This window comes from Pollicipes pollicipes, unplaced genomic scaffold (assembly GCF_011947565.3).
Source record: "Pollicipes pollicipes isolate AB1234 unplaced genomic scaffold, Ppol_2.1 Scaffold_3087;HRSCAF=3621_pilon_pilon_pilon, whole genome shotgun sequence".
Classification (NCBI taxonomy): Eukaryota; Metazoa; Arthropoda; class Thecostraca; order Pollicipedomorpha; family Pollicipedidae; genus Pollicipes; species Pollicipes pollicipes.
The window spans coordinates 34985089-35053793 of record NW_023596225.1 but is presented as its reverse complement, the minus strand read 5'-3'; the positions used below and the strand labels follow the sequence as shown (position 1 = coordinate 35053793).

The following is a 68705-nucleotide window of genomic DNA, read 5'->3' as shown; positions in this document are numbered from 1 at the left end:
CACACACACGTGGAACATGGAACACATGGAAAGCTGGGCGGTAAGGTTTCTATGAACTGTATCACAGGTCAGAAATAAGTTGCCACACGACATCGCTGTTCAAGCCAATGAATAGAGAACTAGTTCTGGACCTACCTCGCCTGAAAAACAGCGTGTTCCCAATCAATATTCTACGATGTTTGCGATACGCAGCGGTTCTTCTATCCTAGATCCTTATTGTCTTGTACCGTTGTTAAAATGTACCCTTTGAAGCTTGAGTATGTTCTATTGTGTGACATCGGTGCGTTTATGTCGATTCCTTCCCTCCTAGTCTGTGTACGCTCTCCATAAACGTGTGCTTCCAGATATTCACTAAAAAGTCTGAGTTCTACGTCTTATCTTTCTAAAGCAAATTTTATCGGAAAAAATTACTAGACATCTCGTGTACATCTTGTGTGTACAGAGCCATACACCGCATCTGTGTATTTTGGTCAATCCTATGTCTTTTCCTTTAGACTCATTGAGGCATGTATGAAAGCTTTGATGAAGCATTTATGACAAGTCCTTTTCTATCGATTTCGGCAACGAAATCTGGCATGGGCCAATTCAATGGGTCCAAACGCTATATACTGGTTGGTTTTATGTTGCATGTAGCTTGGAAGAAAAATGAATCCAGACAGTGCATAGATAAAGTAGCCTTAGCAGGATTAGAGTCCGCATACTATCGTCAATGGCGGCTCATCTGCCTGACTTAGTCTTAACTAGAGAGGGTGGAAGATTGTGTTTCTAACGAATTTTTTTCCAGGAAGACATTTACAAAGAGCGCAATAAATCTTTCCAGTAATTTTCCGATCGCAGAATGCGTAGGGTCGTTATAGCAAGTATCATCGAGGAAAGCTTGCAAAACAGATGCTGTCTCGGTATTTTATCAACTTAGTATTCGCTGACTGTTTCCAAGAATACATACATATTTGACAATATGCTGTTGCTCTTCGCAAACTCAGTGTGCAGATTGAACGCGTAGCTGTAGATAACCGCCGTGCACCACCCCTAGTACTAGCATCTGCCTTGTTCATCTTTTTTCGAAATGTGGTGTAAAATCATTGCTGTACGTCACGACATCATGCTGCATATTGACATTTCTGGCATCCAAAGCCAGGAAACTGACTTGATGTCAGATTTATTCGCTGAATTTAGTAACGCTACCCCAACATGTCGTCATACCCGCACCGGGCGCAACATAGTTGATTGCTTCCATGACACCTTATTTGTAGATACCGTCAGATGAGACCTAAGTCAAAGGAATGTGCTCCAACCCCATGGTGGTTCCGATTATACTACAGTTAATTTCGGCGCATCCATGGCTAAAAGCAAGCAGTTCTGATGTCGTAAACGTCAAGGGCCCCTTTAGGCTCAAAAAGAAGTCGTAAAAAGGTGAGGTAGACACCTTCTGCATTGTGAAACACGCGTTGAAAGATGACGCACTGTGAAAACAGGTGAATATCGCGGCACGATTGCACAGCGGAATTGATGCAAATAATGTGTACGACCCTAGGGTAGCGTAACTGGCAGCCCTGATTTAAATTTCATTCTGGTTGACCCGTCCAAGAGACCGTAGTATTCCGCGTGGGTTGAAATTTCGTCACGCGTGTGTCGATAGGGTGAAAGGAAAGGGAACAGAAATTACGTGTGATCTATGATCTCCTGTAGCATTTGTTCAGGGACAGTTCGTGTGAGATAATCGAAACGCAGCATTTGAGACCGGTTCATCGAACACCTAAGTGACGTACGTATGCGGAGGGTATGCAGTTCGTTAGCGGAACATGACAGGCAAACACGCTTAACACACGTAATATCAAGTTAAATGATAGCGTCGCGTGCGTCGCCTGACATATGCAGCATTGTGCCCAAAAACGTAGCAGATTTCTAACTGCTGGCGTGATAGTTGGTAGTAGTGGAGACCTCACTCGTGTCAGTCCTCCTCGCGAGTACCAAAGTGAGTTCTTGCCAAACAGGGCTTCTATTTGCTGTGCACTTACACTCACCAACACTCACACCACAAAAATCACACACAAAACCGGCAGCGATTCCGCGTCTTCGAGCTCGGAGAGAGTAGGACCCCCCCCCCCTTTGGGGTCACCAAAGGAACAGTATGTGTACCGTGCGCATCGGAATTGATTCATGGTCTTCGGGTGCAGAAATGACGTGATGTTAACCAATGAGAAACGAGTGCGACGTCGTCCGATGGTCACCTAAGCGAATCAGAAAATAGGGCATCGCCTTGAGATCCAATAACTGGCTAATGCAACTGGCAGGTGGTGAGACGCTGAAGGCGACCTTTTAAAGGAAGTATCGGATAGCATTTCGGAAGTCAAGCAGACTTCGGACTCCGATGGAGCAATCGGAACGCGGCCAGTGCACGTGTCTGAACTTGAACGAAGACGCCTCACGGCTGATGCAATCTCGTGCCATCTGACAGCGGACGACGGCCGGTAGAGGGCTTTAGACAAGGATGCACCAATGTGAAAAGTGGATTTCGTTACAGAGAACACTAGCTATAAAGTAGACATTGTAATGGCAGAGGACAGCACGACCTAAAAATATTTAAAGCTCTGCGCGCAGCTGCCAACGTTGTTCGAGGTTAAGCGCGCATGCATCGTTTTCCAACGTGAAATGAGCGACGTTTTTCATATAGGGTGCATCTAGAAATGTCACTCTGGTCATTGCTTTGAACATTGATGTTCTTTAAAAAACTGCCTGTGTTTCGGTCAGCTCTGCACATGCCGGATATGGGATGTTTCTTTAATGCTATATCGAACAATGTCTCCTTCATTCAATTATATTCACTAGCGACCGCAAGCCATTTCTGAAGCAATCCTGCTGTTATTGAAAACCATCAAATGGTAAACATGATGCTGCTGTATGATGCCCGAAAATATGATGTAATATTTTTCGGACTTATATCTACATGGCACTGACAATGAGCGGTGAAAACCGGCGTCTAGGATTACCCGATGCCAGTGTCTATTTCACCAATTTTATCTTCGGGCATAACGCAGCTATAATTCCATTTCGCATTCCACCCGCTCCCAAGGCCTGTCAGTAGTTCAACATGCAGGGACCCGCTACCAGGCTCAACTTCGACAATTAGTGGTCGATGCTCGGCGCGGCACTGCCGCCCGGCTCTACCGCGACGCGGAGCGACGAATGTATTCGTTGCTATGCTAACAATCCGGCCGACCAGTCTCGCGCGTCCTCGTCATGATTGCGTCGACTGTACGCGCGCGGCCGGCGCTGGGCGGGGCGACACCAGCTGCCAATAAGGGCGTGTACTCATACCCTGGTGACCGCTCTGGGAACTATCTTGGAAGTCCTGGTCTTTGGACATGCTGTACTTCAACATACTTCCACCGAATATTCTGTACCTTGGATAAGACAGTACAGTTAGCCTTGTTGCTCGTAAAATAACGCCGAGAAGGGAGAAATAGCTGTATTGATATTTCGGCTACATGCCGTTCTCGGAACAAATATCAGTAATAAATTTGAAACTGCCGGCCGACCCGAGGCGATTTTTCAGCGTTTTTTGAATTAAAATATGTGAAAGCACGTATAGGCGCAGACGAATTCGAGCAAACATGCATCACACGTTACACATAATTCATACATGCAAGCCATTTTAAGTGAACAGGCATCATGCACCACTCATCACTTATGCGTGTAAACGACTTCAATTAATCAGACATCGCGCATCACGCTTCAGGTATCACCCATACACGTAAACGATTTTAAGCTGGCACGTATCACGCATCAAGGCACTAACCACATTTGCGTAGCCAGCCACGATGAGCGCTGTACGTTAAGATCTAGTCGCCGACTTCTTATACGAATGGATTCCCTTGTTTCCCTGCCTGGATGGTCCCGTGCTCTGTAGACGACTTTGATCTCCGAAAAAGGTGTAGGGGCTGGTGGGGGCGGTGGGAAAATGACCCTGCCATCTATATCCCGTACTGTCAAATCGTCACTGACCGACAATGTCCGGAAGAAAGAGGCTGTAGACATCTGTCCACGTGAATCTGAATCTGGATGTATTGTTTAGAACAGCATTTCCTCCGCATTAGCTGCAGTGCTTTTCAGCCAAGACCACATTCGTATCTAGTTGCGATAAATATTGAACCATATGCGACTACCGTACGCGTCGACGTCGTCGACGCGCTCAAAATACTACCCAATAAGGCGGCATCCAGCTCTGGCGTCGTAGAACGTGCCGCAGTGTAATTCTGTAATTTGGTTCAAGGCAACTGGTGCTGAAATATAGCTATGTCAGCTTGAAACGAGATGAGCACAGATAAGCTGCATAAAGTTGACAACATCAGAGGCTGGAATGTTCAACGGATGAGACTACTGGTAGTTTGAACCTTTAAATATATCAGGACTAAATGGAAATTATGAACAAAATGTGTATCCCGCAATGCCGACCTTCTATTCCTTGTTATGATCTATGAACTGTCTGTATGTCTGCCATGCCTAAATACGTGCATTGCTCTCACGCGTTGTGGTGTTTTTTGCAATAAATTTTGTGTGCGGCTAAATGCTCTTAGACCTCAGTCACCTACAGAGCACAGAACCATTCAGACAGGAAAATAAGTGAAATAAATTATTCTAAGTAGTCGGCGACCAGACCTTAACGCATAAGGTTCATCATGGCCGATTATGCGAATGTGATAAGTGCCTTAATGCATGGCATGTGCCAGCATCAAATTCATTTACATGTATGGGTGATGCCTGAAGGGTGATGCTCAATGCCTGTTGAATTGAAATCGTTTGCGTGTGTAAGTGATGCGAAATGCAGGATGCTTGTTTACTTAAAATCGCTTGCATGTATGAATGCCACGTGATGTGTGATGCCTGTTTGCTTGAATTATTTTGCATAAACATGTACTTTTCACTTATTCTGATTTTTAGTTCCATGCATGTTGCATTGTAGTAATGTCTGCCAATATCTCTCTGTATAATTCTCTACATGTTGGTGACTTGTAAAGATTGTAACTTGCTGTTGAAAAAAACAGCTGCAAAAATCGAGTGGGATCGGCAGGCAGTTTCGAGTTGGCTGCTGACATTCGTTTCGATAAAGGCGTGTAGCCGAAATATCAATGCACACACCTTTCCTTTCTCCTGCTTGCTCTCCGCGGAATAACAGAATCCGCTAACAGAACCACCTTATCTATTTGCATGATGTTCCTCGCAAATGTACTGAACACGTTACGTCATTCCGTACATCGAGCATTATGATACCAATCCCTTCCACTCCGCGCAGTTTTGAAAGTTTTCTCGTCTTCGACATTGTGCACTTTGAATATCGTGAACTTTGGACATTTCGTGCATTGAACATTTTGTACCTCGGGCATTCTGTGCTTTGAACATGATGAACATCTCCACTCTGAGCCATTTTAGACGTTATTTCTCATTGTTTAGCATTGTGGTTTTGGACGTTAGTAGTATAGTACCTTCCGTACATTGGACATTCGGTCCATTGAGCATTCTGTTTGGATATTATGTACCTTGGACAATGCGATACGGACCGAACATCTCATTGTGACCTGCGCTTTTTGCACGTGCGCGTGATGAAAGCTTATTAGCAATACGGTAGCCAACCCAGCGCAAGGCAGAGCGTAAGGAATTTCAAGTCTGCCGACACTGCTAGCGTCGGTCAGATACGGACATGAGAGCACGCGAGTCTCCAGGCTATCCTGGCGGCGATGAAACCTGGCGCAGAGCTGAAGAAGCCCGGCAGCCCCGGCGTATTGCTACCACGCCGCGCGGCGGCCGTTGCCACGGCCCCTGCGGGCAGCCAAAGGTCAAAGCAAAGGTCATACACGAAGGCGGCCCAGCGCGGCGATTGTGGCGCGGAGCAGGCATGCCAGGCCTCTCGCGGGCACTCACATCCCGCCCCTGCAGTGGCGCTCGGCCATTGGCTGCATGGGCCGTGGTCCGGCTCGGGAAAGGGTCAATCCGGCGAGCCGGCGCCGAGTGATTATCATTCATGAGCCGGGGTCGGCTCCCACAACGCCGTGCGGGGACTGCACAATGTCGCCGGCTGTCGGGGGCCATACGCACGAGCTTAGTGCATCAGCGTAACGATAGATCTATGAGGGCAGGGCACACGTCAATGGTCTCGCATACACTCAGCGGAGCAGGCGTAACAAAACCACCTTGGCGAGGTCAGGCTAGCAGAATAGAGCCGTTCATGGCAGGCTTGCGCCCTATGCAAATCGCTGTAACTGACAGATCCTGTAAAATGCAATGTTTATATTGAAACAACACAACCCACCAGCAAATAACGGGATACGGATGTGGTTGTATTGTATTAAATTAAACAGCACGTTTCGAAAGGCTGAATGCAAAAAATACAGTATGTCATGGTACAAACGTGCTGTAATTTATTCCATTTTGCATGGCAAATCTGAGTCTGAGCAAGGTAGATAAATGCAACCTGTCATTACATAAGCACAACGATATTTCGCGACTGAACGCCTGATAGCACTTCGTCTGCACGCTCTGGTGTCCACAAATTCGAGCATAATACAATGCGTAAATGTTAACTATTATCACATAAGCTTAATTGGACATAGTGCTTATTTACTGTTTGCCTGTGCGTTCCGAGGCTAACAATCACACTTTGCAGCGACTCGGTCGACACTGCTATGGGCCTAGGCAAACAGTGACGGCAACTTAAGGGCCATACCACGTGCCTTCTTCCACCACAAATCGACCACGAGAGGCTTTTGTTGCAGCTTCTGCACCCCCTGGCAGCGCTGCTCCCGCGCTGGAAGAACGTCAGGTGTTGACACTCGACCCCCCCCCCCCCTCCCCTCCTGCCGGCAGGCGGTCACGCACAGCTGTGAGGGGCTGCGTGCTGTACTCCCCTCACAAGGCGATCTTGACACAGTGCCGGGCAAGTGCCAAGCGATCGCATAGCCTCGTCAAACCGTAATTGCTGAGCTTCCAGCGTACGTTGTACGATATGACGGTTAGCGAGGTCGGCCGCAGGCACCCGCATTCACGCGCCTTCTCATCTGGCGCCAGCACAGCGTCACCGCACCGAAATAAAGCGCCGCTGCCCCGGACGTCTGGCGTGATGTCCACTGCTCGCCACCTTCCGGTGTTAATGGCTAAATACGTGCCCTTCTCCAGCCCGCTCTAGCTCCGTTCTGTTCTTGTTCCACCCCTGCAAGTGATTAGGCCCTTCGATGACCTGTGGGCGCCTGGAGCCCGCGAATGAGGGTCAGTTTTCAACTAACCGATGACTCAAGCTCGCGGCACAAGCACGAAATGGTATTCAGCTGGAGCGAATAGAGATGGTCTGGTCTGGAAGTCATACGGAAATTACCACTTGAGAACATCAGAAAGGGCTGTTAAAAAACTGGTTGATGTGTTTCAAATCAAACCATGTAGTTAAATGAACATTTCCCAGGCCGAATCGCGAAATAGCTAACTTTCTCAGCCGATCATTTTGACTCATCTGAAGCCAAGAAAAGCTCATAACGTTCCAGCTGTTTTATCTGAGAGCATTATTTTCGTTTTGGTTATTCTGGCATGCTCCCCAGGGTGCATGACTAGTAGTTTGAGTAATTATTATCTGCTCGGCTTTAAATTTGAGCGCACACAATTCAAGTACTAAACATAATTTGGTGATGTCATGACAAACTTACCATACTGCATTCAACTAACACACGTAGTGGCATGGAAATGGTCAGTAAGCGCTTACCAATCCCAGCCGAAATGACTGGTTGGCGCCTACCCATTCCCTGCCGAAATGTGTTGCAAAGATAACAAGAATCACTCGCTGTACGTGCATACCTCCTGCATGCTGTGGTTTCGCGTGAGAACATAATGATTTAAACTAAGGCCTTTGGTTGTGGGACGCCTTTCAGGGTAGGAAAAGGTACTGTCCGATCTGAGCAGGAAATGAGACCCCTCCCCATCATTGAGAACGTTTACAGTACTCACTACTTCTCGCTGCAAGTGGGAAGGGGGATACTCAGTCACATTCGCAACCGATTCCTTCTCCTAAACCACGCCAATAGACGCCATGTTAAAACTTGAGCATTTTCGAGAAATAGAGGGCAGCTTTCCTCTCAAAAGTGCGTGATTGTACCGGCCACGATTGCCAATGCTGCCCTATCGGATTCCCTGCCGGCATATCTCCAGTAGGAAGGGTAGAAAGCAAGAAACATGCCTTCACCTCTACTCCTGGCGTAGTCTAATAGCACTCTTTCCTGTCCTTACCTTTTCGCTGTCACTTGTTCATTGTCACTAACTTCTGTTTGTCCCACTCGCCTGAGATTCTATAGTCGTTTTGGGATACAACCTCGGCCGCGTTGCCAGCCAGCACAGTGTTTCTCTCAGATAAGGCACGGTTCTGCTCAATTTCACTACTCAGGCAAACCGTCTGGGATCAGGAGAGTAAGGATCGACAGATATGTTCGCAATCGGCACGGAATCCGCTGCCTTCGTCGAAATCCAGACGATCAGCCACGATTTCTGAGCTGTCAGCTGAGGTATACGTTAGGATGTCAAGCAGAGCCCTGTGATATTCAATGAGAGCTGGATTTGCAACGCAAATTTCATTTTCCTGTTCCATTGCGTACACCTTACTACAGAGCTGTCAAACTGGTATCTCGCCGCATAACGTCGGCGTACGTGCATCGTTGCCGTACCTGATACGCCCTTTTACTGGCGCATAAGGTACTGGTCAGTGAACAAGACACACCCAGATATTCGAGGACATAGCTGGCGCGCGTTTATGAAGCAGCTCTTTTCGTGGAACTGCGACTTTCGGTGATCACAAACTCTTCCTGAACCAGTGGCTTTTTGGGTGGTTAAAAGCGTCAGTTTGTTCGGAATGGTTTAGAGATCGACGCAACAGTTTGGTGCGAAACGTACTAGATCTCACACCTTACATCCAACAACTCTAAGAAACACAATAATCGTCCTGGACCCTCTCTTTCTACTCGCACAAACTTTGCTTGTCAGTCCAGCTGTCTGCGCCAGTAGCCCCATATTCGTAACGCCATCCCAGACCGGTTTATTCGCGGAAACCGTTCTTGCCTTTCCACTGAGTTATGTGCGGCGCAGACGAACACAAAACTGACTGATAACAAAGTCCACTGAGTTGTTAATCACACTGGTGGCCATAAACAAAACTGGATTCTCGCTGCGGTATGGGACACAGATTCGCGGGCAGGCTGAACAGCCGAAAGTTTGCCGGTGCTCTCAGACGCAGCCGTCCAGTTTGGACGATTGGATTGACGACGACGAAGATTGGACGACCATTGGACGCGCCGAGTTACCGCTTTGTCAGTTGAAGACTTGGTAATTCAACGACAGGTGCACATGAGGCAGGATACATTTCAAAGATGTTGAGCTGAGTTCATAAGGCTTTTTTGTTTTCAAGACACCTCGGCGCAGTGTGGCGTTCAAAGCTGAGTTTGTGACATTCGGGGGCAGGTTGAAAGCTGGAGATCGAATTTTGTCGCTGCCCGGCTGGTTTCACTGACGCTTTCTGCGATCTCCATACTGGTGTTTTGCAGGTTTCACTTGGCTTCGAGCGGGCCTAAAGGAATCTTAGGCAGTTGACTGTCCTTGGAGTTATCTCATTGATCTTCTTGCTGATCACAAACGGGTTGGGACTTATTTTTGTACAAATCGTCAGAATGAGAACGCAGCAGGGTTGTTTCGACACTGTTGACTAGTTTATCCAAAAGAACGCCCGCGTGTGTTTGGGTGCACACAGAAAAAAATGTTCTGTCGCTGCTAGTGTCAGTCAGCGTGCCGATGTCATCCATACCGGTCATTTGTGGCTCAGTTGCAAGTTTTGTTTGTAACTTGAGATAACTGAAATTGTTTGCCATAAAACTCACATCTGAGTCCCAATCAATCCGTCTAGATGAGGTTGGTCACTTCTTTCTAAGCGCACGCAAAACACGTTGGCGTCTCTCTCTCTCTCTCTCTCTCTCTCTCTCTCTCTCTCTCTCTCTCTCTCTCTCTCTCTCTCCTTCTCTCTTTTGCCTCGAATTCGTCAAGCCGTCGGAATTCTCCTGTGGACTCGACGCGAAGGCGATGCGAGTGTGATTTCCAGTGTCATGCGCCGTAAACCGCAGTTCAGCGCGCTCCTAGTATTCTTGTTTCACTTGGTTACCAAAGATAGCATTCCTCTGTCAATTCCAATTTCATGCTGTTTATGCGCCCCGCAGACTTCCTTCAGGCATTCTAAATATCCCGCTGCTGTAGCCTAGTACGTAAACCTTTGACACTACACAGAGTCCTGCTGGTGCTTCTATTTTCCACAAACAATATCATCCCCTGGCTCTTCTGTCATCTTCTTTGCATTCAGGCAGTCACGAGACATTTGATCCTGCGCTGTTTCTGTCGACAGCACAGCCACCTTTGATGTTTCTGCCTATCTTTGAAGAATATCTTGCTACCAGCGCGGTAAAGATAAATCAAACCTAATATATAACTTACCGGTTGCTTATGGATGAGATGGACAACACCTTGTAAACAGGATCTGCCATCACGCAGTCCATTTCAATCCGTAAAGACCGACGGTCGTCCCAAATTTGTAGCTTACAACTACCCTTTTTGTCAAATGGAAACACATAGTCTTTTTTATTGACAATAAGATACTTCAACGTTTTGGATAACTGGGAAATGCCTGGGACTACGACTATGATTACCTTATGACCCTTATGGTCTAAAGGAGCTGGGCGACGCCACACTAAGATATTGAGTATCAGCACGTGTAGCAGTTCCCTAGCCAAGGTAAGCGCATGCAAAACGACAATCAAAAGGTGTTGTTTTCTCCTCAAAATTGTCCAGCAACCTTCTCTGCCTTTCCCCGCAGCTGCAGTTCATTGGTGATCAGGTCTGTGACCCTATAACACAGATGTCAACGCTCTGCATTGCCGCACGATTTAGATCTCCCCAAGCACCGACTGGGCGATCGAGTGCCTGGCGACATACTGGCTGTTCCTATCAAGTCCTGTCCGGCGTCCAGACTCACGGGCGTCCTGACCGGCCTCCGCCGGACCATCACCCCGTCGGAGGGCGCTTGGGAGGCACTCGCTGACCGTCTGTGGGTGGATCTGCTCCGGCCCCGGCCCCGACACGCAACTGCAGTGGCCCTGCAGCGCTCTCCGATACGGTCGAGCTCCGGAGGCCGCGCCCAAGCTCAGCGCGTTGGCCCCGCACGTAACTGCAGCGGCCCTGAGGCGCTCCCCCTACACGGTCGAGCTCCGGAGGCCTCGCCCAAGCTCAGCAAGCCGGCAGCCGACGCCGGCGACAACGCTCCGCGCACTGAGGGTACAGCCGCACGCGGGGCGCTCACGCCAATTACTCATTGACCTTTGTGAGAGACTCCTTACAGCCCGCGAGGGGCGGAGATTGCTGGAGTGATTATTGCGCTACCCAGCTGACTGAATTGCACCAGATTCGGCAGGCGTCTAGGCGGGACAAGCAGCTAAGTGGAAATCCATGCTGCATTTGAATTCATGGCAAGCTAAATGACCAACAGCACGTGTCTTAACGGATAACTGGTGAAGCGTACGGAGCCTGGTGCTGTACTGAAAATACAGGGATATTCTAACAAAGACCAGGACAAAGACGATGAGGTCAATACGCGTCATCAGCGCCATAACCAATGGGAGTGCGGGCTTAGTGCTGGATCCCGCCCGAAGCGGGCACAATACCGCTCAGAATGGGATGCTGTCTGAATCGTCTCGCCGTTGAAATTGGGTAGCAATCGGAATCGTTCCACAAAAAAACTTATGCTTTTTTAGTTCCATTTTCCCCCGCTAAATAGTTCTCATTAACATGTAAACGGTCGAGAAACACCATGCACTTCCTCCAATGTAAAGCTAACCAGCGGTCCCGGGTATTCGACTCATCCGGCTGCATGCGAAACTATTGTACGCCTGGTGAACGATTTCAGATATTCAAACAATTTAGAAATACCTTCAAGTTCTGATTTCTTGGCCTTATAAGTTGAATGTCTCATTAGGTTAACTATGTTCAATATTCCAAGAAGTCCTGGTTAAACGATGTTGTGATGCTAAATAAGAATGATGTTGACCCAATATTTCGTGCGATGTCCATATTCAACAGTGACATTTTTATGAACTTCAACCGGTCGAGAGACACTATGCACTTTCTTCCAGTGAATGTTAACCATCGGTTCAAGGTAGTCCGAAGTTATTCTAGAGAATGAGCACGGCTCAAAATATTGAGTACCGCCAATATATTCGTTATCTGGCATAACAACATCGTTTACAACGCCGTTCCTGGTATACTGAAGGTCGTTGATCCCACACATTTCACCTCATAATTGGAACAATTTATTTACTTAAGACATTGGTTCAGACCATCATCAGTATACCGTAGTCGGCATGGTAGATTATAGACGCTGGGCAAGCTCCCTGCATTTTCCAAACTTAGAGCATACCGTAATGCACGCAGGCTTTAATGTATTGCAGATGCTGACCTGTGGAATATGAAGACGACTGGCACATGTAGCACCGGCCAAGCCTAACATCGACCACGTGCCTTTCTCTCACATATGGTTTCGTAAATCGCTCTCAGATTTGTTCGGCCATGTGACGAGGTACAATTTTTAATGAAATTCCATTTTCTTGAATAGTTTCGCGGAATGCTTTTTGGATGGGGAAAACCTGTGGCTGCCAATGTCGTACGATGCACTCTATTACAGTGAAAATTAGTTCTTATTTGTGAAACTAACATCTTCAAAGATTCCGAAGTTGACTTTAGAAAAGTTGTTACAGTTTTTGGGTTCTTTTCTATGAAAAGCACGATTCCATAGTTGAATGAGAAAAAAAAAGAAAACAGGTAGCTTGAAGCATACTCGTTTTATGGACAGCTCGGTGAATGGGACTGAAATCTCACACAGTCGACTTATGACAAGCATTGTGATATGTGCCACTGATCTGTCACTGCTTCTCGTCTTCCACGTTCTTCGGAATGTCTTTATGTGTATCACCTATACAAGGTTTTGAAAACGGTCGAAGGCGTGTAAATTCCCCGGTCGCACCCGATGAAGGTGTCAACGAAGATTGTGAAGTTTCGCGAATGTGTCTGGGGTATCGACCGCCCGCGAACTTCGTGCAAACCTTGAAAGAGTAGGCGTAAAAAAGCACGAATACTGCCACAACTTAGCCTTAGTACGATGCAAATCCGCAAATGCGCGCCCAAAGATCTGGCGAGGGCGCCTGTTGACAACCGCGGTCTACGGGCCTGTCCGGAAACTGTCGCTGCAAACTCCCGCTGCCATATTTCTAAAACAAAATATTTCAAGTGATGCCCAACTGACAAACTGACTGCTGACAAAGTCCATGTAATCCACAAAAAATCCCCCATTCGATTGATTAATCCGCGAAGTACAAAACATGCTTGACAATATTATGTGTGACTAAGCCCCAAGTTATAAAACCATGCTTAGCAATGTCATGTGTGACTATCTTCTAACCATATAAATTATTTATTTATGCATGGTTCGTCCGCAACACTGTCAATGGTTCATGAATGTATTCAGTGTCATGACCGGGCTGTTGTCTGCTGCAAGCCGTTGCGCCTCGAAAGCTTAAATCCTGGTTCGAAGCATCAGCATCGGAAGGCTACAATGTAACCTGATTATTGACGTGTATGAATGGGAATCGCAGCATGACGTTTGTGGCAGTGCTCACACGAACTTCGACTTAAATAAGTCAAATTTTAACATTTGGCGTTTGAAGTGCTTGCTCCAGCGAACGCGTTATACGAACTTCCCTCCGTATTCTCCACACGCAGCTGAGTGGTTGAGCTCCAGCTCCCAGACAGTCCATTACATTGCCAGAGTCCCACATGAGACCCTTCGGCAGAGTAATCAGATACCTCCGTCAATCAGCTGGACGGGCCGATGCCGGCTCAGACTGCCCGAACGCGACGTCAAAAGGAGCTTTTACGTCCTGCGGAGCGCGCCGCCGTATTCTGATCCCCGTGGTTTGCCCCGGACAACAAGAGATCAGTGTCTGGAGGGCAAGAGCGGCTCCCGGCAGCTTGCTGTCTGAGGCCCGGCGTCGCCTGGGGACGGCCCGTCGCCGGACCTGGGCGGATTAGGGGCCGGGCTCAGTATGTGGATCACTGACTGCCCCGTGAGATCCTCTTCGGCTCAGTGGAATTCGCTATTCGAGACCCTGGGGAAGCATCAATATCTTTTAGCTTTTGATGAGTCGGCATGGTGGGGTGTCTCACCAGTGAGAAAAAAAGGTCAGAAAACCACGAGATGCGCATGGGACTAAAAACGGCTAAGGTTTGTGCTTGGTGAGCTACACGGTTCTCTTACCCACATAAATGTATTTTGAAGACAGAAGTAACTAAAGTGTTTCTGGGGTATGAATATTGCCAAGCTGCTCTCAAAGTGATCAGACGTTCATGCAGTAGTACACTTAATATCGTTCCAAAAATGGCCTCAGAGGCATTGGTGTTCATACCGGCTGGGTTTTGCGTTGGGAGCATCTAGAACATATCTTGAAACAAAGCTTTCCAGAAGCCTTGACATGGCGCTGTCACTGCTGCGTGCCTTCTGTTTTAGTCTGCTTCGTATCTACTGCGTTATGGAGGCCCTTGACACACAACGACGCCAACGCGCCGCCAATTACGATGTTTTTCTAGCATGTCTAACACAGCACTTCGAGACGCTAGCCTATTCCTTTCCAGCTCGGCCGTTGTATTCGCTGTTCCGCGAAGGCTCGAAGCCGGTAAATAATAAACTTCAGTCGCGCACCCTAAGTGTACCTTATTCGCTTAACAAGAGCTTGTTTGAAGACCAGGGACTAGTAAAGGCGCCTTTAGATACCGTTAAAGTAGTAGGTGACTCGTACATCTTCAGTTCTCGAGATGGACAGAACCCGTCCATGGCAAAAGTTGCTGCTGTAGTCGTGCCCCGCAAACTGAATTATTCTTCCCTGATGCGATGCTGCCTCCTTTAATACCTTCAAGCCAACCGATCTAGCCGTGCTAGTAATCCATGTTATGGTTGAGCATTGGCTAGCAACAACCGTAAACGACACGCTATCAAACGCCCTTTTGAACTCCTGAGAGAACGGACGTTTGATTTCACGGCGACCGGGATGATTCGATGAAAGCAATAGCTTGGTTTTAAGATCATATGGCTGATATATTGGAAAATCGTGGTAGCAAGACTAACTTCGCCAACTGGGGACTGGCTTAAACAGACTGGGGCCGCTTGAGGAGCTGTTGCCGATCTTTTGACCTGCTTTGTTCACATGGTATGATCATCTGATACAAAGCTGATGGCAAACTTTTCCCCCTGTGCTTCCAGTTACACGAGGCTTGGTGTCGTCTTCCTTTGGAGGATCTCCAGATGTCATCACATACGAAGAGATAGCGATCATCGTCATCGTGCTAGGGGTTTGGATCTTCGCCATCATTCTCTTTTTCAACAGGTACGTCGGAAAATACGGCATGACTGGAGCATGGCCGACCTATGTTGCATGAAGTGACCTTGAGTAGAGTGTCTCACTCCACCCCCCCCCCCCCCCCTCTACAATGCTGGCGAAGCAAACCGTCATGAATGAGACGGCGTAAAGGCAATATCGGTAAGGTCATTCGCCTCGCCTTTCGTGCCCCACAGTAGCTATAATCCCCGTCAAAGCGCAATTTGAACAGACACGTCCGGCCACGGCCTGTTTCTGCCCCTCCCCTCCCCTCCCCCCCCCCCCCCCCGGGTCAGCTGACACCGGCTGGATCAGCTCTGGCTGGCATTGGAGCATGTTGATCGGCATTACAGAGTGGACATCATCGCCATAGCGCATGCGCTCGCTGGATGTAAGAGCGTCCAAAACGGTGCCTCAGGAACAAGCGGCTCCGAAGTCTGTTGGCCATGCGGGTTTGATCGGTGCAGGTGGCCGTGGCGCCCTTACTACTGCGACTATTAATGCGCTTGCTTACATCGCCGACTCCCGGGGGGCGGAGCGCGAAAGGTCAAACAGAGCCAAGGGTTTAGTGACGCGTTATCAGGTGCAAGGCGCCCGTACTGTGCAGGCGCGCAGGCAGAGCCTTAACAATGGTATGGTATGATAAAATAGTTTGGTTTTTAAGGAGTGCGTCGACTGCAGCGGTTATTTTCCGCTCGCCTTGGCAATGCGGGGAGACAGGAATGAAAAAGGGCCCCTTGATAGTGAGAGCCCCCTATAAACCACCTAATATGGTCCATATTTTATGGGGGGATGATTTCATTCGATATTTCCATGTTGTCCTTCTATGACCCCTTCCATGTCGAGAATAGAAGCCAGAGGCTACCGGGAGATAAATTGTGCATGCATTTTGTGGTAAATAAAGTGAAAAATCAAGCCTTAAACCATTGCATGAAGTAAATCCCCGCTGTCCTTCATTTGATCATGGTCCAGTGGACTCTTCCTTGACCGGTAGAAATCAGAATCCTCGTCAGAATTTGCATCCGCATTCTCCACAGATAATAGTGCCGACGCAAATGTAAGTTGTAGACCGAAACGGGCCAACAATTTGCATTACGATAGTCAAGACATTTTTCTCTGTAAATGTTTAGCATTCAGTCAGAATTGATTAGTGATACGAATATGTGACGTAGTTTTGAGCATGCACGCACTCAAATCTTAAAATAAACACCCGACGCCAGGCGTTGCAGTTTCCATAGCCCACGCAGCGTCGGTCTCACGGTTAATACTAAGCTGTAGGCAACCGATGGACGGAAATGATGACTCATCTAAAAGATGTATTTTCGAAAGCTTTAGGACATCAAATCTCACGTTTAGAACACAGTCGGGGCTACGTTTTACTGGTACGATTTTTAGATTGATGATGAGGACGGGCTGGCCTTTACACCACCGCGAAGTAGTGCTTGGATCTGGTGGTGGAACCGGAAGAGTAAAGGTAGTATCTCTACTGAACGTGTATTGAACGTGAGCGTGAACACTCACAGCAACACGTCTCAATCAAACGTGTTGCTGTAACTGTTAATCTGTTCAGATGAATATCTCTAAGCTGTAAAGAGGCACGCCCAGTGGGATCTTTAAAAATTACCAAATAACTCGAAAAAATCAGTCGGAACCATGATCTAATGACGGTCGTTCTTGCGCTCACGGCGCTCGCCGCCTGTTGTTAGTTGCAGTGACCGACGCCGTTGGCTTTTACGGAAATTGCAACCCGTACGGTCACGGCCCTTGCTCCCGGCACTTCGGGCGCGCAGGCTCAAGCCATTTAAAAATAATTTGTTGCGCCCATCGATTCTGGGAAGGGATGAGCGTTCTCAGGCAAACACGCGTGACCTTGTTGTTTTTTAAACTCATTTCGACCCACTTTATTTAACTCTAATGGGGTCCCTTACTTCTTTTTGGGTAAGAAGCCCTGCTGAGTGCAACACTAGGAGGAACATAGTGTTCTCGGTCAAGGGCTAAAGGGCCATTCCGTTCCACCGCGGGATGTCTTCCGGCTGCCGCTGTGGCGACACGGGGCGGGATCCCCTGGTCTATCCGGAGGTTCTTAAAGAGACACAGCACATTCCATTGGTCCCCTCCCTGACGCGGGAGACCTCCTGACCCGAGCAGTTGGCCCTGATTTGACGGGGGAGCCCTAATTGACACAACGTCCCTGATCACTGCAGATGGTTCAACAATTGCACACAAACTCAAATTGGCTGAACGGGCCCGTGTTGGAATTAGGTTGGAGGGCCCACCGTTTGGTGCTAGGGACCCTGACCGGCACAGGACCATTTATTTTCTCATTGTAAGCAGCATAGTATCTCATTGTCTATCAGCATAGACATCCTGACGAACAAGCACCCCGACGAATTATCGGATTGGTCGCTCGGGAGAGAAGGCACCAAAGCTTTCTTTCCTTATAATTTCTGAAATATTTTTGGGCACCACAACCTTTATTATCACAAGGCACCAAATCAAAGCGGACCACTAAAGGGCCTGATGCCGGTATGTTTAAGGAAGTTTAAATCCCCCGGCACTACAATCGCTTTACCGTTTACCCTGACAAAGTTCTGGATTTGTCCGGCTGGTGAAGGGACCCCAAAACCTTTATTTCCGGGAATCAAAACCATTGTTTTCCAGAGTCGCCTAATTCCAGGTAGCACGAAAGCAGGCCCCAGCAACTTCACTTTCAAGAGACAACAAATTCCAAGGTACACCATGTCTGCGTCCTTCCATTGACTAGATCCTTGGACAGTCATTCGGCGAAGAAACACCAAAACATGTATTTCGGAGTACCATAGCGTTTGTTCTCTAAAGGCACCAAATTCAAGCGGGCCATTCAAAGGACCGCGAATTCTTGGTTTCGGGCAGCACCAAATAAAGGGACATCACAGTTTCTTTGGATTTCACCCCAACAAAATCTTGGATCAGCCCCCGGGGCGAAGGACACCAAAAGCCTTCCTTTTTGGGGCATCATAAGCTTGGTTTTGAAGGGGCACCCAATTCCAGAGGGCACCGCAAAGGGCAGAAAACCCTTAATTTTCAAATGATGACAAATTCCAGGGCACCATAAATGGCCCGAAGTCCCTATTTTTTTAGGAGAAACCGTATACCCACGCTCACGGGGCCCGTGACGAAGCGCCCGATCGGCGGGTCAGATGGGCAGCCCGGAGGTCATACTCCAGGAGGTCCATCTCTGACCCCAAAATGTCAATAAGAGGGCCTGTTGCATCGATCACGAGCCCCTGAGATGGTGAGGGTGCTATAGCAGCTGACTGAAACTACCAATACCGAACAGTTAATTCCGTGTCGGTCTAGGCCCTAGGAGGCCCTTTCCCGAGCAGGGGCAAGGGTGGGCCCACAAATGTCGACCAGAAGGCTTCTTGCATTGGTCGGTCCCCTGCAACAGTGAAGGGTCATCTGTAATGGTCACGGGACCACGGTGCCTAACAGGGGACCCTTTATCGACAGCTGGCCCGAAGTCGGCCAGGGGTACATTTCCTGAGCGGAGACAACCACGATACCCCAAATGTCAAAAGACGTCTGGTGTTGGTTGGGGACTGTTTCACAATGAAGACATGTGAGAAATGACTATGCAAAATTCCGCTTTTGCATTGAGATAGTGGAAGTGCCTTGTGTCAGTCAAAGATCCCAGTACCCAGCGAGGGTCCCTCTGCACTGTTTTAACCGGAGGCAGATAAGCCAACTTGGTGTCTCGTTGCCACTTATTGGACTTCCTACGCCAGTGATGGGTCCTTTTGCGTCAGTAAGGGCCGCTGCGTCGATCCAGTGCCAAGTGCCCCCGCTCGGGGACCTGTCGCGCCCCGGAAGGGGACCCGCGCAGTACATGGTGTGTTCCTTTGAGGGCCTCCGGATCGACCAGGGGGGCGTTGTTCCGTATGGCCAGAATGGCAGCTGCTGAGGACCCCGGGCTGAGCCGAAAGAGTCATTCCGGTCCTGATCAGGAAATTTCGGTCGTGTTCTTTCGAAGCTGATGCTCTGAACGAAATTAGCAGTTTCAGCAACATGGATAATAGAGATTACGCCATTGCGTCATGAGCTTGTGGTGTTGCATGGGCTGAAACGTTCTGAGCATTGAGATGAAGGCTGCGCTGGTGAAATTTGATGCACGGGATACATAACACGCGTACAAGTTGATTTCATAAAGCGTTCGAAAGCACTACTGTTCGGTGCGCGGCTGCTTTTACTCACTTCTTGACCGGCGCCGAGCGTTGGCTGCGAAGCCGACACTGCGCAGCCCATGAAGACTGCAACAACGGGCGTAGGTGTTCTTTCTGGACTGCGAACACACATGCTTAGAACGTTTATGCAATTATTCACCGACGGATTCTACAAAAAAGGATGAATTTCCTAGGGCAAGGAATGGCTTGACATGTCAATGCAACGCCATGCCACGATCAACATCGTTGTAAAACACTGAGAAAATCTGGTGAATTTTCTTTCAGTCAAAAAAGTTTAGAGTAAAAAAGCTAAAAATGGAACTTAATTTCGAAAATAAAGTGGGCTACGTCCGGCAGAACATTTTGGGGTTATTGGGAGAAAGGATTCCCTGCTGTCTTTCCACCAGCAGGCCTTTTAATAACCGCGGTGCCCTTGGGTTACCGTAACCCTGACTGGGCCCCTGGCCAATGTCTGTGCATGCCCTTGACGAACTCCCGGAGATCGATCCAGGTCAGCGCAGCCCATGGGGAAGGGGGTTGTCCGCCTAGACTCGCATTTTGTATAAAAGCAATTGAAAATCGCAGATGTCTTTTGGCAGAAATTTAAAAATCGGTCACAGTCACAGTCATTTAGTAGAATTCTTCCACGCGGTGGTTGTTACGAATTCATTCAAAGTGCTCACATAGCACTGCAAAACACAGGACAAAGCTCTACAAAATGAAAGAGCAAAAGAAGAACGCAAGGGTCACCCAAAAACCTCACCATGAACACACGCACCACAACAGAACCACCCCAAGTGCAGCGTGGCGACATCACGCGCTGCTGTCCCCGGCGGTCGGCTCCGTAGACCTGACGTTCCAAGATGATGCGGCTTTCTATGCAAACGCTCGCTGAATTTTTGCCCAGTCGACATCTTGGGAGCGACAGCATCTCGGCCGCCGCGGCACACGTGTCACGCGACGACACATAGGCGCGACAAACAAACGTGTCCGGTTTTTCTGGGGGACACTGGCTGCAAAAAAGAGCTCTCTGCACCTGCGCCCAGTTGCGGCAACGCATCACCTCCACCCTTGCCCAGCAAAGCGCCTATATCGCTACAGACGTGCATTCCAAGCACCACACTCCAGTCACGAGTCTGACCGCGAAGTTCAGTATTTTTTGGACACGACGAAGCTGAAGCTCATTGTGCCCATTGAAGAACACTTCAAGCGGGATCCGTTGCCAGCTTTGCCCTTGACATCTTTGGTTGGACACTGGCATGGCTAAACAAATGCCACTGCCAAAGTTCCAGATATACCAACTGGCGGTGTTTCTTGGGAGTTTCGCCACAGACACCAGCTACCGCGTATTCCTTTGCGCATACGCCCAAATGCGGGGTAAGTTACATGCCAGAGGGTGTAGAATATCTAGTATCCCCCGATTGTTAGGACTGTGGAGCCCGTATTCCTTATGCATCGCTGAAGTCACGCTTCTGTGCATATATATATATATATATATATATATATATATATATATATATATAATCATGCCGTGTAATGACATGGAATATAAAAATATATATTTATATTCTATGCCACTACACGGCATGACTTATTGTATATAAACATGCAAAGTTGATACGGTTTGATTTTTGGGAAAATTAGACCTTAAAACTGGTCTAGTGGGGTCGGTTAACAACAGCGGACCTCTCACTAACCACGAGATCTCGTTAAAGACAGCTGTGTTTTTTTTTTGCGGGTTTACCTTTCCTAGTTTGCCAATGTCAAGGAATCGCCCCCTCCCCCTTATCAGTCAGCGTTATGAAATCCGGCGCATTGGGATAAGGGCCGAAATTGTTGGCTCCCATCTTTTTTAAACTTTTGCATATGCTGGTGTAGAAATCTGCATTTCAGATCATGAACACCTCAACTGCGGCATGCAAATCTGAGGTTGCCTGTGATACTTACCATGCGTAATGCAGAAGTGTCAATTCAAATAAATGTCTGGGACGCTACCCAACATTTATTTCTTCGGGGTAGCTAAAGTCGCCTATGGTGCTGTTAGTTTGACTTCCAGGCAATTTGTTGGTTTTTCCTCCCATGACATGTCCATATCGGGGCAGATGCTGTAAGTTCGGCTGCAATGCTGGCCTTTCCCAACCCCTCGCGTCTTTTTCCTGACCAAGGCTAGGCTTGACGCATCTCTGTACGCGTTGAAGCATCTAAAGCACTCCTTAAGTGATTGTTCCGAACCGTCAGGTGCCGGACTAGCGGAGGCTTTCATGGAAAAGAGCGCTGCCTGTAACCCGTCAACTGTCAGCGGGTCTTCAGACAGTGCTGCGCTAGATTCCTCCAGACGTGTTATGTCATGAACGAATTCTTCAAGTGTAGTTGGGCCTTGTCAGAAGTGTACAAGGTCTAAAAATAAGCGCGGCTCTCTTCTAACTTTTTTGTACATTGCTGATTCATTGTCCTGTTCGGTGAGCTCAAGCCGCATTGTTCTGAGCGTTGTGCCGATGTTGTTTTTGTCCAGAGCATGAAGTATTTTGTGCCATTTTCTGCAAACTGTCACCAGTTCGTGCTGAATCACAACGTGTTACTTTTAGGGTAAGTATAGCCACTAGTTCGTCACGCTTTGTTAAGCTCCTCTGTCGTTCCAGCCGGTTGGGCGTCGTTTACTGCACTATTTATTTCGGCCTCTAGTTCACTGAGCTTTATTTCGGCAGCTCTTTTTGTGTGTGTAGCTTACTGTACAGCCCCGCAGGACACAAAGAACGGGGGCTCGCAGGATAATCATTTAATCTCATCAGACTTATCTTGAAAAACTTGCGACGAATTATTCTACTTTTTTACCATTATCTTTACTATCATTGACTTGATCTTCTTCACAAACGTGTCATCGTTAAGCAGAGAATCATTAAACTTCCAGAAAGATCTGCCTCTTGTTGTACGTCCCACACCGATGGTCAGATTATACGTACTGTGATCAGTCAAGCATCCGTCCGCGATCGAAGCCAAAGGCGATAGCTCTTCCAGTGAGCATTTGTTTGTCAAGAAGACTCAATCCTTGGCTTGCTGGGTTGGCTGGATCTATGACAGGTATATTGCTTAGTGCCTGGATTTAAGGTTCTCCATACATCTATCAGGTAATTTTCAGTCATATACTGCGTGACTAGCTCCTTGTACCAAGTAGGGTTTGATGTGTTTCGTATTGTACTCTGTCAAGCGCCCCAATAAAGTAAAAGTTAGTCTCCCCGTATGATGTCATAATCACTGCTCAATTCATCACAGCGGTCGAAAAATGTCTCAAAAGTGATCGCTGTGTCGTTATTTGGCTCTTGCACGCAACCGAAGGTGAACTGGGTGCCATTAATGACCACCTGTAAGGCAATAAAACGTCAGTCAGCGCACTCCCGATCTGTTTCACACTGACCGCAAACCGCGACCTGAAGAGGGCGGCACCACCTCTAGTTCTGCTGTCGCCGTGAGAGAAGCAACCAACACCACCCCATTCATTCAGCCAGATAGTTACATCTGATTGAACGAAGTGGGTTTCGGAATATATCCGCTTGCTGCTTGTTGAGCCAGCAAAATGCTTTGCGTCTCTAGCGCACGCCCCCGCTCACGGTGCTTTGGCCATTTACGTTTAATGTTATGAATATTTAACTCACGCCCTTATTTCCCGATATGACTGGTTGATCGCGCCTTTGTAGCGTTTAGTTCTGATCTGTTTGCAACTGTCTTTGGTGCACATTTGGGGGGGGGGGGGAGTGAGAGCATGTATCTGGTAAGTGATGCTGTAAGTGTGGTTAGTGCGTATGCGCGGCAAACTATTTGAGGAAAAATATACAAATACTCGCAGCAAGCATGTACATCACTTTGCATTAGTGTGGCGGGAACTGCTCGTGTTAATTGAGGCCGTCGTGCGTTCAGTATCGTTTGAGAGTGAAACAAGGAGCGTCATATCCCGAACTACATAAACGCACCTATGATAGGTGTTGACCGCCTGTGTAGGCGTACGAGCGGCCTTGCCGGCTAGAGTGTCAGTGATCAATCTACCCGAGGTGCCGGATTGCCCGGTGAGCCCCAGCGCGGCGGCCCGCGCTGTCGCCGCCCGGCGGGGCGCGGCCGACAGGCCCGGGCGCAGCCATGCATACAGCACACGCGCTGGCGCTGCCGGCGCCGAGCGCGAGCCCGCCGGACGCACGCGGCTCGCCGCACGGGCGGGCAAAGGCTCCGGACCAGCACCATACCGGGTTGCGCACAAAATAAACAGATTAGGTACTTATGTCAAGCAAACTACTGTGTAGCTTAAAAGTTGCCGCGATACTGGCGAAACAAAGGGAACAACGAATGCGTAGGCACGACGCCGCTCTATGCAACATAAGCACAACCAATCTGCGACTGGCCCGACACGCCGACCACCAAATCGACTCACGGTGACACGATCGGCACTCGGCGGCTTGAACAGGACTGCGCTTGACGCATGTCATTTACGAGTAACGTTTTTGATTTTGTCGACGGTGTCGACCAGTCCTTTCTGGAACACTTGGGTCGTGTCGCAGTACACGAGGCCGTTTTGACTGAACACACGCTACAGACGACCCTCTTTCTTGTGCGCGAGTAGTTTATGAAACATATCTCGTTTTCTTTACGTCAAGCTTTCGCTAATGAATTTGTTCGCTGTCATCGCGCTTATCCTTCAGCGACATTCTGTTTTCGTGGAGGTAGCGCTTGAGAGGCCCCGGACCCGTGCGGACTAACCTGCAGAGTAGCACCCTGGCGCCGATGCGGCGAAAGTCCGTCACTTCGCCCGGGTCTGCCTCCGCCCGTGGGAACGCGCGCCGCATGGCGCTACAGGCAGGTCCTCGGGTCGGCCGTCAGCGGCGGAGCCAGGGCGAGGCGCCGGGGGGGGGGGGGGGGGGGGCGCCTTACCAGACCAGATGAGCTCAGACGATTTGCATTGCATGCCTCTGGCCTCTGCTTCCTCTTGCATTTTTTTCTTACATGTTTGGAGGCATTCGCTTGATCGCTGAGGTTTTCTAATAGATTGTCACGTTCCGCGACGTAGGATCCTCGAGGGGCCCTCAGGCCACTCTTCGCATCTCCTCGAACAAAGCCCGTGATCGACTACGGGCCACCAGCCGACACATTGTCCCCTGGTAGGCGCTGTGGGCCCGTGATCGACACAGGGACCTCAACCATTGTTTCAAAGACCAAGAACGATGCAAACCGTGGTCCCGGCCTTGCTCCTGCTTGGGAAGTGGGCCCAAGGGTTCGGACTGACAGGGGGTCAACTGTTTGGCGCTCGTGGTCTCTGGCCGACCTAGACACCCGCATTATCTCAGGGGTCCTCAAACGGTGCAAGGGAACGTCTGATTGATCTTTCAGATCACGACCTTACGGGCCGCGATTCTTGATGTGACCTATAGCCAGTCCTTCGGGCCCTTATTCCCACCAATCGGGGCCTTGCTCGTCGGTTCGGGTGGGCCACCCGGCCCCTCCGCAGGCCTCATCGAGCACTGCCCTTTGGTTGGTTCGGGGCCGCTTGGGAACACAGGTCCCTATGCTAGGTTATGTGAGTCCATGGCAGATAAAGGTCCCGACCAGTGCAAGTCGCCGGCTGTGTAGCTAATTGGGAAGTGGGCCGTCGGGCCCATACCGATACGGAGCGGACTTAGCGGTGCTGGTGGTGCCACACCGACAAATAGAGTCTATATGCCGGGCGGTGGTCGATATGGGTCTATATATACAGACCCATATCGATACATATCGGCTGAGAGCCCATCCATTGGGAAATGGGCTCTCAGCCCCATGCCGCCGCGGGGCCGACTGTGAGTTACTGAAGTGTATGACTGACATATAGACCCTCGTCGACTCATCAATCAGTGCGCAGGGACCTCTGCCTGGCATTAGAGTGCCCGGACCTGTTGGCTTTCGTCACTTTTTGCTCCGGCTTGGCTTTTAGGGCATCCAACTTTGTTTCGATTTCCCTTACAGCCAAAGACAGTTCTTTTCTCATCTCAATGAAGAGCTATTCTAGATGCATGACATGTTCTGCTTTGATCAGCACTTCTTCAAATTTGGAGAATAGTAAGCTCTCAATTGTTAAGCCACGTGAATTTCGCGACCGCTTCTGACGTTGCTGTCTCATCTCACCGGCTTCTAACTTTTGCAGCATATTTTTAACGGTCTTCTGTGATTTCCGTAACTTGTTAAGCATCTCGTCCGGGTTGACGAACACATCACTTTCCCCATCGTCCGTCATACTTTAGCGACAGAAAGTCTCCCACTCACCCATCTTAGTTTTAGTTGGAAACCACCAACCTGCACACGATTCAGGCCACGATGTGTGAATCGTAAGGAGCAAAATCACCTTCAATTAACCATATGCCTTCGTTGGAATCGCTAGCCGGCACAGGCCTTGGCTTAGGCGCACATTGACACCGCGTCCACTGACACGAAACCAGGTCGGAGCCGCGCGGCGGAGCGCGAGAGAAGCGGCCGACCCGGGTTAAGGTCAAGGCTGCGCTGATATGCTGCTGACGCCGATGATGCCTAAGGTGCTGTTGCTGTGGACAACTCGGTGCTGTAGCCTGAGCTGTCCCAACCCGGCGGGGACAACAACCGGCAGCCGGGGTTAGTGGTCCGGCAGGAGGACCGCATTACTATGGGGGCGGAGGAGATGACGGTGTTGAAGGCGCAGGGGATAGTGGCGGCGTTCTGCTGCAGGCGGTATCATACACATTCTTCACTCAACCACTGGCACAACTAGTCGCACACCTGCAACACCGCGCTGCAGGTGTGATTGCGGTGTTGAGCCCAGGTCGTATTGGGCCCTGACCAGAAGGCGTGACATAAAGGAGGAGGGCACAAAGAAGCTTCCTGATCAGTGGTGATGACACGCTGGTTCAGTGACCGCTTGCGGCGCTGAAGCGTTGTTGAAAGTTGACACGGGTTTGTATTGTGGCTGATTTGGAAATCTGATCTCATGCATATGTCGATAGAAATGCGTCGAACCGCAGTGGGATGTGTCGTTCTGCTATGGATCATGTTTTATCGTTCTGATTGAGATGTGTCATTTTCCTGTGCTGTGGTTTGATAAGTTTGTTTGCAATGCTAATTTGCAAGTTTTGCTTTTGTCTTCAGCGTATGCCAATGAAGATGCGTCGTTCTACCTTGGGGTGCGATGCTCTGCTGTGGAATGCGTTCCTCTGCTATGTGATTTCAGCTGAAAGGTGTGTCGCTCTGCTGTATTTTGTGTTCTGCCGACGACACGACATTGTGTTGTAACGCGTCTCCGGTGTATGCCGATGGACACGCACCGTTTCGTTGTGGGATGGGTAAATCTGCTGAGATACGTCGTTCTGCTGTTCTTGTCTCTGGCGCGGGTAAATGGAGATGCGTCCACAGATCACAAGCAGAAATGTATTGCATAATCGCATATTGCAAGTTTATCAACACGATGACTGAAAGAGGGGTGGGGCCCTGGAGAGCGCTCAGAGACCCCAATTGCGTTTGTTTGCTCTGGGAACGTTTTTTTTTTGGCTAGGTTGTCGGCGCCAGTGCAGGTTATCTCGCTCGAGAATGCTCGATTATCTCCATATTCTAACTAGCCGGTCACGGAGATAATGAAGTGTTCCCACGCGAAATAATTTGCGTTGACGCTGGGAAACCAGCAACAAAGAAAGACACAAAACAAAAGGGCCCCTCTAAGGTCTTGTAGTGCGGCTCTCTGTATCGGCAAAATCGACTCCCCGATAGACTTTAAGCACTCTCGATAGGCTTGCCTGTTTTCCAGTGAGGCACATGAAGCCCTGTTAGGCACTGTAAGACCTTGGCCGACACAGGAGCCCCAATAATTGTTTCAGGGACTCAGGCCAAAGCGGATCGTGGCCACCGGCCTTGCGCCTCCTTGGGAAATGGGCCCCTAGAATTCAGATTAACAGGGAGCCTACTGTTCGGTGTTCGTGTTTCTGCCCGACTGAGACAACCGTGTTGTCTCAGGGGTCCTCAGAATGTGCAAGAGGACCTCTGACTAATATTTCAGGTCACGACCCTACGAGCCGCGATTCCGTATGTGACATATAGCAAATCCTTTGGGCTGGCTGTAGGTCACATACATGTCCTCCAACTGAGCACTTGATCGACGATTTCGGTGGGCCGCCCAGGCCCCTCTGGTCCTCTGGCCCTTCTGGTCCTCTGGCCCAACTGCCCTTGGTTGGCTCGGAGCCCCTTGCAAACGCAGAATGCTCCGTTAGGCACTGTGGGCCCTTGTCAGATACAGGGGTCCCGGCCAGTGTAAATGGTTGGTCCCGGCTTTGTAACTGACCGGGAAGTGAGCTCACGGGGTCATACCGACTCGAAGCCGACTGCGCGTTACGGTGGCGCCTGGCGCTCCGACTGTCATTTGAGGATCCCTCCCCGCATGCTGTGGACAGGTCCCTGAATAGGACTTCGACCAGCCCTTCGTGCCTTTAAGTCCTTCAATCGGTCCTTGATCGTCGGCTTCGGTGGGGCCCGGCAGGCTCTTCGAATCTCCTCAAACACTGCCTCTGCCCGACTTGGGCCATCTGCCAAACGGGGGCCCCTTGTTAGGGGCTGTGGGGCCTTGACAGACATTAGGTACGCGACGAATATATATTGTTCGCCACTGCTTTATCCCTGCTTTGCAAGTGGGCCCCTCAGACCAAAGTCGACAACGGAGCCGTCTTAACGTTATTGGGGGTGTCTGACCGACCTATAGACCCTTATCGACTCATGGGTCCTGACCAGCGCGCAGGGGCCCTCTGGCTGGCACTGGATTGCCGGACCCTGCGGGCCGGACCACCGAATGCGACCCTCGGTCAGCCTTTCGGGCCCCTAATCGTAGGTCCCGACGGGCCCTTCGGACCCCTTAAAACCTAATAGGGCAATTGCCTCCTGTGTCCCCGATCCTCCCCCCCCCCCCCTCTGCGTGCACTACTGGTGCTGTTACAGGCCTATACATGAATCGGTATCAGTGATATTGGAAATGTATCTGCAGCGCCACCACTGTGCCGTCGCCGAGAAACACATACTGAATATACCGAAAGCCGGCAGGGTTATCGGTGTCAGTGCCCCGCGCAACACCAAATCGGTACTCACGGACTGAAAGGAATGTTTCACAAATGTAGATATTGAAGTAAGCATCAGATATCATGATATTAGCTCACTTATAATTATTGGCATATTTTCAAGTGGAAAAGACCACCGCAGCCAGCACAATTTCTCTATTCGGTAAATATGCTCAATGCGCCATTGTTTTGTTGCATATGGAAGGTTTGAGCGATAGCACTCAGTTGTAGTTCTTCAATCTTTCGTGATATTGCAGTGACCGTGCTGGATGAGTGCTGAACTAAATATTGGTCGGTGGTCGTGTTTTGGCCCTTTCCTACGGTGCTCTTGCATATTCATCCGTGAATTCAAGATGCTTGCTTGTATCACACACTCGGTTGTAGTACTTCTCGTAAGTAATGCAATTACAGCTCTTATTTCCGTGACGTCTAGGCAGAATAACTAACTTCTGGTATCATGCAGCGCAAAACGTCACGTTATTCGCGTCCATCCGACCCCCTTATTCTTTTTTCTTGCTGTGTCCTGAATCCTCGCGACGCCCCGCTACTCCGGGACAGGCTGTATGCGCCAGCCACGAGTGGGCCGAGAGACCCCCCGGGAAGAGGAGCCCCGCCCGGGCGCCCAGTGCACACCCCGAGGGGTTCCGCCCCGGCTAAAGCTCGGCGGTTGGCCTCCAGGTGCATGTAGCCCTGTCCCATCGTTATCCAATGTCCTTTATCCATAGCCCTGAAATGGCCATTTCTGGTCGAGAGGGCTCTAATCCAAACACCTAAACTTAAAGGGAATGTTCCACATTTGAAGATATTGAGTTAAGCACCAGATATTATAGGAAATGCTTCCTTGTAACCATTGGTAAGCTTTCAAGGTTCAAAAACGACGCTAAGTAGCAAACGTCAAAGTTTATAAAATGGGCTCTATTACGCCGTTGTTTGATGGCGTTATGAAGTGGGTTTGTGACGACAGCAAAATCTGTCAGTATCTGGCAGCCAGACCTGAAGAATACCTCGAAACACACGAAAGCTGACGCCAACCGGCCATTCTCGTCGCAGGGGCTGTGTCAGGTAGCGGATTACTGGGTGGGTTATTTGTGGATTTTTTGTCTTGGTGCTGGCCGTAAGAAAGGCTTTCGTGGACTGTTTGACATGAGCAACGTAGCGCTCGCCAGCTTTTATGACAGATTATTAATATCAAGGCACGATATCCTGCGCTGCTGTTTATCACATATTATTAATATCAAGCACGATATCCTGCGCTACTGCTGTTGCTGGTTTGCTGTTCATGATTTTGTCAATACTTTATTGTCGACCCATCGTTGCGCGCAGTACTGTAGTCCTGACATTGGTATCATGTGATATGTACAGTAGTCACCGTCCTTATTGTTTGTAACAGGAAATGGGGTGTCATGCGAAAATTAATAAAGTTGTAATGTTGCCATGCATTCATTCTCAAAGCATTGCTATTGCTATGGTAAATATGATAAGGTTGTGCAACCAATCATTGTTTTTTTTTTTGCTTAGGATTATTCATGCAATTAATAGTTAACTCTGATGTAACCCGTGTGGTGCGACAACATGTTTTCCGTAGACAGTCCTTTGGTATTGTTAAATAAGTGTTAACCGGTGGTTCATAAATTGCGAGCTGCTATCTCATAGGCTTGACATAGAGTAATCAACCAATTTGGTACATTGTATAGTGGCACTGGTCAATATCTTAACTGTGGCACTATCTCGGTGCTGCACTGTGGCATGACATAATGAACAACAACATGGTTTTTCGACTACAATCCATGCCGCCTCCATAGTAAATTCCAGCATGAAAAGATAGGTCAAGCATGCGCTCTTGTATTGACTTCCCATCTGACATATGACTCACCAAAAACACATGATACAATATAAAAATCACTTTTAGCAAAGCAGACAACCAATAAGTGGCATCACTTGGTCAGCCTGCTTCGGGAATCCCGAAAAACACAGGTGAGAAAGATGCAAACACATCTTTCACTTCCATGGTCATGCAACATGCTGTAGCCATCCGGCTGCTTTACTAAAAAATAATACGAAAATTTTACATGTGGTGAAATCACACCGCAAACATGCTGACCTTGCACGAGGCTGGAGACATGACAAGTGCATGTGGGCATGGTTGGATGGGTAAAATACAAGGAAGTGATGAAGCTGCCAGTGCACACTAGGCTCATGATAAGCATATTATTAAGTGCCTCCAAGACACCAAAAGCAATACTTTTCCACCTTTCTCAGCACCCTGCATCCCACGTAAGCTGCAATGACTATGACATTGATTACTCAGGAAAAATGCTCGCCTGCATACAAGATTTGTGGAGACAGTACAATGCGCATCAGTAATAATAAAGCTCTATGTTTTCAGAATTATTTAGGGAAAAACGATTTTGCAAAGCCATATCATATGAGTCTCTACTGAGGATGTCCATTAATAAGCTGCACAAATACTCCTAAATGTCCCTACTGCCAAAACTCATTGCTGACATAATGACATGCAATGGATTAATTACAAGCTGGAACACCTCTGTAGGTTCACAATGTGGGCAAGATCGTAATGAAATACCAGTACCAGTACTTGACTTTGTACACCCCTGCAACATAAGTGCTGGTATTTCCCTCAGTTTGCCAGCATTCCTTTGTCATGTCCAAACACGAACATAAAGGTAGCGGCAGGCATCATGTTGTGTACGTGATTAGTTGCCCTCTGTCATGCCAACGTGATCATCGTCTTAGTGGCACACTAGTTTAGCGCGCCTGCGTTGTGAGCGTGTACGCATTTCGTGTTGGGTGCGAATTTCCAAAGCGGCGACCTTTCCTTCGTAAGACCTTTTATTTTCGCGTCTGTTCTCGACGCTACGTGGTCACTTGCCCCGGCCAATGACACGTCTGGGGTCGGCGTCGGCGTTGGGTCAGTGGTGGTCCGGGTGGCGCCGGGGAGGTAAGTCAGCTCTCGTTGATATTCACGACGTAGCTGGATCCTTTCCCTCCGCTCCCTTTGACTGCCACTCCGGACCTTCTACCCTCAGCTCTCGGTATCCACGATGTATCTGGCTCCTCTCCCTCCGCTCCCTTTGACTGCCACTGCGGACCTTCTACCCTCAGCTCTCGGTATCCACGACGTAGCTGGCTCCTCTCCCTCCGCTCCCTTTGACTGCCACTCCGGACCTTCTACCCTCAGCTCTCGGTATCCACGATGTATCTGGCTCCTCTCCCTCCGCTCCCTTTGACTGCCACTCCGGACCTTCTACCCTCAGCTCTCGGTATCCACGATGTATCTGGCTCCTCTCCCTCCGTTCCCTTTGACTGCCACTCCGGACCTTCTACCCTCAGCTCTCGGTATCCACGATGTATCTGGCTCCTCTCCCTCCGTTCCCTTTGACTGCCACTCCGGACCTTCTACCCTCAGCTCTCGGTATCCACGACGTAGCTGGCTCCTCTCCCTCCGTTCCCTTTGACTGCCACTCCGGACCTTCTACCCTCAGCTCTCGGTATCCACGACGTAGCTGGCTCCTCTCCCTCCGCTCCCTTTGACTGCCACTGCGGACCTTCTACCCTCAGCTCTCGGTATCCACGACGTAGCTGGCTCCTCTCCCTCCGCTCCCTTTGACTGCCACTCCGGACCTTCTACCCTCAGCTCTCCGTATCCACGATGTATCTGGCTCCTCTCCCTCCGCTCCCTTTGACCCCGACTCCGGTTCTTCTACCCTCAGCTCTCGTTCTTCTACCCCCAGCTCTTCAAAACGACGTCAGCGTGTCCTTGTCAACATTGCTATTCACGATGTTGACACATCTGTAGTGGTCGTTGTTGTTACCGACGACTGTTACCTCCTTTAGAGATTATAGCTGCCGCGTACTCTTACCGAACATGGTCTAGCGATGTGAGAAATTTGGATGACTTCATGCCTATATGCTCCTGTGATTAATATACCCTATTTTGGTTAAACGCCTTTGGTCTACTAGAGATGAAATCGAGCCGGCCCAACATAACATTGGTGTCAAAAGTGCCTTGCATTGCCATTTTAAAATATCTATTTGGCTTTTCATCACAATGGCCTTTAACGAGGACAATAAAAGGGTGTCCAGAAGTCAGACTGAAAACACGCACCCAGGGGAAAGCAGTGAAGAAGAGCAGTCTACAGTTAAACAGCTGAATTCCATGGAAGTAGCTCGTGGGCAGCGTATCGAATTCAAATCGAAATCATAGCTGAGAACAACGGATGGACTCTTGCCGATAAGGCTGTACATTTTGCGACAAACTTGAAAGGTGCAGCCTTAGAGATCTTGACATGTCTCGCAGAGGAGTCTCGTCGTGACTATCATGCAATCACGCAGGCCTTGGATAGGCGCTTCGGGGACGCACATCAGGAACACTATTTCCTAGCGGAGCTCAGGAATAGGAGGAGTCTTTCAGGCGAGCCTTTGCCGGTGCTGGCTCAGGATGTAGAAATGTTCGTGCTCAAGGTGTACCCGGGAGCTTCACTGGACTCCCGTGCCACGCTGGGATGTGACCAGTTCATCGATGCTCTTGATGCTGACATACAGTTGAGCGTGAGACAGTCAAACCCAACTTCTATGCATGACGCACTGGCTCATGCACTGGAATATGAATGCATCCGCCGAAGGTCAACAGCCTCTTGTTCGTTGCAACCACCTGACGCGGGGTTTCGGGCGAGGCAGGCGAACACCAACTCAGATGGGAAACCAACATCAGAGACCGCCCGGCAAGATGACAGTTCAGCAGATTCTCCATCGATTGAATGCGCTTGAGGCGGGACGGAGCACTGGATTCATGAAGTCTCCCCGCTCCGCACAACAGCGTAGACGATGCTGGAACTGTGGGGGTACTGGACATCTGCACAGAGCGTGCACAAGACAAAGGCCAGCACAGCCTAACGATCAAGCCAGAAAGCGGGGAAACCGAGGCAGGCTGACTCCGCGGAGAGGGCGTCGGCCTTGCAAAACCAACATCTCCCCTCTACGTTCAGAAGCCGGCGGGTGCTCCTGTCTGACAGCATCAGGGTAAATGGAGCAGTTGCTGGTAACACTTGCTCTGTGATCATCGATACAGGCTCGAATCAAACACTCATAAGTAAGTTACTCTGTTCAGATAGGGATCTCCCTGAAGTGAAAAACGGTCTGTGTGATGTCGCTGGGAGAAAAACTATGCTGTATGGGCCAGTGCGGGTGGCCCTTCTGGTTGGAACAATAGCCGCCGCTCATACAGTGCATGTCTCTGATGAATTGGTAGACCCATGTATTCTGGGTATGGATTTTCTGTCATCACACGCCGCGACTATCCATGTTGGAAAACCGCTCATGACTTAAGGCGGCGTGAATGTTCCTCTCACGCTTGGGGACAGCATTGGTGACTCTCAGTCCTTCTGGGTAAAGGTTCGGAGAGCAGTTCGGATCCCACCTGGACGTGAAATGCTAGTCACCTGTAAAAGCGATGGCAGCTCTCCACGCCAAGTCATGGTGGAAGCAAGTCCGATGCCGAAAACGGGTCCTACCATCAACAGATGTGTGGTAGACGGAGGCGATACGTTTCCGATTTCAGTGGCGAAGTACACAAACAGGCACATCAGACTGAAGGCAGGCGAGATAATTGGCAACTGTCAATCTGTAGAGATTGTCGAACGTCCAGCAATCAGAAAAACGGAGATTCGAAATACCAAACTAGACATTTTACCCCAGCAGCTAGAGGAGATGTTTGTTCGATACAGTGCTCATCTGTCAGAAGGACAAAAGCAGGATGTAAAGGACTTACTGCTGGAATATGAAGACATCTTTTCCTGTGGTGATCATGACCTCGGAAGCACTGACGTCTTTGTCCATCACATAGACACTGGCAATCACAAGCCCAAAACGCCGCCAAGGAGGATGCCACTACACAACAGAGACATCGCCGAAAACTTGTCGGAGATATGGCTCAGCAAGGACTGATTGAAAGATGATCCAGCCCTTGGTCATCTGCCTTGGTTTTGGTCAAAGAAAAGAACGATTCCATACGCTGTTGCGTGTATTATAGATCACTGAACAACATAACAGAGAAGGACTCGTATCCCCTCCCCCAAAATCGACGACACCTTAGACGCACTGGTGGGAGCCAAATGGCTTTCCACTCTCGATCTCAAGTCTGGATACCATCAAGTACAGGTAGCAGAACAGGACAGATCAAAAACAGCGTTTACTAGTGGTTCAGGGCTCTGGCAATTTCGAGTCATGCCGTTTGGCCTCTGCGACGCGCCAGCAGCCTTTCAGCGGTTGATGGAGGTGGTACTCGCTGATCTTCACTGGAAGGTTCTTCTCGTATACCTGGATGATGTAATTGTGTACGCTGACTCTTTCCATCAAGAAGCAGAGCCACTGAAACAAGCGTTGGAACGTTTCCAAAACTCTGGACTAAAACTGAACCCTGAAAGGTGTCTCCTATTCCAACAGCGGGTCCAATATCTTGGCCACCAGATTTCTGAAAAGGGGATGGAAACAAGCCAAGAGAAAATGGCTGCTGTTGCAGACTGGCCAGTACCTAGCAACATGAAGCAACTTCGTAGCTTTTTAGGTTTCTGTGCCTACTACAGGAGATTTGTAAACAGTTTTGCGTTGATAGTCGCACCGCGTCCTAAAATATCTGCCGAGCGACACCATTTCGTTTAGAGCGGAGTGTGTGCCAATGCCTTCAACGACCTGAAAAAGGCTTTGATGTCACCTCCAGTTCTCGGCCATCCGGGTCCTACGAAACCCTTCATTGTTGACACCGATGTTAGCAACTGTGGCCTGGGGAGCGTTCTTTCTCAGAAGCTGGAGGGAGTGGAACATGCTGTGGCGTACCACAGCAGGACACTTTCAAAACAAGAACGCAACTACTGCGTCACCCGCCGAAAGCTGTTGGCGGTCGTTGATGCAGTGAAGCACTTCCATCATTACCTGTATGGGGCAACGTTCATATTAAGAGCGGATCATTCCGCCCTGCGATGGCTTAAGAAAGTAAAGAATCCAGAGGGTCAGATGGCGCGTTGGGTAGCCAGGCTTGAACAATGTGATTATGCCATTCATTATCGCCAGGGAGGGAAGCACATGAATGCTGATGGATTGAGCAGACGTCCTTGCAATGATGAATGCAAGCAGTGTGGTGGCACATCAGAGAAGAAACGGTGTAGGGTCGCTCGTCCAACACAAGAAGAGTCGGGAGACAACTATCAACATACCCGGTTGGCGGATGGTCACCGCGATGAGGCTGGTTCTGAATGTCTTGACGCCTCAGTACTTCTAAAAGATGACGCTGATCTTCGGCCGATCTTCTCTGCTCTTCAGAAGGGAATTAAGCCAACATGGAAAGAAACTGAGAAACATGATCCAGAGACAAAGCACTATTAGGAACAGTGGGATCTTCTCCGTTTGAGGAAGGGAACGTTGGAAAGACGATGGGAAACAGCGAATGGTAACTCACGATGGCTCATGGTAGTGCCTCGCAAAATGAGAGCTACTCTTCTGAAGGAATGTCATGATGCGATCACAGCTGGACATTTCGGCATAAAAAAGACACTTCAGAGCCTTCGGAAGCGCTTCTACTGAATAGGAATGCGCAGAGATGCTGAAGAATGGTGTCGCACATGCTCTGTGTGCTGTGCGAAGAAAGGACCGAAGTCCCGTCATCGAGCACCCCTGCAGGTTCGACTGGTAGGCGAATCCATGGCACGCGTAGCGGTAGACATAGCTGGGCCGCTGCTGGTGGCATCATCTGGAAACCGTTACGTCCTTGTGGCCATGGATTACTTTACGAAGTGGCCAGAAGCATACGCAATACCCAACCAAGAAGCGGTCACGGTCGCCCGAACGCTGATAGACGAATTCTTCACCCGTTTTGGCATGCCTCTGGAACTACACTCCGGCCAAGGACGAAACTTCGAAAGCGCAGTTTTCAAAGGGTCGTGCAAACTACTTGGCATTTGAAAAACCCGCACAACACCACTGCATCCAGAATCCGACGGTATGGTCGAGAAATTTAACTGGCCTCCAGGTCAGGAGTTGACGAAGTTCTGCGCAGACAGCCCTGATGAATGGGATTTGAAACTTCCCATGCCCATCATGGCCTACCGAGCTGCTGAGCGCGAAACCACGGGATACACTCCAGCCGCTCTAATGCTTGGACGAGACCTTTGCATGCCAGTCGACATCACTCTGGGTCGGACACCCGTTGATACGAATGACGAGACGCCTACAGAGTTTGCCCTTTCACTGAGGCAGTGACTGCACGAGGTCCACCGCGTCGTTCGAGAACGGCTTCATCTGGCGGCGGATACGATGAAAAAAAGATATGATGTCAAAACCGCACCAGGAGGACTCAGCCCTGGATATGAGGTGTGGTCATATGGCCCGGTCAGGAAAAAGGGTGTCTGTCCAAAACCGACATCGGACTGGGAAGAACCGTACCAGGTTTTGGAAGGACTGTTCGACGTTACGTACAGGATACGGAAGGATCATGGAAAAAAGACAATTGTCCACTTTAACAGACTCTGGAAAGTCAAGCCAGCAGCCACTCCTACCTGAAAACATGACCTGGCAATGAGGGACAAGAAGTGCCAGTAAATGTTAACCAAGCATCCATCTCAGATTCGGATCATGTCCTGAGTAGGTCAAGACCAGTCCGGAATCATCGCCCTCCGGATCGATATGGCGTTCATTCTTCTGTTCGGTAATTTCGTAGTGACTGATGATCGAATTTCACTTGGCTGAATGTTTTTTTTCTGATCTACAGATATTTCGAGATGGAAAAGCCTCAGCCCGTCGACGCGGTCTGGAAGTCCCCGCGAAGGATCCGTGGTCGTTGATAGATGTGACGACTGGCGGGTCCACTTGATCATGGGGGTCTCAATCTCCCGAGACGCGCCGTTCGAAGTGCTGGCACCAGATTTGTCTTTTAATCTGACAAGAGGAGGCAATACCTGGCGTTGATATTCGCGACGTAGCTGGCTCCTTTCCCTCCGCTCCCTTTAACTGCCACTCCGGTCCTTCTACCCTCAACTCTCGTTGATATTCACGACGTAGCTGGCTCCTCTCCCTCCGTTCTCTCTGACTCCGACTCCGGTTCTTCTACCCTCAGCTCTCGTTGATATAAACGACGTCAGCGTGTCCTTGTCAGCATTGCTATTCACGATGTTGACACATCTTTAGTGACCGTTGTTGTTACCGATGACTGTTACCCCCTCCCCGTGGGGATTATAGCCGCCGTGTACTCTTACCGAACATGGTCTAGCGATGTGGGAAATTTGGATGACTTCATGCCTATATCCTTCTGTGATTAATATATCCTATTTTTATTGAACGCCTTTGGTCTGCTAGAGATTAAATCGAGCTCGTCCAACGTAGCAATACCAATAAGCATCAATATATCAGGCATCAGTATATCACATTTTATTGCGAGTCAGTAGAATAATACCAAAACAATGTTTTCTCTCAGAAGAGCAAGCCTCGCATGCACACTCCCCATCACATCAGTACCAATACAAGCCACAGGCACGCACCACCAGTGATCACACGCATTTCGAGCCCCCGATTCACACTCTTGTCAAATAAGTGTGATCTCACATTTGCACAGCTCGCGGGACTATCAAATTGCAGGTTTTCTCACAATTTCCGCACAAATCTTCAGTCACAGCACCAAACTTCACCGTGATCTCCTTTTGAAAAAGTCCCAACGGCGCTTCATGGTAATGCGGCTCAAGAGATTCTTCTTGTAACACACAATTTTTTGTTCAAGACTTAAATTTGTCGTACCACATGTGTGAAATACTTAGAGAAATATACTTTTAAAATTAATGTAATATTTCCCTAATTTCATAATGCCTTGCTAACCCATAAACCCGTGCAAGGTTCTGCGCCCGGTACACAAGACGCTAACCGAGCTATCTGTAAGAGATACGTTAGTAGAAGAAAAAACAACGCCAGCAGGAGGAAAAGACAGATTTGCCGCCGCATCCTCTTTTTTGTAACTTCGGGAGTGAGTCCATTTTTTGGGTGCCGTACTTTTTGGCAGCCAGTAGCGTTCTTTTTTATAACTTTGACCTGGGGCCAAGAAATAAGGAAAAATGACCCGTTCCCGACGAGTGTCGCACAACCCGAAATTGCTCACGCCTGTGTTCGCGACGCGCATTCAGCAGTAAAGTCTTACTAACAGCCAATCATCTTCCGCTGGCTGTACATGTGCAGCATCATCGGCTTTGCGAATGTAGCAGTGGCCATGCTGTTTTGACCATGAACGAAAAAAAACAGCCTGTAATATCACGGGATCTAATGACGATTCTATGGCGTCATTGATCAGAAGGCGAGTTTGAAATAGGCTCTAAATAAGACTTTTCGTACTTTGCGGGGGTGTAACTCAGGAACCAGAGCGTTGTGGGTCCGAAAAAAAGACATATCCGTGAACTGCATCGAAAGGTCCTCAAGATGGCTATTTCAGTTCAAAATGTCATACAAATGGGGAACATTCCCTTTCATCGTGTTGTACCATCCGGTCCTCTTTCTTGCTTTATTCGGCGTCCTCGCGATGCTCCGCTCGTCTGTGGCAGGCTGCGTGCGCCAGCGACGAGTGGGTCGGGAAGCTCCGCGGAGGGACCCCGACCGTGCGCCCCGCGCATACCCTGCAGAGGGGTCCCTGTGCGAGCTAAGGTTCGGTGCTTGCCCCTCCCCCCCCCCCCGGCGCATGTAGTCCTGCCCCACTGTTATCCATTTTCCTTAATCCCATACCCCTGAAATAGTCGTTTCTGGTGGAGAGGGCTCTAATTTAAAAAATCAAAAATCCATCGTGTCAAGCGCCTGGCCCTCTTATTGTCCTTCTGCCATCATCCTTCATCGTCGCGACTCCTTGCTTAACCGGGGCAAGTGCGCCAGCGAGCCAAGAGACCCCTGGAAGCCTCTTGTGCTCAGCAAGACAGGCCTCCATGGGCCTCTCGGTTGGTCGTTCCCCATCTGATGGTTGGGGGCGATTGTCGGGGCATGGTGACGGCCATCCTCGACGGTTGGTGCCCATTTAATCGACGGTTGGTTGGTTTGCTCATTTAATCCGGTCAGTCTATCCAGTCTCCTTCTTACCGTGCCCTTGAAATTATCATTTCTGATCAAAAGAGCTCTTATCCAAACAACTTAATGAAACATAACCGTGCTAGAACACCGCGTGGCTTTCACAACATTGGTGGAGGCTAATTAACGCCGTTATACCTGGAAATCATGCTCACGAACGTCATTTAGTGTTGCCGGTGGAGGCTTTTTATGTACAAGCTGCTCGGCATGTTCATCACTTACAAGCAGAACCTCTTCCACCAAAAAAACCTGGATTGAGCATCGTCGCTTTGAGGGCATCAATTATATGGAACGCCTACAGAAGCGATGCTGAGTTTTCCAGGTTGGACACTTGTCTTCCGGTCCCCACTGACGGAGACTCGTCCCGATCCTCGCACGGATCCTTAGGGAGCGGCCAAGATGATCAGAACAGGGGTGGTAAAATCTCCGACTTAGTGGATAAGGTCGGCGGCAGAAGTGTATATATTCATGAGAAGCATGGTGATGAAGTGTTTTGACAGACAATCTTGGTAACAGCCATGACGAAATAATACAGCAATCTATGCAAAAACTAATATGAGGTCTCCATACACTGATATTACGCCTTTATTGTAATACATTTTGTCATACAACGCCAGCAAACCTTTTCGTAGGCTCTTTACTGTACCCGACGGCACCATCTTTGGTTCTTTTTAGGTTTCATCCCAAACCAGCGACGAAAATATCCCATGATTTGTAGTTGGTCGCTCGCTTCGGTGACAGATTGGCGACAAATCAGTGTATTTCCTATGACGCAGCCGGTCGGCCGATTCGCTGTTTTTACTAGACGACTATCGGAGTCCCAAACTAGACAGTATAAAAAACCCCAAAATATTTAGATTCATGTAGCCGCAAGGAAATGTTTCAATTTCTGCGATGCGACTGATATGAGGTGGGCGTTGACTTTCAATGCGCTGAGACTTTGCAAGCGGTATTCGCATTGCAGTGTCGTGAGCGCCCGCCTAACATTCAATTTTTGGGTTTACTTCGCTGGCGGTGCCGCGACGCAGCATCCTGTCCTCAGCGACGAAAGTCATTGATAGGTCAGAGAAAGTCGGCGAGATGATTCGATCAAGGTAGAAATCGAGCTGTGATTATCCAAACCGTCTTTTCATGACATCGACAAGGCTGTTGATTCCCTGCAGCATACACAAGCGACCAAGCTTCCCCTTTGAAATGAACCATGTGTTCGATGTTGAAATCTGATGGCCTCCTCATGAAAGGGAATGACAGGAGGTAATAATGGCTCTGAATTGCCAGTTTAAGCCATTTTTGCTCCTGTCCTGATTGAGAAGGTACCAGTCGCATAGATCTATAAATCAGGGTGTGCTTTATTTTATTTCAAGCCCCCCCCCCCCCCCCCCAGTTTGACTATGGCTGTTTCCCCCCAAGTTTGTGAAGAAGTGTGCCAATCTGGGAGACATCCACTTTTTGGGAATGGTTTCAAAATTTGTCAATGCCCCCCAGCAGTTTTTCGGAAATCTATGCCCCTCCTTGTTATTTCATCACAGTTATTTCATCAATGTCTTGTTCACATCAGAGCAATTTTCACCGCTCAACCTTTTCCTAACATGATTCCTGATGGTTAGAAGTGTTTATGATAGTCAATGATGTAAGCAATGAGAAGGCAACGGAAAGTGAGAAGTGAGGCGATGTAGCAAAGGAAGGCCATCAGGAGAGAGGTGCAGGGTACGAGTCCCAATGTCATCTCCTCTTTACCAAGACTTATCACAACTAGATTTTGTGGGTTTTCTTCGTCAAACTGCCCTTTGGGTTCGGTGAAAGACTGACGTTTGGTTATCTCTGAGGACAATGTTGGCTATTTGCTGATGATAGCACCCCTACTGTAACAGCAAAGCTCTGGAAGCGAGTCATTCCGCAGTGTTCATCCAAATGCATGGCTTCTTTGCACTTGTGGGCATGACGTATGCATGGATTAAAATTTTGTATATTGCATTGCCGTTTTTGCTGACACTACATTGAAACATTGACCTGAAGAAATCCCTAGCATAATCACTGTACAATTTAAGTGCAGGTTATGAAGGCAGACAGCTTACCTTACGTGCAACCTACGTCGATAGTAGAAATGAGTATTGTGTATGTGGTAGAGGCATAATGACAGGACTGTCAATTGTCACGCATGATTAGGAGGAGGTAGCAGCCCAGAGGTCATGGTCAATGAATCAAGGTCAGAGATGTTTTTGGGCTGAAGTTAGCTTTTTTCTCATTTTTTTTTATCCTCCAGCTTAAAGTGCTGGGGGAGAAAAAAATCAGCATTGCAGTACCCAACCTAACACGGAAGCTGGTTTGGCCCCGGAAATTGACTTAAGTTCACACTCCTGCATTAGACATAGCAAGTATCGCCGGCTATCTTAGATTTGCGTGCTATTTAGCTTTTTTGGGCAATTTTGGCTTGTTGATGGAATTTCTATTAATGTTTAAATGCTGATGACGCAATGTGTCATTGTTCTGTACCAGCTGATGTTTCCGTTCTTTGAAATGCAAATTTTAAATCAGCGATGAAAAACAAATCAAAATGGTGGCAGCCGACAATTTTAACCCTGATTATGCGTCGCCGGTTTTCATGACGTGGACTGATGGGTGGGGGGGGGGGGGAACTCCTTCCGTTTGCAAACTAAGAAAGGTAGAGCCTGGCAGAAAAAAAACAGTGAGTGTTAAAAAACAGCGAGTAAAACACAGTTGAGTTTTGCTATTAAAATAGTAAGTTGCCATTAACAAGGTAAACGATTAATAAGAAGTACTCTGTTGTTAACCGACCCCACTAATTCAAGTCTGCGGTCAAATGTCTCTGGAGATTTAACTATTTCAGCTTTGCATGTTCATATGTACAAAACCATGCAGCGTAGAAACATGGAACGTAAATGGTGCGGGTTTCTCGTTATAAGCACAATTGCACGGTTGCACATATTATAAGCACAGTTGTACGTAGTTTTTTGTGTTTTGAGCCCATATTTATAATGCAGGACTTTGTTAATGTAGCAGTGCCAGCTCCGCGCGCGTTTCGCAAAATCGTCGCTTGCCGCCCAACGTCCCTGGTCTCCTTGGCTCGTCTTGCAGTGCTCGCGAAACAGCATAGCAAGGGACACGTTTTTTTGTGTTAATACACGCGCAATGGATGCCCCAGAGGTTACCAAAGATTTAAGCGAGACTGCACAATATGCCGGACTGGTATCCTCACAAATCCGTTGGAGGGGGAGAAGGAGCGGGCATCGCATCGCTCTTCCCCCTCCTGCCCGGGTGACTATGTTGTTCAGAAAAACTAGCAGTTTGATATAAGGTTATTGGCATATTTTTATACTATTAAATACAATATTTAAACACAATTTTGAATACAGTTAATACGATTGACGTATTTTAATGCAATTTACAAATTGTTGGGGTACGGCAAAAGGCACCCACCAGGCAACACATGTTGGGCCATGCTTGGAGCATGCCTAAGGTATGATGGATAGTTTGGTGACAGCTGAGATGAGGCTCGAAGCGCACAGTGATTTTCATAAGAGGGCATGACCTCGAGGAGGCTTGCATATTGGACGCCATCTCCAAGGCTGCCTGCCACCGGTTTTAACTCCGCCATTTATTCTGCTGGCCTGGGTATCGAGGTCCTTCATGGTTGTTTTCTAGACGGTCGGGGAAAACAAAGCCAACAGTAGATCGAGTTGAGTCGTGGGGCCCCGGCAAGCCCCGAGGATGAAAGAAGACTGCTGTTGTGATTTAGCTATCCTGTAGTCCAAGGCAGGTTTGCCTGCTTTCCTAGCAGCAGTAGTCATCCTGACGTGACTCCACGGACATTGCAAAATGGATTTTTGGTTGTGTACATGATATTGAAAATTATGATGATGAACGAGGCTTTTGGTGATATGCTGATTCCTGGTGACGCTTCTATGCATGGACCTCAGTACTATTTTATGTCACATGGCATCGCAGTGCGCCGCTGGCGACAATTTTGCCTCTAGAAATTTATTCGGCGACAAAAAATACGCTTTCGCCACCCTTGGATTAGACAAGAGACTTGACACCGTCTGTATCTGGGCTGACACCGCCTGTATCTGGGCTGATGGACAGCATTTTCCGTACGGAGCGACGCGCGTTGCCTGGTGAGGTGCTGGGTTGATGCACTGATGTCGGGCCGGCCGTGGTCAGGTGTAGCGATCCTGTTTGACGCGCCGCCGGCGCCGGACCGCGGACTGCGCCGTTACACCCACCCAGCATTCGTTACACCCACGCAGCTGCATTCGTTCGTTCATTTAGCCCACGCGCGTCGCTGTGAGGTCCAGTTATATTGACTGTTTCTATTACGGCCTGACATGGTTTGGAAGTCGATGCACCGCGAACAGGGAAGCAAAACGGCGCGCAAAGAAGTGTGTCACGAAAACTATGTTAAGCTGTAAAGGATAGACAAACCCATGACCGTTGTTAGCCTGTAACAGAACAAATAAATATATCTTTGGACCCCGTGGGATTTAATAGGGAGACACCACCGATCCCCATTCCTAATACCAGGCATCAACGACTTACAGAACACAACAAAGTAAATTATGACTAGGCCCCTCCACCTCACCGGTACGACTCTCCCCTAACCCACCTGTCATCGCGCTCCTTTGCTCGACCGATGCCGCGCCCTTTCCTCGCTTTTGCATGGCCGGCTTCGTGTGCGCGCTGGACACGACAGGTCCGGAAATGAGCCCGGTCTCGAGCGCAAACGGTGTTGCCAGTCTGCAGAGAGCGGCGTCAGAGCGTGGTCAGAGCGAGCCCCGAGCGCCATGCATTTGGAGACGTGGCGCTGTCTGCGTTATGATATGTGGCGAATCTGTGACGTCATTAACACCTTTCAGCGAGACTTGAATCAGTGCCACAACCAGGGCATTTTCGGCGTTTCGGGCGGCAGAAGTGTGCCGTTGCGCTCTGCTGTGCCGTAATGATGGTAATGTTGTAAGCTATGTGCGTACCTATATGGCGACATGTGCTTGGGATGGGTTGCTAGCAAACAAAAATTAATAACATTCTGTACCAGTTGGCACTTTCCGTCTTGTTTCTATCGCCCCGATTGCCCGGTCAGACGTCAGCCCAAACACTTGGCGTCAGACATCTCGCGCTCCACTTGGACTGTCAATCGCCACGCCTTGGCCGCAACAGATGCCTCACTTTTCCTAGCCAGGGTTCACAGCAGGCACTCAAAGGGAGTGTTCCACATTGGTATGACATTTTGAACTTGAATAGACATCTTGAAGATCATTCGGTGAAGTTCAACGCCTTGCCTTTCTTAAGACATAAAACCCGCTTGTTTCTGAGCTATGCGCCCCCCCAAGATGTGAGAACTATTTCGTGCAGGCTATCTTAAGTCTACCCGAGCACCCATTGGCGTCATAGTGACGCCATTAAAGTCCTGCCATTTCACTGTTCATGCGGCGCTGAAGGTCAAGACGAAATACAGTTGTTGAGTCGTTCATATCTGGCGCTCGAGAGCACGCTGTTCAGATGAAACGGCCGTCAATTGCCATTCAACCAATATTGTGGAGGCAATGCAGTGTTATAACACGGATTACGTTTTGTGTAACATAACACAAGAAGTTTTGTTTTCCTCGTAGTTATTACGAATATAACACTCGTAAAGTAATAATTTAAAGGGAGCGTTGTGTGAGGTTTTGAATTAAAATACCATCTTGACGATTATTCGCTGCAGCTCACAGCCCTATTCTTCTTGACACCTAAATCCGTCTAGTTTCTGAGCCACGCACCTACGAAGATGTGCAGACTTTTTCGCGCAGACTATTCCAAGGTTGCCAAAGCATCTAGGACGTCCTAATGACGTCATTCAAATCCGGCTATTCCAGTGCCCATCCGGCGGTCCATGCCAATAAAGCTTTAATGTTGAGTCGTTCATATACGGTATTCGTCAGCACAATTTCCAGGTATACTGGTCGCCAATGGGCTCTCCATCATTGTGCAAGATACGATGGGGCAATTAAATAATCACGCATTGAGGAACATAATGACAAAGTAGGGGAATTGCATTGTCTGGAATAGTTATTTCTACTCAAAAGAATAGCAAGAGTTATAAGTGAGCTTATGCCGTCATATCTGACGCTTGCCTCAATATATTCAAGTATGGAACATTCCATTTAACAAACCCTCCCTTTTGATTACAATGTATCCTGGTAAGACAGGATAATAAACGTCAATGGAAAGATAAATACCACCTGAAACATTATCTACATCGTTTTCGACCTTCAGTGGCTTTATTGTACAAACGAGCAGCGTTGGCTACAATGCGCTGTGGGCCATTATTAGCGTTAGCATACGTTACGTTAAGAAAAATGTACTCCACGGGCTGTTTTGTGAGTTATCGTTTATATATATTAGAAATGGTCCTAGGATCTGGTCCGAAGCCGAGTGCAGTTGGACTCTGCGGCCACGTGGCACAACCACTCGTGCTGTCACTACAGTCAACGAAAAACACTTAACCAGCATGCATTTGCCAGTTTTTGGGATTTCATCGACGGATCTGCAAAATTTGTGTTGGTCGGGTCGGGTCGACAGCTGCTGGACCGGGCCGCCGATCCGTGACCTTTGCATTATTTTAACAGCGCACATCAAGGTGCTCAGGAAGTCGGCTGCCGCTCGGCTGATCCCTCAGGCAGAAACGTTGCCAGTGGCAATGGGAACGTGCCGTCGAATTCATCGCAGATAGTTGCATAACAACGGTTGCATGCTTCTCTCGCAGTGGTCAGAAAAATGTGGCCGCGCGACAGGTATGTACGTGCATCAATGTTCATTGTCAATTTCATTAGGCGAGTCGGTTACCACACAGTTCAGGGTGCACATTTTGTTGTGACATTTGAAATGATCAAGCAGTCTGTCAGGCCATCTATGTGTCGTGACCAGGTCTGATGTCCAGTGTGTTAACACATTGTTTGTTCTCAGCTTACAATCTGGAACCAAAGCGTAATCGAGTACACCGACCAAAATTCAAATATTTTGCCCTTCATTTGCAAGTAATCCCTTCAGCTACACCCAAGAACGATTGCCGGAATTTCTTCAGACTAAAACTTGTTACGTTGAAACGATTTTGGACATTCCTTACGCTTAAGATTGCTTTGGATTATTCAGACCACATTTTAAAATGTAAACGATCCGACACGCCTTCCCAGTCGCGGAAATTTGCCTCTACACTTGAAATGACGATGAACACATGATAAGTGGGAGAATGGATGTTGCCTGGATACTGTTTGCCGAATGGCATGGATGTGTCGGATAATTGATATCGTGCACACCAAGAAACAACTGTTAAAAACTGGTAACTATGACAACCCGGCAATTTAGCTCTCTCCAATAGGTTTCATATATTGAAGAGTTAACAAAGCTCTGCACCACCAGTCGCCGGGCGGCGGGGGGAGAAGACGAGGCAAAACGGAATCCGCGCCGTCTTCCCGTTGAAAATCCGTGAACATGCGCTCGGGTTGGGTCAAGTTTAAGCCCTGTATAGCTGCAAACAATTGAATAGCAATTCGTTTGGCGTGAAACATTCAGATGAATCTTGTAAGGTCGCTGACCTACGGCGGGCCAAAGTTAAGCAATGGATTCAGCGAAGGCTTTCCAGGAGAACATTCAATCTAATGCTACAACGTAGTGCTTGACGAGGCCATATGTCTCTGAGGTAGTTTCATATCAACACAAAGGTTAAATTAACAAGTTCCAGTGATCTAGGGTAAAGTATGAGGATCACACCAAGATCAAAACCAGGCCGTTTTATTACTCTAGAGCTTCCTGTATGGAGTACTTTCCGCTGCTCACTTTTAGCTTGCCGATAACAGAAACCGCATTGTACATGTTTCATAGATCTTGTAAACGTCATAATAGGTCCTTAGGTTGACTTAAAATGGCCCAGTTCAACGTTTTTAAACATACTGCCTAGCGTTATCCTTGACATTTATTAAAACGCAAGGATTAAGGCAGTCTTGTATGATTTTGGTCATTATGACCTTTCAAAGCTCAAACAAGGTCACTGACTTTTAATCGGCACCAGTGATTTTTTGCTCAGAACAGGTATCTAGGCTCACGGCAGTTGCATGAGAGGGTGTAGAGGCACTTTGTCACCAATCTAGAGTTTGACCTTGTGTGACCTTGTTTGACCCGAAGGTAATAAAGAGCGAAACTTAAATTGTGACGCAAGTAATTTCACGTACAGGTCAACAAACTCTTTGAATTTGGTGTCCATAGCTTTTCTTAATTTCTGTGATCTTAGGGGTCAAATTGACCCCCAACTGAGCGACGGGTATTCAACCGGCCACCCGGGTGCCTCTTGAGACGTGCTTTGTTGCACGGTTGTCGATTTATATTTTTTTGAGTGGGCCACTGCCCCCTCCCGATTCGCACTTTGGCCCCTAGCAGTCAAATGCTTTTTTGTTTGAATGTTTCATGCTTGTTGAATTTTGTGTTGCTTTTGTTGTTGAATTCCGTTGCTTTGCTTTGTCTTAAAAAGTCCAGCGGGACGTAAGTGCAATGCGCAGCATCAAAACATTGGTGTTACATAGTTTTTAGTGCTCATCACGTTATTATGAACTTACTATTCTTTAATGCATTATGTTTCAGTGTAAGGACCTCCTAAGATGTTTTCAACAAAAAAATGTCATGTCTATGGTGTTACATCCATGCCAACTTGAAATATACGTCTTTGTTTGCCGGAGCATCTCTCACTGACTCATAAGCTCCAACTTTTGTGACTTGAATTTTTCACTCCCGTAAGGTCTTTTTGCGATCGAGTTTTTCACTCCCACCCTAGTTCAAAGGCAATTCTAGCTCACTGGTCTGACTGTGCAGACAGACTCTCATCAGCTAAACGCGATCAGGTGTCCAAGGTCTGGGCCTCTTCCAAAAACCTCACTGTTAGATGTCCATGGCTTCTTTCTTCTTTCAATATAATCCTGCCTGTTTGGATTTGTTCCCGAACAGCTGATGAACCGGATGACCTCGAGCAATCTATCAAACGCTAGATGATGGTGAGACTAATCTACTAAAATTATCAGATAGACATGCTTAACATAACTAACCTACAGGGATGTAGTCTACTGGTCAGTTGGGGGATTGTGTTTTCTAGGCAGGGATGTAGTTTTTTTTAACCTCGCCCACTGCAGTATTCCTCGTTTCACGTGCTGCCTGTGCGTGTGGGGTGGGGCGAACAATAGTTAACTACACAAAATTTTGAGAAAAAATCCATTTTGCTGCAAAGATAATTACCGGCTCCAGGAAAACGCCATCATATAATTCCGGCCCTAAATTCCTTTGGATGGTCGAGTATCCCGGTCGTGGTGGCGTACCGCGGCAAGTGTTTAGGGCGCTGAAGGAGGTAGGCGCGCCTCTGGAGCTCCGCTCGCTTTTTGCGCCATGCGCCGCCGTTTCGAGTGGTGAATCGCGCGCCTCGGACAGAGGTAGCCTACACTTGCCCAGACACCAACTGACCACCACGTAGAGGGCGTTCTCGTATCGAGCCGCGGCAGCTTGAAACCGCCTGCCATCGTGCGTCCACCGTGCCCCAACACTGAGCGCGCTAAGACCCCAAACGTGATGCGATTTTAACCACTGACAACTGATCTGACCCGGCCCATAGTGCATCGATAAGTCTGTTTGAGCTCTGTGGTCACTTTGGTGTACTTTTTGTGTGTGCCTTTTCGTGCCGCACCTGTGTGACCTGAAACCGAATAGCCACCATGTGGATGGTTTCCAAAACACTGGTACTGATACTGACACCGACGCGTGACAATCTCAGTCGGGCCGTGTTCAACCGCGACTGTGCGGCGCACGCAGTCTGAAATGTTGACATGTGACGGGACTGTCGTGCCCTCCCCGCAGGTGGGGCAAGATTCGGATGTTGGAGCCGTACGAGTACAACTTCAAGTACCACCACCCGGTGCCGGAGCTGGCGGCGCACAGGCCCAGCTGCCCTATGGCGGAGGTGAGTCAGCCACCGGAACGGCAGGCCACCATACAGCGCCGTCGGCCAGGCAGCGACGCACGGGCCACATTGGGGGGGGGGGGGGGAGAGGGAGCCGTGGCGATTGTGCACTGAGTTACATGGCTGGTCACGGTTGGATTAAAAACGGGGTAGTCAGCCCATAAACCTGGAATCTGTTTGCCATCAATGTGGTAGATGAAAGACGTGTGTGTAGATAAGACCAGTTTGATATTCATATTCCAAGAGAAATCGACGACTACTTCGATGCTGTCGAGGGTTGAACCAACGATAAACAATAGGCTCTGACTCGGCGCACCAAGGCATTTCGCGAGAAACGATTTATTTTGTTGGCAGCTATATCAGCGCAGTACCCTTATGCCGACGGAACACCGGAACACTTGGTTTTCTTTTTTTAAAGGAAGCCAAGAAAAAGGAAGGCATTCTCTGGAGGCATAGAACACGTAATGTTACGTTAACAACTCTCGTCTGTTCGGAGCCATTGAAAGACGCGACCTATGGAGGTCACCGGAAACCATATCAACATTTGGCACCGCCCATTATAGCATACCGCGCCCGTTCAACAGTGAACTGGCGTTTTGAGACAATTCTAAGCCCATGTTACTTGAATCCATGCACCGATTGCATCACGGGTTTAAGGTCCAGGCGCCAGGTGATCTACCCACGGTTGCGGTTAGGTCAGACCGTTTCATGATTATTGTTTTAGCTTAGGTGACGAACTTATTTCTAGGCAAGTAATGGAATGGCAAGCCGAATGATACTGATGTCGCTGTCATCATGCTTTGGTTTCGAGATGATTATGTATATGCATGTTTTGAAAGTATAAAGATGTCCTTAAACGTCAAACTGGTTAAAAATGTTAACAAAATACCAACCAAACAACACCGGCTGTGTCGAACGTGCCTAACATATGAGCTGCGTTGTAAAATGGACCTGTAACGCAACTGCTAACACAACTGTAAACCTCCGGCTGGTAGCGTTGCAGCTACCAGCCGGAGGTTTACGTGGCAGTCTTTAATGGTCGCGCATATGAACTTACACTTTTTCCGAAGTCATATACGTCCAGCAACATCTGAAACAGCATAACATCGACCCGACGTCAATGACCGAAACCTGATTTCGACGCCGGATGCCAAACAAAACTACTTCCATGCCCAATAACATCTACCGCCGAGACAGAAAGCGTGGTAGATCAGTGGGAAAGATGTTTTAAGTGTATTTAGGGCTGGGTTTTCGCTGCTCAGTCCCTTTCCCGCCCTTACCCTATTTTGCGAAGCACGCCGCTGCGGTGAAGGTTTGGCGGCCGTGACACGAGACGAACTCACCACCAGACTGCCCTAGCGTGAGGTTTGGGATTAAAGGCCCATTTCCCAGCGGAGACAAGGCGGGAATCTGCGATTTATATTGGACGAGGCCCGTGAATCAGTGAGGGCCCCTTTGTCGATCGGAGCACTACACTGCCCAACAAGGGTTCTATATATGCAAGGAACCCAGATTCGGTGTGGGCGGTGTTCGAGGGGCCCGCAGAGAAGCCCGAAGGGCCTCTCGGGCCCGACGATCAAATGCTTGATTAGAGGATACGCAGGGCTATCTGTGGATCACATTAAGGAGCCCGTCCTCCGGGCCTTCCAATGTCAGTTAGAGGCCTCGCACCGATTGGGGACCCTGGGGCAATGAGTTTTTTTTTTGTATTTCGGTTATAGATCACCAACACCGAACAGACAGCTCTGTGTCGGTCTGAGCCCTGGGAGCTCACTTATCAAGCAGGGACAAGACCGCGACCCGCGATTAGCATTAATGGGGAGTTTGGGACCCCTGAAACAGTGAGGGTTCATTTGTCGGTCAGGGATCCACAGAACCCAACAGATGGTTCTGTGTCACCAAGAAGCAAGAAGCAAGAAGTCGGCCAGGGAAACGTTTGTTGAACAGGGACAAGATTGGGACGCTAAATGCCATAGGGAATCTTGCATTGGTCGGGGTCCTCAGGTAATGAAGGGAGATGTAAGAACTTATGATGGGGGGTACCAGATGAGACAACGGAAAGACCCTGTGTCAGTCTGTGTCAAAGACACTGTGTTTGCCAGTGCCCCCAGTACCAAACGGGGCCCTCCATTTCATTTCAGCCAAGGGCCCTCGAACTGGATTCTCTGTGCCAATGATTTGACCACCTGCGGTGATAAGGTGTCTCGTTGCGTCAATGAGGGCTTTCCCTCCGATCTAGAGCCAGATGCCTGGGCCAGGGGGCCTTCGACGTCAGGTGTCAGACAATGTATGATTGATCCCCTTGAGGGCTTCCGTATGGACCAGGGGACACCGCCCCTTTAGTGCCGGCGTTACAGCGAGTAGACAGCCCGCTCCATAACGGAATAGTCGTTCAGTCCCTGACAGGAAATAGAGTGTGTTCCCCAGTGTTTTACACTCTGGGCGTTTTGCGCGGAAAAGGCAAGGGATTTCTGTAGCACTCAATAGGGCGAATCAAAATCAGGCAAAACATAAAGTGACCAATACAAACGATTACGTTCATCCTTGTTCAGAACTAAGTTGTAAAGCGGCTTACATAAAAAGTTATAAGTATGCGTGCTCGCAATCTTACGAACAAGGATTCCGATGGCGGGGGTTGCATTGCCAATGAACGCAAGTGACGTAGGCTGCTGCAGTTAACACCGGGCAGCGGACGCCTGGCACGCGAGAACAACTATCGTGAAATGGTGCTCTCGAATGTTTTTCGAAGTCATTTCGAACCGTTCAAAAATAAGGTTGGACTTATATTGTAACCGCGACATCCCGCACAATCTCGCTATTGTCCTCTCCACAGCAACAAAAGCACGGAAAGGGAGATCCTATCTTTACTTGCGTAACTCCACCAAGAGTCCAGAGTCCACCAACAAAAGCACGGGAAGGGAGATCCTATCTTTACTTGCGTAACTCCACCAAGAGTCCAGAGTCCACCAACAAAAGCACGGGAAGGGAGATCCTATCTTTACTTGCGTAGCTCCACCAAGAGTCCAGAGTCCACCAACAAAAGCACGGGAAGGGAGATCCAATCTTTACTTGCGTAGCTCCACCAAGAGTCCAGAGTCCACCAACAAAAGCACGGGAAGGGAGATCCTATCTTTACTTGCGTAGCTCCACCAAGAGTCCAGAGTCCACCAACAAAAGCACGGGAAGGGAGATCCTATCTTTACTTGCGTAGCTCCACCAAGAGTCCAGCACCGATTCACGGTGCAGTGTTAATCCGTTCCGTTCCGTTCCGCTAATTCGTAAAGAAATGCACAGGCTAGATGTGCTCTTGGATGACCTTTTAAGTGTAGGAATCAAGTCCATGCTTGGTTTTGATGGTTGTTAGGAACTAACTCAAGTTTGTTTTGCCCCGGAAACAGCATGGGGCCCCAAGACAGTGTAATGAGGCTTAGAATTTCCAGTTTACATCTTTTCCAATCATTGAATAATTTTGTTGACTTCTCATAGGCTTTTCACTTTCGCTTACAGCTGTCTTTGGTCGCCTGGAAGTCCAGATATATCCAGTTTTGCTGCTTCGGTGTTGAAAACCTGCACCTGCTCGGCCGGCTATGGCCCCTCGGACCCCACTGGCGCCTTCGGCGTCCAAGGGGAGGCATGGCCCCGTGCCCCCCCCCCCCCTGGATCCGCCCCTGCCTCGACTGTCAACTGCATGGCGTGGAACCTAGTGCGACGTGAGGCAGCCCATGTCCCACGCATCACACTTCTCCTGCCGCCCACAGGGTGGCAGCACCCTCCACTGCGCTGAGGTGAACGGCTGTCGTGCCAGCCAGCGCTTAACATGTGGCGATGTGAAATGATGGTGTGGGTCGTACAAACGATGGGGTACGAATGAACATGTCTTAGATGTCAATAGTATAGGGTCACAAATTTCTTTGGATCTAAATATTCTTTACGTCATGAAAGAGCCACAATTCCTGAAACTGCCATCTGGGAGGCAGATGTGGTGCTCATTACGCGCTTCTGCACCGCACTCTCGTATGTAGCTCTGAATGTAATGTAGCTCTGAATGTACGTACTACACAGGATGGCAAACGTATACACCACCCAATCTAATTCAAATCCCCTTTCATATAATGTCCACTGAAGTAGGAAGCCCACATGTACTTGCGACCTATGGAATGTACACGAGCGTGGGTGAAGTACCCAGAAGAGTGTCCAGCGTGCTGGTCGCGTGCTCATTCGGGCTGTTAGTGTGTCACTGACCGTTCACCCAGTCCGCGTGCGGGGCGAAATGCCAGCGGCAGCCATCCTGAGTCACACAAACCGCCGCGCTGCGTTCGCAGCCGAGTCAAAACCCGTGCTATTTGTGCATGACGCCTCGCATACGCGGGCTCAGTCGAGTCGTGTGGCCACCGTCGCCCGTCCTGTCCGGTCAGCTGGTGACAATTGGCGCCGCCGGCCCCCTCACCACGCCGTCCCACGCTTCACATCTGTTGGTTCGAACATGTCTTTTCACCATCGCCACCCGTGCACCGGGCGGATTATCTCTAGCCATCTATAGGATACGGGCACAAATGGGCTATCACCAACGCAAACGGTAAAGAGGAAGAGAACCTGTTTGCACCGTCAATATTGAGGACGTGAGCCCTTCAGTCCTCATCCTCGCTTCAATCTGCATTCTTACAACACCCCGTGTATCCGGAGGAAACTGCATGCGTCAGTCACGAGTGGGCTTAAGTGCCCCTTGAGCCCACTCGAGCCCGCTCGTACGGGGCCCCGTACGAGCGGCGGGCACATACTCCGCATAGGGGCCCTTGTGCGGGCCAAGTCCCGGCGGAGGCCCCCAGCTCATGTAGTTTTGGCGCACCACTATCCACTATCCTTCATCCCTCAGCCCTGAAATTGTCACAACTGGCCGAACGGCTCTAATCGAAACCAGTTTGTCGTCATTGGATTTTACGACGCACTCAGCTGCTGAGGCTACATAGCGTCGCCTGCCTCTCACCCTGGCAGGAAGAGCGAACACCGCGGAAAATCGAGCCCCTTACCTCCGTTTTCCAAGACGCGCAGTAGTTAACGCAGACGCCTTAACCACTTCTACCCACAACAGTGAAGTCTTCGCCATCTCACTGATTAGCTTCGGGACCGTGGGCCACGCCGAACTGATCTACTGGCGTGGACCAGTCACATAGCTTCCACTCCTGCGAGAACTCTACAGACCAGCCTCCACTCACGCGACGGCGAGCTGTGGAGCATAGCACAGGTTCTGCTGGCCATCTCGCGCTATCCGGACCTTGAAAAAGTCTCCCCGAAATAGTCTGCACATCTTCCCAGGCATGTAGCTAAGGAATTAGGGGCGCTGAGGTCTCAAGAAGCGCAGGGTTGTGGACTGCAACTCATGATCTTGAAGAAGATGAAATGACCCAGGTTAACATTTTGTTTTCAGGAACATACTGGCTAGCGTAATCTTTGCCGCTTATTCAAATGCAAAATTCAAAGCAATCTTGTATGATTCTTGTCACTATGACCTTCAAAAGGTCAAGCAAGGTGACCGACCTTGAATGAGCATGTGACCTTTTGCTTAGAAACGGTTATCTAGGTTCTGGGAGCACTTTGAACACCAACTTGGAATTTGACCATGTTTGACCTTAATCGACCCGTTTTTCATGACCTAGGAACCTGAAACTTTGGCCTAAGTGAATTTACCTACAGATCAACGCACCCTGAATTTTTTTGTTTCTAGCTTCCTTAGTTCTCGAGATCTCAGCGGTGGGTCAAATTGAGCGAGCGAAGGGTATCCATCCAGCCACCCGGGCACGTGTTAAACATGTCGGCAGTTATAGAATATTCCCACCTCTCTGTAAATAGTGACATCACCATTCTACCCAAGTGAAAGTAATCTCAGAATGCTGGTGAGGGATGTGGCCTTTGGCCGATACTCGCTGCGGTGAGTGGTCACAGGGCAAAGCCATCTGCATACCACCAAGCACGACCAGTGTCAGCCGGCCGACCTGACGCGTAGCTCTCTGTGGCCGCTCTCTGTCAGGATCGGACCTTGCGCGTAGCTCTCTGTGGCCGCTCTCTGTCAGAGCCGACCTGGAGCCAAGCTCTTTGTGGCCGCTGCGGAATAGCAAATTGTCGCTACGGGACCAATGCGTTAGCTATACGGGCTTGACTGGCAGAAGAGCGCGGCCAAACTCAGATATGACGAAAGCAAGTGGTCGTTTCTATGCGCGCGTTGGTCGGCAGAAATAAACACAAGCAACTAGATATGGTAGAACTCCTGGGATTAGCATACGAAGATCGGACACATGGTAAACAAAGTTAAATGCTTTGAAAGGTAAAAACGAAGGAAGCTTCGTGAACGTTTTTTCGGTGATTGCCAGCCATTCGAGTCCAGAACATGCTGAAACATATCATAAGCCAATAAACGTGAGCATCATGCGTGTAACTCCTCTTACACTCCCAGATAAGGGATGGCCGGCAGTCCCCTGCACGGACCCAACTCTGTCCGCTGGAACGCTGCTCTGTGACAGAAATGATGAAGCACGGCAGCTACCGTTGCTGTTTGTGCGGCGCCTGAGAATCGCTGCTTTTGCACCCTGTGCGTCGGAAGCCTTTGCTATGTCTGTCAGGCCTCTGTAATCCGGCTGCTGGTGCGATTGCGCCCGAGCCCGAGCGACGTTACCGTTAAAGTTGGGCGTCTGTGACAACTTAGACCCTTTCCAGTCGCAGCGGGGCCCGCGCGGTAAACCAGGTATTATTGTTATGGCCACCAGCTCCGTGCAGTAACTAGAGCAGCATCGCCCCGCAGTCGAGCCTGCGCAGCACTTGGTTCGCCGTTGCCGCCGCGGTCCAGCCGTGCTGTGATCCGTCTGGTGTGCCATTGCAGCCGATGCTGGCTTCTCCGTTCGAGCTACACTGCCCGCTGGAGCGGCGGCTGTCGCCCTACAGTCGGCGCTGCTCATCGCTGTCAGCCTACCTGGTGGCGGCGCCACAAATGGCGCGCAACAACAGCGACCCGGCGCCCCCACCGCCGCCCATCGCCACCGTCACCATCGACGTGACGCCCAGCGCGCAGGGGACGCCATGCCCCGAGCTCCGTGGAGGCGACGGCGTCACTGCCAGCACGCAGGGGGCGCCCTGCCCCGAGCTCCGTGGAGGCGACGGCGTCACTCCCAGCACGCAGGGAACGCCCTTCCCCGAGCTTGGCGAACGCGACGGCGTCACACCCAGCACGCAAGAGACGCCGACCCGCGGGCCCAGCGGCGGTGGCGGCGTCACGTCCAGCGAGCAGGGAGCGTCGAGCCACGAGTACGCCAGCGGCGCCTGCGGCTGCGGCGGTGGCGCGGCCGACTCGGTCGTGTGACCCCGGGCAGCACCACGCCGCGTACAGGACGACGCCGCTGCTGCCGTCGCCGCCCCGACGACGGCCGAATGAGCAGGTTGGGTGGCGACCGGACGAAAGCGTGGACCCGCTGGCCTTCCGCAGCGGCTGGGCGGCGCGATGGGAGCGAATGCTTCGAAATCAAACGACAATACGGGAGATCGCTGCTGAGAGCCGGAGACCTTGCGCCTGCTGCGCCCCACCGCTTGGTGGGGTGACGTGTGATCGTGCCATAGCGGGAAATGTGCGCAGGACGCCGACCGTCGCGGGTGATCACACGTTATTCATCTGGTGGAGGAACGCTGCTGCCTCGCGGCTGGGTCGTCCGCGTACCAGCGGACCGCGCGTGCCAGTCACGGAAACCCCACAGAGTGCGTTTGAAGCCGACGATCAGGCGGACGCTTCTGCGCCTGTTGCCAGTCAGCCCACGTCAGGCTTCATGACGCGGCGGCGGTGAGCGTCATTCGTGCCGGGCTGGCCTGTGACATTCCTTGAGACGCTATCCACCTGCCAACCCTGCTTGGCGTGAAACAGGTTTGTGGGTGGCAGTATAGCCGGCAACTGTAGCTTTAGTACTTGTGATGACTCCTGTCCGATGGATGCGTTTTTTTTTGCGCGGTGATTTGCGGAACGTGTCACGCCCAAACTCGTGGATCGCCGAAGCCTTTCGGGATTTACATACCTTCCGTGAGTGCGACGATGGTGACTTTTACGTTGTGGTGTTTCCAGGCCGGTATGGGTCCGGTTCGGACGGGCTCGGATTTGAACACGTAACCGTTCAGGGTTCGGAATGAATCAAATCGATTCAATTTACAGGCGTATTTTCTTTGTATTTAACCTATACTTAATTTAGTTTACTAGTCAGTTACAAGTATTACCATTGGCGGTCTCTGCTGCAGGCAGTCCAATCTTAAAACAGGTGTGTCTTGTGCGATCGGGTAAAAACCGGAACCAACCGGATTATGATTCCATGGCTTAAGCATGGGCTTGGACTCTCAGAATCGAAGTACTCTGGCTCAGTCTCGGACTATTTTACCGTGAAAAGGGCCGTAGTCTGGCTTGGCTCACTTAAGGTGAGAGCTCTCAGACGCGGAGAGACTCAAGACGCGGACTACATTCTGGACTCAGACCCGGACCAGGACTCGGACTTTGACTCGAGTTCTTGGACTTGGACTCCATGCCTGATTTTAGTCCTTTGTGGCGTCCCTGTCGACACGTCCTTTCCGGTCAGGCGCACACCCAACGTTCCTAACAGTCATATCGTGATGCCTTCGTTCCCAACATCACGTCCACCGTGATGCATTGGGATTATCCACTACTCTCGTCCGGTAAAAGGTGTTGATGCATCTGAGTTGTCACAAAAAGGCTCTATCGGCACTCTGAGCCTGTATGCAACGGCGTGTCATGCAGTTGTTCTTCTGTATTTGTCGTGCGCTCTCATGTTTGTGCTTCCCCATTCTCCCCCTTACTCCCGCCATGGTTACTGAATTCCAGTTTCACGTCCTGTAAATTTGGTCCTATTTGTTCTCTTTTCAATCTGCCACGCATCAGTAAGGCTGTTACAGTGTGATCAGTTGCGTAACACATCACCATGTACCGTTTCAATCGGTCTGCAGTCTGTTACAGTCTGCGCTTGCATTGCAAATCTGATCTCCAGGGTGCAGTCATCATCGGTCCGTTGCAGCACCTTCCACGCCCAAACAGCGGATTCGGACGTGTGACTTCCAGGCCTCGGTGAGTGGTGCGACCCTGGTGACCGCCCGGTCAGTCAGGTCGGACGGTCACCAGAACGGCTCGGCTCACGCTCAGCTTTGGCGCTCGATCCACCGCTGGTCGGCAAGCCCTGGCAGTGGAGCGAACATGCCGAGAACAGCCTCAGAGAGCGGTGAAATGTGATCTCCACCATCAGATTTCACGTTTGAAGCTTGTTGAGCTGTGTAAATCTCACACAGCCATCCCGGAAATGTGATGTGATGACAATCAACAGTGGGTTTGTCAATAAAGCAGCTGGTATGCCTCAGAGGAAGGCATTTGCGAATCTGTCTGCAAACCAAACTGGCCTGCTGAAGATGCCTTAGTGCACAATGGCATCCAGGAACATCAGGTGACCCAAGTCGAGTTGCACTAGCAAGGAAGCTTTTACCGAACAGTAATCAATTTAGCAACATAACTCAAAATATGTTCAGGACTACGTGTTACAAATATGCATATATTCAAGGAGGCGTCACATAGTTCTCCCAAGAACACATGTTCGTAACTTGCCAGACTTCGTCTGGGCAGGGCTAACTTTTGCGGAGTTGTTCAGAGGCTCGACACTGCCAGTCGGCTGGCCCAGCCGCGGAAGCAAGCCCTTAGCAAAGACCTGTGGTGCGCACTCGACTCCGTGGGCGTGAGAACATCGACCGCGGCGCGAGAGAAAACGACCCAGCGGGGCCAGCGGCGGCAGCGGTCAGTCAGACAGACGGACAGCCTTTCTGCCCGCCCGCGTCCCATTTCGTGTGTCGCACTTTCATCGCCGGCGCCGTCGCCACCCTGGTGGCCCGTAAACTCCGTCCGAGCTGATCGGTCCGTGACCGGAATGGGCAGCGACCGGGCAGCGCGCGCTGCGGCCCATTCCCCGCCCGCTGGGCGACGCCTCAGCGCCGATCGGCGGGCCATTTGCGCGGCCAGCCGCCGACAATCCCACGTCCGATCGGCCGCGATGAAAGCGGCCCAAGTGGCAGCGCTCGGAGCGTCGGCGCTCGCCCGGCCCGGCCGCCGGCTCCCACAGTGGCCGGCCCCACTGCTAGAGGATGTCTTGGGGCGGCGCTGCCTGCCGACGCGCCCTGAACTTGGGCCGCCGGTGAATCCCGAAGCAGGCTGGGAAGCGGTGGCGGCCTGCGCTCCCGCCGGCGGACGCGTCATAGCCCTGCTGCCGCCGAGTGTGGCCTCAACATCCGCACCACCAGCTACGGCCACGAGGAGCAGCGCGTGTTAGGGGAGATGTTAGGTTGTGCCGCGATGCTTCCCTGTATGGCAGGCCGCGTCTTTGTCGCCATAACCGAGAGCAGTTCGCGGTGGGACATAGCGGTGCGGTGGGACATAGTGGATAGCGGATAATTTCGGGTATATAGATAGGTGCACGCGCAGTGCAGTGCACGGTGCACCACTGCAGACATCAGCGATGCAGCGGTAACTATGTAATCTTCGTGTAGAAGTTCCATGAAATGCAATTTTACGGGGGAATGCGTCTAGGCAGGGTGATGATTTTTCATTGTACTCGTAGGCTGACACGGAATTTCGACTTACTTCTCATGGTATCCTTCGTTTTGTATGAATTCACTTCCATTGCCCAGATATTCCGACTGCCCGAAATTTGTGGTGGAGGCGAAAATTTATCGGGTGACTCCAAGACGTTATTCACCATTAATTCACCGCTCATAGCGCAAACGCACCGTTAGCGTCAGCGTCTTCCATTAAGCGAGCCTGTCAGCACTGACAACGAATTCCGGGCACCACGATTGCAAACTAAGCGTTTGGTTGCAGTTTTACGGAAGGACTGAAAAGAGCTATAAGCACCACGTATGGAATAATTCTTTTGACTGTCCCTCTCGTCCGGCGTGTTAGATTGTACAATCTACCTCAACAGGCGAGAGCAATAGTCCAAGCAATTATTCTACCCGGAACGTTTTTGCTTACATGGAGCTGCGCTCAACCGGCAGCTAAACTTGGAGAATTATCCAGAGCATCTATTTTTTCGTTATGGCATTTGACACTGAACACCAAAAATTATTATAGAAAACTTTCCATGCCGATGACAAAATTCGAATAATTATCACAGCCTGGCCAATACTCCTGGCCAATACAATGCCAATATGTGCCAGAGGGACGCTCGCCCCTCCCCCCCCCCCCCCTAGCAGCACACCAGCTCTATCAAGCCCATAGTGGCCAGATGAGCCACGATTCACAAGCCAGGGAGTCAATGAGGGCCACTCGAAAGAGCTAGCAATGAATGCACAACTGATTATTACTGTTATGAAAATAAATGTCTGCCTCACTTCAGCGATGGGGAAGTCACTCAGCCATATTACTACAGCAGAGAATGACTGCAGAGCTTCGCATGATGTTGTCGTTGAGCACTAATTATGGTGTACACAGGCGTAATGCATCAGATGCTTTGACATTGGCATATTTAAGTGACAGGTAACCAGGGGCGGATCCAGGATTTCGTCGTGCCTCGCTGTAAGTGCCTCATAAAACTCTAGCTCCCCCCTCGAGCCCCCATCACTTTCATCACCACCACCACTGCCACCGCCACCACCCCACAAAAAGGCCCTAGGAATTTAAATACTTTTTCAGATTTTTATCTTTTAATCAGGAGACTTCCACCGCGCATCGTGGAGGGAAGATATAGTTAGTAGACATGTAAATGGCGCGCCATTTTTTCCACAGACCGGCGCAGCACACCGTTCTGAGCTAGCTACTTCGGGGAAGATTGGCAAAACGAGCTAAATTTGGCTCCTAAACAGCAACAAAGACAGGCGTGATTACACAACTCGAATGACAATCCGTCCTTAACTTAGGGACGAGAAAACCAGCTCAATTTTGATTTTTGAAGGTCGTTGATCTTACAATGAATGGTGGATCACAAAAGCATTAAGTGTACACGAATTCCAATCGCAATGACTTACGTGGCATAGCATGACGCGAATATGTAAGTTCTTGTGGTTGTTGCAGAAAACGGCGAAGCCGATGATTTTCGTAGGGTTTTGTCGCAATACACCTTTTAGTGGAAAAGAGGGAAACTACCTGGAATGTGCGAATTATTTTGTGTTGGTAGCGCGGCATTCCGACAAACTTGTGCAGTTTGTCTCGCTGTTATAGAATACGAAAATAATGTAAAAACTGGAACTGAGAAAGGGGCCTCAAGCGATGCGTAAAGAATATCGGGTCAGCACATTTGATAACCAGGGCGTACTAGATATTCTGCGTCGCCGGCATATAAAGTTAACTTGAATTCGGACGCAAAACAAAGCGATACGCTGCTGCTATTATCGGTAACGAAGCTCCCCAAAAATGCCGCTACCTCCTTTATCGCAAACTTTGGCATTGGTACCTGTTTAGCCAGTATCTGACCAAATATCTCGAGGGATACGCGCAAATTTATTGTGGTGGAGAGGCATGTTCACTGTTACTCTGCTAAGATATTTTTCATGCAAATTGTTTTGTGCATCTCAAAAAGGTGACTTAAATGCCCCTCCCCCATCAACTAGGTATATACATGGGTTACTTGTTCAGATATATTTTCTGCACGCAGTTAGAGTGGAAACATAACTCTCATTTCGATGAGCAGCTTTTTCGCTACGCCGAAACGGAGCGACTTCTTTACACTTCGTATTTTGTATATACATAATCGGCTACATATGGGCGTGCGTATAAGTGGCAACTTCACTTGACTCATATGCCACTCTTGCCCTTATCGGTTCTATTTGTTCGATTACGGATATATTCATCTGTTATTGTCGCTGCCTGATACAGATGCTCGTTGGTGGTGGATCTCGCTTTAGGTATAGTTCAACGTAGTTTGTCACGTCAGTTCGTTCTGCAATCGTAACTGTCCACACTGACTTAGCTTAAACGTGTAAAAAAACAAAACAAGGAAAGACGCTGAACTTCGCGGCCAGAGTTGTGACTGGGATGCAGAGCTGGGATCACATTTCCCCAGGGTTAGGAGCGCTTTGCTGGACAAGGATGAAAGAGATCACGCACTGTCACGACTGCGCGCAGGTGCAAAAGGCCATTTCCGCGGCCAGTGTTTCCCATCAATATCAGACATATCAATTCGTCGCAGCTATGTGTCACCGGCGCGACACCCGTGCCGCAGCGGCCAGGATGCTGCCGTTCCCAAGGTGTCGACCAGCCACAACTCAGCGAGAGTTTGCATACGGAGCCGTCCATCTTGGAACGTCAGGTCTCCGGAGCCGACCGCCGGGGACAGCAGCGCGTGATGTCGCTACGCTGCACTTAGGGTGGTTTTGTTGTCGTGTGTGGTAATGAGGTTTTGGGTGGCACCTGCGCTTTGCCTTTGGTTTTGTTGTTTCATTTCGTAGTAGTTTGTCCTGTCTTGCATTTTTTTAATGCTTGCCAACAACCACCTGGGGTGCCAAAAAACGACTGTCTAAGAGGTCGACTCTCGCTTTCCTTCCCATTGGTTGTGCTGGCCTGGATCAATCTCCGGGAATTCGTCCAGCGCATGCACAGACACTATGGCCAGAGACACAGTCAGAGTCAGCGTAAGAGAGGGGGAACCGCGGTAAAGGGGCATTTCAAACCACTTTGACTGGAAGAGAAATTACCCGATTTTCTTGGGGTTTTACAAAGATATTGACGGTATCGCGGATTGTACGGCGGCGTAGATCGAAGGAGGGAAAAAGATTCACATTGATATGTTTAACTTTGCCTGTCTGGGAAAGTTGACACTTTCTCAGACCCTATCGGCAAAAAAGTACTTAAAAGTTCTAAGAATGTGCGCTCGCAGTCTAGCGTGAAAGAACACCGACGCCGTTGTTGCAGTCTCCATGGGCTGCGCAGTTCGGCTTCGCTGGTAACACCTGGTGGCGGTCATCGCGCGAGCAAAACCACCGCGCACCGGAAAGTAATGCTTTCAAACGCTTTACGAAATCAACTCGTTTGCTTGTACAGGTTACTTGGGTGCGACTATACGCTAAATTTTACGGGCATCAGAATTCACCAGTGCGGCTTGCAGCTCGACACCCAGAGCGGATTAGCTCGCACAGCACCATAAATTCATGACGCAAGGACGTTATCTCCATCACTTGTGTTTGGTGCTGGAACTGCCAAATTCGTTCAGAAAATCAGTCTGCAAAAAGCACGCCCTCTTCTCAACAAAATCATGGCGGAAACCCTGCTTCCAAACTTAGTGATTTGGGTAACATGGGCAGAAATTGGTTGACCAGTTAAATTAAGGAGACCAACGCCGACCTGTCAGATCCACTCCTGACCCAAGCAAAAAAGCTGGCTCCCTTCTTGGCCATGATCGGAGCCGCTCTGGGTATCGTCTCGACCGGTCTGCCACATCTTCCAGACCGGATCAATCATATATGCTCACGACCGTCTGATTTCAGAGCTACACCCTGGCCATCACCCAGCCAGTTTAGTGCGTCCCATCCGCGAAAACAGTACAATTGTTGTGCATCGTAGCTTAAGCACGCGAGCTTTTCACTTGCCCCCAAATGCCTTCGACACACACACACCCTCCCCCATTCCCGAAGCCAGCGGCCGAAAACCGAATACATTGGCGGAAATACAGGGTGTTCGAGGGTGTTCAAGCACGACAAAAAGCATCTAACAAAGCTCAATTCACGCTGTGTTCCATAAACAAACTTGCCTTAAAGTATGGTATTCAAGTTACATTACCTTGTGGTCTGATCCCCGCAAATTGCATGAAAACAGTATTGTTTTTTTTCATTAAATCATGAAAATAAATGTGATTATTTTGCAGTCTACTTCAGGAAGAGCGGGTAGTGATTGGTATTGGGCGTTGAAAACTTTGCCATCGAAGCATCTTATGAAAAACGGTTTTCCCTGAAATTTTCAGCGTGTCACACGAACTTCGACAAGACTGAACAATTAACTGCGTGTGGTTTAGCTTATGTTCAAGTGTATATACTTTTGTGGACATATCGCTGCTGGTGGAACGCTGATAACTTTGTGAAGGTCGTGAATGGTCTCGAGGTGTCCACGGCGGAGGGCCGAAAAGTTTGAAAAATTAACAGAAAGTCTCAAGGTCTCCGCAAAATCATCATCCCTTCTCATGTTCTCATGAGTGACACACTGGTTTCAAATGAGACCATGTAGCGGGAGGTCTAACCGTGGAGAACGTGCAGCATTCTCCCAAGAGGACTTACAGTTTAAGTTCTCGAAAACAGTTTTCACTGTGTGGTGCAGATATTCTTTGTAAATGTGATAGAATATTTTGAGAAAACCAGCCATGATATCATGATAAGAACACTGCGAACATCTTATAAACATACCACACTATTCACAGTCCTCACGTTTGTCACTCAAGTGCATAAATTTCACCGAGCATTATATATGGTACGAGCTATATAGCATACCGCACTGGTAAAGCAAAATAGATAAAATAGGGAAATAGCTGGGTGTCATTTACTCAATTCAGCAAACCATTTTCAAGTGTGCAATGATAGAAGCAGCATCACATAATGAGTTGCAATTTCCTACACTCCTGTTGGAGAATGCTGGCTATTCTTAACGATTTTAGCTGAACATCTCCAGTTTTTCACATGTACGGCTCAACAAAACACAGGGTAGAAATGTCATTGAGCAACTTATTGACTCCAGTAACACATGAGGCACATTAAACCGAGCATTGTGTTCACTTACTACCAGGAGGTCATCACTGGTGGGTGATGATGCTGAATGGCGTTCCTCGGCTGCCGTCTTTGCCCAGCTGTTTCAACGTGGGGTGCTGACGTTGTGACACTTTGAGGGGGGGGGGGGGGGGGGGGGGGGGGGGGGGGAGGCGGCCTCCTCGTGTTGAGCCGAACATTGCACACATCATGGTAGACAGCTACACAATTTTTAATTTTCTCCCTTTGCTCACATGTATGGATTATGAACTTGCACAGCTTTTGGAACATTTTGCCACATTCACCTGTGCTCACAAAAATAGATGAAATAGCAGCGTTAGTGCACAGAATTCAGAAAGCTTACCAGTTCTGAAAACAGGATTTCTGTGGTGGCAAGAGCACAACATAACGATTTTTTAAACTTCCCTAGTTATGATAAACAATCACACCTTTTACTCAATTCATCTAAACCTTGCAAATGTTTCACTTGCAGATTGTACCGAAATTCACTCGCACAGCGTAGAAGTATGCTTGTCATGTTTTATTGGTACCAATGGTACCTAACGGGTACAACGCAGCGTAATATATTTATTCATTGTTTATCTATCACGAATGGCGCATGACAATGTAATAATAGTGGTTTAATAAGTGGTGTGTGACAATAATAAGCAATCACACCTTCTACTTGCTGTTTTTGAGCGTGAGCGTGACCCAACGTGGGCAGCGATTCTGCTCTGTCATAACTCTCCATGCAATATTCTGAAAAACAAGCCATTACATACTAAACGGAGTTGACTTAACGTCTTGCAATCTTCATTCACACCTTAGATATGGTGGGAAAATCCAACAATCACCCAAAGGACCATAAACTTCACTATGGTGGCCGCCGTCTCGCGTGCGCCAGAATCGTCCAAGGCCTTAGCAATACAGTCCAGTGCTGGTCTGGAATGACAACTGCGCAAGTCAGACTGCAAAATATATAAAATTGATTTGCGCATACTGGCCTGTCGTTGATGCACTCCGCAGTGCCGTTTATGTCAATGGCAGCTTCTGGTCATTCACAAGATCATGTTTTTTAAGTGGGACGCTCACTTTAACACACCAACAAAACTAGTACGAAGCACGTTAAGAGTTACCATGCACAGCAAACGCGAATCGAACATCGTAAGAATGTCAGGAATGCTACGTCAGTTTAGACCTCTTGGAGGCCCGTAAAAAAACATGGCGCCCACACCTCGCGTCTCCCCGCTTACCTTCGTCCAGAAGACACCATCCGCCTCCCACGGTTACACACGCTGTGGCCACAGCTGTCGGGGGTCCCGCGTCTGAGTGGCTGACGTCGAGGACTGGTGTATTTCTTGTCTCCTGAACGATCTAGACTAAATGGAACAAGTCGCAGGCAAAAACGCGGGACACTGCAGGGCATCATCTAGTCTTTCATAATGCGTGCTGGACATAATTAGCTTCTGCGTCGAGCTGGTCGTCGGAGAGACGGGAATGGTGAGGAGAGCATGGGAAAAAGGTCAATAGTAAAACCAGCGTCACGCAAAAACGGGAACAGGTGGGTAAACAGCACCGAACTGTCACCAATGTGGTATTTGTCATTTGACTTGAAGACCAATAACCTTCTGTCATGCTCAGAATTACGCACATGCGTCGGTTCGGATACATCAGGGTAGTAAAGGGCGTGTAAACAATACAACACATGCCGTCGAAAAGGAAATGTTTTTCCGTGGACGTCAGGCACAGCCACACACATAAGTGTGCATGATTACTACCAACAAATCAATCGACAAGCATTGTACACACCATCAGCATGACCACTTCTGACGTCGGCAGGATCCTGACTACTTCAATAACACTTGGGCGATGTGAGTCATTTTTGCGTTTTACCGCCAAACAGTATCAAAAGAAATCGAAACCTAATTATACTCTATGTGTGGTTTAATCCCTGCTGTCGCACGGTAAGAAGAGTCACCCAATCGCCGGAGAATTTACCCGTCTAACTTTTGTTACCCTCGTCTGACAACGTCGACGATATAATATCTATCATATGATATTTCGCTGAGCGTGGGCATCCCAGTAGCGCAGGCAGTGGAAGCACAGGGAACACGTGCCCTCCCCCCCCCCCCCTCCCTTAGTCTCCCAGGGCCCTTCTGGCCCCTCGGAGCCTAGGATTAAAGGCCCGAAAAGGCGGCCGGAGGTCTCATTTAGGGCTCCCTCGCGCGAGCCGGGCACTCCAATGCGAGTCAGGGGGTCATGCACGCTGATCAGGGGCCCACTGAGTCGACAAGGGCCTATATTTCGCTAAGACTCCACCAGTAACGCAGTCATCATCAGCTCCGTGGCAGCATGGGCCTAATGGCCAATTTCCTGAGCAGGGACAAAGCCGGAGCCAGCGATTTACATTTCTCGGGCCCCACAGCGCCCAAGAGAGTCCTGTGTTGCCAAGGAACCCCAAGTGGGCCAGAGGGAGTGTTCGAGGAGGCCCGAAGAGCCTAGGGGGCCCACGGGTCCAACGATCAGGAGCCCGATTGGAGGGTTTAAGGGCAGAAAGGGCTGGTCGGAGTCTTATTCAGTGACCCGACCTGCGAAGATGGACGCTCAAGTAGTGGTTAGAGGGCCCTTTGCGCCGATCGGGGACTTCCTGAGTCGATATGGGCCTATATGTTGCTCAGGCACTACTAATACCGCACAGTCGGCTCCGTGTCGGTATTGGCCCGAGGGCCTACTTCCCTATCAGCTACAAAGCCGGGGCCAGTGATTTATGCTGGTCGTTCTGTTTCTCTGTCGCCTCTGTTTCTGTTAGGGGCTCACAGTGTCTAACAATGAACCCTGTGCTCGCAAGGGCCCCACACCGACCGAGTGCAGTGTTCGATGAGGCCCGAATAAGGGCCCGGGTGACCCATCAAAGCCGGCAACCAAAGGCCCGGTTGAAGGGCATAACGGGCCCGAAGGACTGGCTGTGAATCACATGAAGAATCGCGGTCCGTAGGGCAGTGACCTGCAATACCAGTCAGAGGTCCTCTGCACCGTTTGAAAAAGCCCTGAGCCAATGCGGATTTTTAAGTCGGTCAGAGACCACGAAAACCGAACAGTCGGCTCCATGTCCGTCTGA

The 68705-nt window shown here is 49.5% G+C and overlaps 1 protein-coding gene across 1 annotated transcript; it reads left to right on the top strand.

The window, feature by feature from the left end:
- The first annotated feature begins 15381 nt into the window (after positions 1 to 15381).
- Positions 15382 to 57200, top strand: LOC119090067 (translation initiation factor IF-2-like). Its single transcript, XM_037212862.1, has 3 exons — positions 15382 to 15494; positions 49750 to 49852; positions 56724 to 57200. Exons 2-3 carry the CDS (start codon positions 49766 to 49768, stop codon positions 57198 to 57200), a joined length of 564 nt encoding a protein of 187 aa, XP_037068757.1. The 5' UTR covers positions 15382 to 15494; positions 49750 to 49765.
- Positions 57201 to 68705: the final 11505 nt, after the last annotated feature.

Excerpts from the sequence above, each read along its gene's own strand:
- LOC119090067 (XM_037212862.1), top strand. The coding sequence starts at position 49,766 with ATGTTGGAGCCGTACGAGTACAACTTCAAGTACCACCACCCGGTGCCG. Across the intron at positions 49,853-56,723 it reads CCAGCTGCCCTATGGCGGAG|CCGATGCTGGCTTCTCCGTT; the intron begins GTGAGTCAGCCA and ends GTGCCATTGCAG.